Source organism: Rutidosis leptorrhynchoides, chromosome 7, assembly GCF_046630445.1.
Source record: "Rutidosis leptorrhynchoides isolate AG116_Rl617_1_P2 chromosome 7, CSIRO_AGI_Rlap_v1, whole genome shotgun sequence".
Lineage (NCBI taxonomy): Eukaryota > Viridiplantae > Streptophyta > Magnoliopsida > Asterales > Asteraceae > Rutidosis > Rutidosis leptorrhynchoides.
In genome coordinates, this window is record NC_092339.1 from 358,939,658 (window position 1) to 359,011,746 (window position 72,089).

Genomic DNA, 72,089 nt, shown 5'->3' on the forward strand with positions numbered 1-72,089 from the left:
AATGACGATTTAAAGACGCAAATGACCAAAAAGCTCAAATGTACAAGATATAATTCAAGTGTTTCCATTTATTGATAAGAAACGTCTAAAAATGACAAGAGTACGAGCCGCGGAACGCAAAGTACACGATATCTACGCGTACGAAAGGACGTTCAAAAATCCAGAACCGAGACATGAACCGAGCATCAACGCGCTAGTCAACGGAGCTAAAATTACAAGTCAACTATGCACAAGAATATAATATAATATATATATAATTAATATAAATTATATAAATTATATATATATTTAAATAAAACGTAGCAAACTAGAAAACAAAAGCATATGAGCTGGATTAGAGGGCCATGCAATCGCATGGCCAGAAGGCACAAAATCCATTCGATCGCATGGAGGTCAGAACCTGGCCAAGTGCTATAAAAGGCGACGTTTTCAGCGAATTATGTACACCTTTTCTTCTTTCTTTCTCTATGTAAACATAATATATATATATATATATTTATGATGGAATTTAACAAGTTTCATAAACAACATGTTTTTATAGTTAACTTGTTCATTAAACCAATTTAATGTAGTTAAAACAAGCGGAAGCATTATGATTCATGTTAAGTAATTAAGTTAAATTCCATGATAATATCAAGTCTTGGATAAATGCTTACAAATATAGCAAGTAGAGAAGATAAATACCTCCTCAAGCTAGTTGAGGGTCGTTTTTCCTAGTTGCAAGAAGATGGTGAAGATGATGATGATGAATGAAGCTTCAAAACAATGAAACCTCAAGTGATAATACCCCAAACTTTACACCAACACCTAATACTATGGTTAGGATTTATTGACACTTGAAGATAAGCTTCCAAACAAACTCAAGAACACTCTCTTCTCCCTCAAAGTTTCGGCCAGACTGCAGCAACCCAAGAAGAGAGAGTGTTTTTCTTGTTTTGTGATGTTTGAATGCATGTATGTCTTGTCTTACTTGAGTCAAAGCATGGGTAGACTAGTTAAGCATGTGTATGTGGTGTTGTGTCATCTTAAAAGTAACAAATGAGCATGGGTGAGACCCCTTGGGCATACCAAAACCGCCACCCATCATGGGATATATAAAAAAATGCAATTTTTTTATAAAATAAGTTATTTGTTAAGTTACTTTCCTTTTATAAACCATTTTATAAAATATAACACAACTTAATTATTTAAAACCTATAAATAATTAAATCCTCATCATATAAATTATCCAAATAATTTATCTCAAGTAATAATATTTTAGAAAACCGATTTTCTAAAATCCAAGTGTCGCGTATTCATTTAATGATCCATTCATTAAGATTAAATACGATTAAGGTGTCGGTAAGCTTGTTATTGGGTATGACCAGACTTAGATCATAACATATTAGCCACATTAATTAAATATGTCTCTCGGGCATACGAAAAACCTTCAATCTCCCACTTGCACGAGAAACATAAGAAATTAATGCAAGTGATGGATACCACCTAACGACCGTCCATTACCCCCAATATGTTATGACTTTGTTCCATTCAATAACATCATCCCTTTCGAGTTCCCATCTCGAATATGAATAGGTGAATCTTTCATTCTATCCTTTCATCCTAGATGTCATGTTAAATCCAAGAGACACAGAGTGATCACTCTCTTTTAGATTTAACTTTATCAGGCCTTAGACATCTGACTCTCAACGAATAAGAGGGACAAATTCCATCTTGATTACATACGTCCTAGATATATACTTTGTATTACACCTGAGCTCTTCCTTATGAACTACCATATTTCAGAATAGCGAAGGAAAGAATCAAGGCATAATACTTAGTGAATATTCGAACCCGATATGTATCTCAGGTCAGAGGATACAATGATATTCGCCTTTACTCAAGATTACATGTGATCAACCACAAAGGCTCCATTTAGTAAATCTTGAGGGCGGGCCTTCCAATATTTGTATCCCATAAATATCTATGAACCTTGGTTGCAACCTTGCCCCACATTCATCCCGTGAATGTATACCAATCCAAGTTCATAATAGTCTAAACCTCACACTTGTTCCCACAAATGTGATCGACTACGGAATTTAGAATAATTGCTTATTCATGGATAAAATATGCAAAATAGGAACATGACTTAAAATGAATTAATACCATAATAATATTAATGAGTTTGAACAAATTCATTCCGATACAATATTTAAAACAGATCATGACCAATCACTAGAATATCGAAGCCCTAACGCACAAACATGTCCAGTATGTTTTGCTCCATGTAAGAGCTTCGTGAGAGGATCCGCTATATTAAGATCTGTGTGAACTTTGCGAATACATATCTTTCCCTTTTCAACTTCATCCCTTATGTAGTTGAATCTCCGCTCAATGTGATGGGTCTTTTGGTGAGCACGAGGTTCTTTGATTTGAGCAATCGCACCCCTCGTTGTCACAAAAGATCTCAAGAGGGTCCTGAATGGAAGGGACTACTCCTAAGTCGTCGATGAATTTCTTCATCCATGCAGCTTCCTGAGCTGCCAATGAGGCGGCGATGTACTCCGAATCTGTAGTGGATAAAGCAACAACATCCTGTTTTGAACTCTTCCAAGAGATTCCACCTCCATTTAACGTGAAGACATAACCAGATTGTGATCGAGAATCATCTCGATCAGTTTGGAAACTCGCATCCACGTAACCTTTTACAGCGAGTTCCTCCTCACCAGACCCATATATCAGAAATATATCCTTAGTACTTCTAAGGTATTTCAATATACTTTTGACAGCAATCCAATGACCGTTTCCTGGGTTATTCTGGTATCTACTTGTCAGGCTAAGAGCGCATGACACATCTGGTCTAGTGCATATCATTGCATACATGATTGACCCAATAGCAGATGTGTACGAGACTTTCTTCATTCTCTCTTGTTCATCTTTCGTGGTAGGACACTGAGATGAACTGAGAAGCGTTCCCTTTTGAATAGGTACCAAACCTTTCTTAGAGTTGTCCATCTTGAACCTTTTAAAGATCTTTTCAATGTATGCACTTTGATTCAAACCTATCAGTTTCTTGGATCTATCCCTGTAGATCCCAATCCCCAAAACGTATTGCACTTCTCCAAGATCCTTAATGGAGAAACATTTACTTAACCAAGTTTTAACTCCTTGCATTCCCGGAATATCGTTCCCAAATAATAATATATCATCCACATATAATACAAGGAACATGATAGTACTCCCACTAGCTTTCTTGTATACACAAGCTTCATCACCATTTTTAATGAAGCCAAATTTCTTGGCCTTCTCATTAAAATGATGATTCCACATTCTAGATGCTTGTTTCAATCCGTAGATTGACTTCTTTAACTTGCATACCTTTTTAGGATATTTTGGATCAACAAAACCTTCAGGCTGAACCATATAGACATCTTCCTCAAGATGTCCATTTAGGAAAGCGGTCTTGACATCCATCTACCATATTTCATAATCATAATGAGCAGCAATGGAAAGTAATATCCTAATAGACTTTAGCATTACCACAGGCGAAAAAGTTTCATCATAGTCAACCCCTTGAGTTTGAGTAAAACTTTTTGCTACAAGTCTAGCTTTATATGTATCCAAGTTTCCACGTATGTCGGTTTTCATTTTGAAAAGCCATTTACAATCAACTAACCTTGAGCCAGTAGGTTGTTCAACAAGTTCCCAAACTTGGTTGTCATACATGGATTGCATCTCAGCGTTCATGGCTTCCTGCCATTTATCCTTATCAATCCTTGATAAGGCATCTTGGTAGTTTGTTGGTTCATCCAAATTAACCACATAGCAACCATCTATGAGAAACCCATATCTCTCAGGAGGATTACTAATCCTACCAGATCTACGAACGTCATGTATACTTTGATCATCTATTTGATCATTCTCAACATTTTCATGTTAAGTGCTAGTGTCAACCAATTGTGTATCATCTACTTGATCTTGAACCTCTTCAAGATCTATCTTCCTTTCACTATTACCTTCCATTAGGAATTTAGTTTCAAGGAATTCTGCCTTCCGAGCAACAAATACGTTCTGCTCGGTTGGATCACAGAAATAATATCCCATATCATCCTTGAGATATCCTATGAAGATACACTTTGTGGATCGAGTATTCAACTTATTAGGGACGTAACACTTAGGATAAGCTTCACATCCCCATACCTTTAAGTATGATAGAGATGGAGGTTTTCCAAACCACATCTCATGAGGTGTTCGTTCCACTTTCTTGGTTGGGGCCATATTTAAAATACGAGCCGAGGAGCATAGACAATAACCCCAAAATGATAGAGGTAACAAGCTTCTAGCCATCATAGATCAAACCATATCCATTAGGGTTCGGTTCCTCCTTTCGGAAACTCCATTAAGTTGGGGTGTTCCAGGAGGAGTGAGTTGCGAGATAATCCCACAACTTTTAAGATGATCTTGGAAAGTATCGCTTAGGTATTCACCTCCTCTATCGGTACGAAGTTCCTTGATTGTCTTATTGAGTTGATTTTGTACTTCGTTTTGATATTCCTTGAATGCTTCAAAAGTTTCGTCCTTATGTCTTAACAAGTAGACATATCCGAAATGACTAAAGTCATCAATGAAAGTGACGAAGTATCTTTCACCTTTCCTAGTCATGGGCTTAAAGGGTCCACATACATCCGAATGTATTAATCCCAATAAGTCTTTAGCCCTTTCATAGGTCCATTTGAAAGGTGCTTTAGTCATTTTGCCTTGTAAACAAGATTCGCATACATCAAACGAGTCTAGTTCATTTGATTTCAAAAGTCCATTCTTTTGAAGTATATGCATTCGATTCTTGTTTATGTGACCAAGGTGACAATGCCATAAGTAGGAATCACTCAAATCCCTTTTGAGTTTCTTGGTGTTAGCATGGAACATTTAGCTATTGTATGATGTGTCATCATGAACCAATTCATAAATACCATTCGAAGGCGAAGCCTTGAAATAGAACACATTATCTAAAGAAACATGGATATCATCATTAATGAAATTAAGATCAAAACCACATTGTTTCAAGCAGGATACAGAAATAATGTTTCGAGATAAATCGGGTGCATACAAAACATTTTTCAACATAAGCTCCAAACCACTTGGAAGCTTCAAAATAAAGTCTCCTTGAGCTATTACTTGCACCTTAGCTCCATTTCCCATGTAGAGACTTGATGTTCCCGCTTTTTGTTTACTTCTTATGAACCCCTGCATAGAATTGCAAATGTGAGTTCCACATCCCGTGTCTAATACCCATGTATTAGAAGAAGTAATACTAAGCTCAATGTATACCATATATACATTACCTGAGGTTTGCCCTGCATCCCTCTTCTCTTTCAACTCCTTTAGGTAGACCGGGCAGTTGCGTTTCCAGTGACCCATTTCACCGCAACCAAAGCACGGATCTTCCTTGGGGTTAGCTTTACCGGCAACCTTTTGCTTCTTGTTATTGTTGGTTGGGGTAACCATCTTCCCCTTTCCCTTGCCCTTGCCTTGGCAGGTGGGTCCTTTCCTCTTAGCCGCCTTCAGCTTAGAAGTGTTATTGTTTTTGGACCCACCTTCATTGATCATAAACATGGGTGAAGCCCTTTTACCCATGCTTGCTTCGACCGTCTTAAGCATGGCATGTAATTCGCCAATGCTCTTATCCCATGCATTCATGTTGTAATTCATTACAAATGTGTCAAACCTCTTTGACAAGGAATTAAGGATAAGGTCCGTGGCTAATTCATTAGACACGTTGCAGTTTAGACGGTTCGCTCGATCAATTAGGCTTTTCATCTTAAGGACATAAGATGAAATGGACTGGGAGTCATCCATCCGACATGCATGAAGCGCTCAAACTGTTTCAAAGCGCTCGACACGAGCTTGTTGAAGGAACATCTCCTTCAACTGTGTGATCATGTCATATGCACTATGATGCTCGAAATCCTTTTGGAGTTCTGGTATCATAGTCCCAAGCATGAGGCAAGAAACTTGCACCGAATCGGTGCAATATTTCTCCCAATAAGCCATGCCTTCCGTATCATCCTCGTCCGATTGATCGGGAATGGGGTCTTCCAACACATACGCCTTGTCCTCTAGCTTGAGGACAATTCTTAGATTGCAAAACCAATCCATGAAGTTTGTATGGTTGAGTTTTTCCTTTTCGAGGATTGACCTCTACGATAGGTTGTTAAAGTTGATTGGTGCGTTTGGAATGTTGTTGTTATTGGCGGCCATCTACAAAATTTAACAAAGTTGTTTAAGTATTAATTTTAATTTAACAATCAATACCCTTTAAATCTAATTGATATTTATTAAATTTTAGAATCCAACGGTAAACCAAATTTCGGTTAGGTGACCTTTATCCCATCATTTGATTTAGCTAGGTAGTCATTGTATGACAATTGCAATCCTTTTGCAACTTCTAAGTTATGGGATCATGCAATCCTTTTGCATGGCATATTTATCCCATCAACACCTATTTGTTCCTCATGCTTCGGTGACCCTAAGTTCATGATTCCAAATCAAGTCGTCCTACTTGTGTAAACGTGTAAATTTAACATACAAGTGGTTAGGTGACCTTTATCCCACAAGTGTGTGAAATTCACCTTAATCATATTAGTTTGTTCATAACGGTTAGGTGACCTTTATCTCATTATGAGTTCCCTAATATTTTTAAGTGTCACCCAAAAGGATGACGTTTAACTTATTTGCCTTGTTAATAAGGGATTTTAAGTTTTAATTATTTCTAGTTTAAGAAAACTATTATGCCATACACCAACATGCATTTAGTGTATGGTACTTATGAAAAACCATTTTTATGTCTTGTAATTTAGTCAATTACTTGATATAAACCATTTTATATATGTGATTCAATAACCATTTATTATAATCCTTTTGCCATTTTTAATTTAACCAATTAAATCGTCGTTATGCATGTCATTAATAATGTCTAATTTAACCAATTAAATTGCCATTTTAGTTTGTTGTTAACTTGTGTGATTAACTTGTAGCATACAAACATACAATCCACAATCATACAATAAACAACCAAGCATGCAAAACAATATGTTCACAATCAAGCCAATTTGGTAGACATTTGTTTAGCCGAAAACAAATGCCACCGGTTAAGGGGTTATAACACAAAGTAGGAGATTTTAAATCTCCCACTTAATCTTGCATCCAAATGCTTCTTCTTATGTTCTTCAAGTCTTCATTATCTTCATCATTTTACAAAATATATCCTAATACATTTTGTCTAAAAAATGAAATTACAACCTAATCTATTTTACATACCAAATATAAAATAAATTACATCACCAAAATAATATTATTACAAACTAATTGAATAAATATTATTACAAACCAATTGAATAATTAATATTACAAACCAAAATGAATGAATATTACAACCATATCAAAATAATAAATCAACCAAACAAATATCCATTCAAACACAAGGTCTTGGCTAGATTGTGAACAACAATATACAACTAAATATGACCAATTTGCAAGTTCCAAACCCTTTTGGAACCCCTTAGAAATCGGCCAACCTTAACAACCCTCCCAAACCCGAAAACTTTTGCATTCCATTTTCATGCATGTACTTAGAATGCAAATTTAGTGGGTTTAAAGATCATATAAGAAGCATAATCCATAGACCTCGGCTCTAGATACCATTGATAGAATTTAACAAGTTTCATAAACAACATGTTCTTATAGTTAACTTGTTCATTAAACCAATTTAATGTAGTTAAAACAAGCGGAAGCATTATGATTCATGTTAACATGTTAAGTAATTAAGTTAAATTCCATGATAATATCAAGTCTTGGATAAATGCTTAAAATATAGCAAGTAGAGAAGATAAATACCTCCTCAAGCTAGTTGAGGGTCATTTTTCCTAGTTGCAAGAAGATGGTGAAGATGATGATGATGAATGGAGCTTCAAAACAATGAAACCTCAAGTGATAATACCCCAAACTTTACACCAACACCTAATACTATGGTTAGGATTTATTTACACTTGAAGATAAGCTTCCAAACAAACTCAAGAACACTCTCTTCTCCCTCAAAGTTTCAGCCAGACTGCAGCAACCCAAGAAGAGAGAGTGTTTTTCTTGTTTTGTGATGTTTGAATGCATGTTTGTCTTGTCTTACTTGAGTCAAAGCATGGGTAGACTAGTTAAGTATGTATATATGGTGTTGTTTCATCTTAAAAGTAACAAATGAGCATGGGTGAGACCCCTTGGGCATACCAAAACTGCCACCCATCATGGGATATATAAAAAAATGCAATTTTTTTATAAAACAAGTTATTTGTTAAGTTACTTTCCTTTTATAAACCATTTTATAAAATATAACACAACTTAATTATTTAAAACCTATAAATAATTAAATCCTCATCATATAAATTATCCAAATAATTTATCTCAAGTAATAATATTTTAGAAAACCGATTTTCTAAAATCCAAGTGTCGCATATTCATTTAATGATCCATTCATTAAGATTAAATACGATTAAGGTGTCGGTAAGCTTGTTATTGGGTATGACCCGACTTGGATCATAACAAATTAGCCACATTAATTAAATATGTCTCTCGGGCATACGAAAAACCTTCAATTTATAATTATAATATTAATTTTAATATTAAGTTAATAATAATTGGGTTACTGTAAGAAATGTTTTACGGGTTTTAAAGTCAGAACTCTATCCGTGTATCGCTACGCGATAAATAATCACTGTAAGCTATGTTCTTCCTTTTTAAATTAATGTATCATAACTAAGTTATTATTATGCTTATTTGAGCCGAAGTAATCGTGATGTTAGACTAAATATTAAAGACCGGGTTATTGGATTTTGTACCATAATTAATGTTTGAACGAAAGACCGACACTTGTGGGCATTTGACTGTGGACGATTAATAGATTGGAGTATTGTCTAATTGAGTGGCAACTCATTGGAGTCTGTCGAACATATCTTCAAATTAATTAACTTAATAATTAATAATGATTATGGTTGTCCTATTTAGTAACATTCATACGGAATCTATTATAATCATTTAATTAATTATTCTGGTTGGGTAATTGATTATTCAAACTGATCAAGTGGGTAAATTAATATTCATATCTAATCAAAACAGGGGTGGATTACATATAGTGATAACTGGTGTAATTGTTGACAGAAGTGATAGCTGCGTCACAGTTTAAATTTTTAATTAGTTGGAATATTTGACTTTGGGTATAAGGGTAATTTGACGAGGACACTCGCACTTTATATTTATGACCGATGGACTATTATGGATAAAAAGCAGATGGACATATCGAATACTCCAAGAAAAAGGACAATTAACCCATGGTAATAAATTAAAATCAACACGTCGAACATCATGATTACGGAAGTTTAAATAAGCATAATTCCTTTATTTTATATCTCATTGCACTTTTATTTATCGTCATTTTAATTATCGCACTTTTAATTATCGCACTTTTATTTATCGTCATTTACTTTACGCTTTAAATTAAGTTGTATATATATTTAATATTTTACATTAGGTTTTAATTGTGACTTAAGACATAAAATCGACAAACCGGTCACTAAACGGTAAAGACCCCCTTTTATATTATAATAATAATAATACTACTTATATATATATATATATATATATATATATATATATATATATATATATATATATATATATATATATATATATATATATACAAATATAGTTTAAAATATATATATATATGGCGTTAAACTCAGCTAGCTCCCTGTGGAACGAACTGGACTTACTAAAAACTACACTACTCTAACGATTAGGTACACTGCCTATAGTGTTGAAGCAATGTTTAGGTATATCCCATCTATATAAATAAAAAATAAAACTTATGTAATTTCGTCATATTTCATAGTAAACAATAATAGTATTTCGTACACCACCTCGCACACATCAGATAACATTCATCATAATCACAACTCATAAGTTTTCTCTAATCAACATAAACATAATTTTAACATTATATAAAATTAATTACACTTATCTTGTCAATACATTGAGTGTACCAAGCGTACAGATTCACATCCACTCAGTCATTGCATGTTCTTGTCTTGGTGCTTTTATGACCATTATTTAAACATTCTCAATCGCATTCTCATTCGTATCATCACTCATATAAATAATTAACATAACTTATGAAAAATCAAACCTTGCTTATTGTGTGCATGGCATGAAATTGGTAGTCCTTTATTACCTGTCCTTCAACATTTAAAGTAAAGCTCTTTTAGATATTGATATTTTGATCGATAGAGTTCGCTCCATTGCCTTCATGTCTTTTCATCTATCATATATGCATCTCATAGTCCCTGCAACTTATAATCTTCACATATTACAATTCTTTGACATAAAACTTAAATTTCACATTTTCCATATGATTACAATTTAATAATCACATTAACATTAACTTCTCACATGGTCTCGAGTAACTTCTTACACGATTGCAATCTGCAAACTCAAATCTATATCATCATTAGGTTTAACTCCTATACAACCTTAACTTGTCTCTAACATTATAATTTTTTTTATACTTCTTTCATTTATCTTACCGCCTCGATCTTATCATCATTTGACTAGGCTATAGCTGGTTCTTCGTATTAACGTACTTTAATTATTAGCAATTCTCATATATGGGTAACCTTATTCTACATTTAACAATTAGTTTAACGTGAAGCTTTCAACTCTTTTTCAATCATAACCATATCATACTTATTTCGAGTCAAATGTCTCACCTAATCAATATGATTTTTTTCACGCAAAATCTTAAACTTCATTATCAATATTTTGCTTAGTCTCGTGCCGAGTTTTACACCTTCTCATATGGTTGCTTAGCCACTTGCTAAGTCTTACAACTACTCATGTGATTGCTTAGTCACGCGTTATGTGTTACATAACATACTCGTGATCATGGTCTCCGAACAATTAGTTTAACGTGAAGCTTTTAACTCTTTTTCAATCATATCCATATCATACTTATTTCGAGTCAAATGTCTCACCTAATCAATATGATTTTTTCATGCAAAATCTTAAACTTCATTATCATTATTTTGCTTAGTCTCGTGCCGAGTTTTACACCTTCTCATATGGTTGCTTAGCCACTTGCTAAGTCTTACAGCTACTCATGTGATTGCTTAGTCACGCGTTATGTGTTACATAACATACTCGTGATTATGGTCTCCTCTTATACGTATTCTGTAACACCCCGTTTTTCTAAACATGACGCTTGTGCCGTCCTACGGAGCCCAAGAATGAGTATTTGATAGTTTGGATGTAATGAGTTGACCACGTTGGACTTTGGAATGTTTCAAAAGTGTATAATGATTAAAGTTGGAGGATTCAGGTTTTAAAGTGTTTATCACGCAAATCGTGTTACTTTTCTACATTTTGGAGCCCGTATGTTATCGTGGGTTATATAAGTTGTGGGTATAAGTTCGAATGGTTTAAAGTGCAAGAAAATGTCCAAAATTGAAGTTTGGAATGTGTGAGGCGCGCTAGAAAGGGTGTGAGGCGCGCACGCATGAAGAAAAAGCGGAGAGTCAGAATTTACACTTGGTGCGCGGGGCGCGCATTATAGTGTGCGTGGCTCGCACAAATTACACTTGGTGCGCGGGGCGCATATTAAGTGTGCGCGGCGCGCACACCCCTGTATCAGCATACTTTGTATTTTTTTTTAAGTTTTTGAAGGGTGTTTTGGTCCTTTCACTTTGGGGTCGGGTTTTTGGCCACAAAACTGACCTAAGGCTCACTAGGAGCTCATTTATTATCCACAAACACTCCCAACATATTCTAGTGAGAGAGGGTGATTTTTAGTGTGAGAAAGCTCCGATCTAGGAAGAAGAAGCTCGGTTCTCACCAAAGCTCGAGAGTTAAAGTTGTTCATCGCGTTCTTGGCTACGTTTTGGTAGTATTGGTAAGCTCTAACTCCGAATTTAATTGTTAAGATTCTTGTTCATAATTAGGGTTTGAGCTAGTTTGGGTTATAAACCCCATTTCTCATGAATTTGGGGGTTTTGCTTTATGTATTGTGTAAGTAAACCCGATTATTGTGGGCTTAGGGTTGAGGATGAATTTGGTCATGGTTTGGGTGTTAAATTACTAGATTGTAAGTGTGTTAGTGTTTAGATGTTCATAAGAACTTGTTTGTATGACCAAATGGGTGTTAACCTTGATTTGGTGTCAAACTAAGTTATGGGTCAAGATTTGATGAATCGAGTGTTTAAATGATTGAATCAAGTGTTAATTGGTGTTTTGGAAAGTAATCACTAGCCGTTAGTGATTTTGGGCGTTTTTGGGACTTATGTCAAAATGAGTTGACTTTGATTGGGTCAAATTTGGTAATGGCACTAGTTTTGGCCAAATGGATGTTTAAACTTTTGTATTAAGTATTAAATGATGTTTTTGAAGGTAATTACTCGCGAGAAGTAATTTTGGGTTAAAGTGATATTTTAACATAAGTCAAAGGTAGTCAAAAGCAATATGGGTCACTATTGCACGTGTTGGAGTTTTGGTGTATTTGGCTTTTGAAATGATTACTACCTAAGTAGCAATTTAATGTTAAGACCTAGGTTTGGTCTAATTGGTGTAAAGTATGATTTAGGTTAAATTGTATTTGTTGTGTTGGTTTGAATTACCACCCGAAGTGGTAATTGGTTTGTGTCCATTAGGTGATTAAATGGGCGGGATTTGGCGAGCAAGGTGTGATCCCTCGGCTAAGGGATGTTTGTGTCGAGTTCTCTTTTAGAGAATGGCTATTTATGTGTATATTGTACCTATGTGTGATATAGGTGGTTACTTGCTCGGATTTGAGGACGAAGATCATGTTGTACATGACTTGTGCGGGCATTCCAAGGTGAGTGGAATAATTATGCGTGTACGTATATAATGTATTTATTTGTGTAGCATGAATGTGGCATTGTCGCGGTGTTTAAGACACCACATTCTAAGTAACGAGTAGTATTGTCGCGGTGTTTAAGACACTACTCATGGTTGATTGACATGTGATAGTGTCGCAGTGTTTAAGACGCCACATTGTCATGGGAGTGGAATTGTCGCGGTGTTTAAGACATCACTCATTGTTTTGATTGACGTGTGGATTCGTCGCGGTGTTTAAGACGCCACATTGTCATGGGAGTGGAATTGTCGCGGTGTTTAAGACACCACTCATTGTTTTGATTGACGTGTGGATTCGTCGCGGTGTTTAAAATGCCACGTTGTCATGAGGGTGAATTAGTCGCGGTGTTTAAGACATCACCCGGGGGAATTAGTGATTACGCGGTGTTTAAGTAACACTAATGGATGTTATGAACTCCGGCGGTCTTTCGAGTACCGTTCCCTTGTATGATCGGGTAACCATGGTTATGTGTTGTAGTTTTAGCATATTAAATTGAGAACTATATGCATTTGTCGATGCTAGCTTATTGTGAATTGCGGATATTTAGTATGCATTGTGATTGCATGTTTGTTGAGTTGCTAGCTCGTATGCGGTATTTGTGTAAGTGTTTGCAAGTAAGTAGATTATATATGTATATGTATAATTATTGCATTCACTAAGCGTTAAGCTTACCCCTCTCGTTGTTTACCTTTTTACAGGTACTGTGTTATGAAGTTAGCTAGTTGTTAGACTAGTTGCGTAGGAGCACTTGGGCTCGATGGGGTAGCTATTGGACATTGGACACGGATTGGGGATTTGGTAGATCCTCGGGATTATGCTCTTGGTATCGGGTTGGGCTATTGTGTCTTAACCGTGGTGTTGTGTAAATGTTTCGAGGTCTTATTGTTTGGTTGTGTTGAGTCAAACCTTGTATGTGAAATACATTCTCGTAAGGATGTATGATGTCATTTGTAAACCAAGAGTCGAGATAAAATGTTAACGTGCTATTATGATAAATTGTATTCGGTTAAATTATTTGAAATGGTTTATGTAAAGTGGATATTTAATGGGACCTATCTTATAAAAAAAAAAATGTACTCCGTTTTTGGTTAAACGGATTGGGGTTGTTACAAGTGGTATCAGAGCATAGTCTAAGGGAATTAGGTGACCTTGGAATAGGTGCCTAGTCTTAGACTTTTGACGGATGTGCGTTATTTGCGGGACTTGTAGGAATACGAATTGGATTGAGATTTGTTAGTGCCTTAGAGTAGGTGACTAACTAGGACTTGTTTTTGTCCAAAGTGTGATTATGTGGAGCCTTATTTCATGTGTAAATTAGTGCCTTAGATTACTAGTGCCTAATGTAAGTAGGCGAACTTGGACGTTGTTTTAGTAATAGTCACCTAGGATGTAGGTTGACTTGTGGGTGCGGTGTACTTGTGTGCATTTATTATTATATTGTATATAGGTGTATATATACAGGTATCTTTTGTGCGGTATCCTAGGGATGAATCTATTGGAGAGATTTGTATGTTTGGCGGTTTTGAGTGATCAAGTTCATGGTAAGGACTTTGGTTATTCGGGTACTAGGAGTTATCGCGTGTTATTTTGTGTGAATGTTGCGTCAGTCCGGGTAAAGTACCTTGCGTGACCATGTGGAAATGGTAAGGTACGCATTTGTAATAATGACCGATCACCATTATTACGAAAGTGTATCTTGACACTAAGCATGACATGACAAGTACCGAACGGAGGAAACGTGGCATGGTTGGGGTAGAATCGGGATGAGTGAGGAATCTTTTTATGGCTCCTAGGTTATAGTTGTCTCGGGTGATGTGCTTGTTGTCACATCGAGTTCCTTGCGAGTCGAGTAGTGTTACGGTGGATTTGTTTAGCTAAGTGAGTGAGCCAACTCACGAGTTTGGTGCGTGCTTAGTCACCCTAAGTAGTGGGTGCATTATTGAGATTGTGACTGGTTGTAGTTACCCATCGTAACTGGGATGCCGGAATTACGCTTGCGTGTGTGCGACGAGGACTTGAATTCCATAATGGAATGCGACAAGTCTAATGATTGTAGTTTTGGGTTACACTCGGTAGAGTGTGTAGTTAGAGAATCGTGTAAGGATTCTAGTTGTGAGTCGCCTTGGAATTGGCGAATCGGGGAGTCTTTAGGTCATTAAACTCATGTGAGTGGGACCCATATGACAATGGTTGCGTTAGTGTGTTGTGGATTAATGGGGTAACATTCCTAATGGAATATCCCTTGTAGTAGTGATTTTTAACGAGGTGTGGAAGGATGTAAGACTTGGTGTTTCCAAGCATCTCCTTAGTGATTGGATGAAAGGTTTCGTTAGGTTATGTTGTTTTGGCCTTGTGAAAAATTGCGGGTAGCGTGTGATTGCTAGTAGTTTTTGATGAGACAATAACCTGTAAGGTTTGTCGAGTAGGTATGACTTCGGGTCATTGTTGTGGAAAGATGGGTGACATCGGGTGTATGGAACCCAAAGATCGAGTTCCTAAATTTCGGTAGATTGTGGTGGGAGTCTGCATGACACTGCGTCAGGTGCCTCCTTATACTTGCTAGTGTAAGGTCAAACTCCGGTAGCGGTGTGATCACTTTGTGCTTAGGGTTCCCGTGAGATACCCTTGGAAGCAGCAGAGATTACAATAGTGATCGATGGGTGATAGTAATTCGGTGGTTCTAAAAGTCAAAGCTAGAGAGCATTGCGGTAAATACTTCCTACGAAGTGGCGGATGAGCGAATCTGGTTGCTCTTGTGATAGACGGGTGAAGATGACCGGCGAGCCGGTGACGGACTTAATGTTTGGTTAAGACCGAATGTTATGATGAAATGTTGATATTGCGGTCGATACAATTATTGTGTCGGATTGTTCACTCTTCTCTATGAGAGTGAGAATTTGTTGGTAAAGGTTCGTTGAGTGGAAGGTCGGGTGATCTCGACTGAGATGCACGACTGATTTATTGGAGTGACGTATGTTTAGGCATAGAGACGTATGTGGGACTTTGGTGGAGTTCGCTTTGCGAACGATTAAGGCAGTCAATTGTGATTTGTGGTATGAAGGTGCGAAGTTGTCGCGTGTACGACATCTCTGGTAATTTTGTATGAAGGCTCTGAGAGCCTAAAGTGAATTTGCAGTAATTCGGTGTTTATGATTAGTGATGAGAATGATCGTGCGTGTTGTGGAATGGTAATTCTGCAGGATGTTATCAACTTTGCGGTAAGAATGTGGAGCTAAATCCTAAGTGGGGGAGTTTTTACTGTCGCCCGAGGAAGCTCCGGTGGTGTTATGAATAAAGAAGTGTCAGAGTGTACCGTGCTAAGCCTCAATAGGTATTTGGAGTTCCTAACGAGGAAGTGTGACGGGTTGTTAATGTTGACTCGAGATCGTGGGTTACGACTGTGAGTTATAATTTCATAATTTTAAGTGTAGAGTTGTGATGATGGGATCGGATGAAGTGTAAGTCTTTTTAAGCAAGGTGGTCGTGTAGTACCAAAGTGCGGTGTGAGACCAAATGCGAAGCTTGAAATCTCGGAGTGAGAGAATGAAGTTGTCGTTGCGGGTGCTCTCATAATGTAAATCCGGGTTGCTATGAAACCCGGATAGTACTATTGAGTAGGTACATGTTAGTATTGTGGTGTTTGTTGTATTTTCCCTGTCGGGAAACGTGATCGTGGAAGTTGTCAGTGGATTATTCTACTTTATGGACGAATGTGAGGCGGGGAATGTCGGTCCTGATTGTCACACATCGATACACGTAGATGTTGTTTGTTTGCGAGGGTGTGTTCCCTAGTGATGTGACCCGTTAGTTGCATTAAAATGTCGAGACCATCCTTAACGGACGGTCTAGGTTGGAGGATTCACCCGGCATTGGTGAATATTTTTGTAGGTCGTGCGGCGAATTGCGAGTTTGTTGTGGTGATAATTCGCTATTGACAGGATTCTAGTACATGAATAGCTTCCATGCTAGTACTAGGAAGCCGTATTGTATGAGCGTGTTGTAGGGTTTAGGGGGAAATCCGGTGTCGAGTGTTGACGTATTGTTTAGCATGTGGTGTATTATTGTTGTCCTGGATTAATCCAGGGACTGATGGTCGTGTGCGGATCGTTTGATGGGAAAGTTGGTATCCCTAGTGTGATTATTTGATGATACTAAAATTTCTTTGTTGAAGGAATGACCCGGTGGTGGAGACGGGGAAAGTTAGTTCTTGATTCAGAGAACATTCTCGATTGGATGGTTTACGGGTCGTTGATGTACAGAGGTTTGACACGGTATTAATCCTTCTCGATTTAGATTAACGCAATACTTGGTTCACGGCGCAGTGAATTTAGTAGATTGCGTTGGGTGTTATAGTTGTGGATGTAGCTTGTTGCGAGTTGTAGCAGATAGAATTTGAAAGAATGTATGGTGTTTACCGTATGTCCTAAGTGGGCATTTTGGGTGTTGAGTGTACGAGATACCATTTGTTGCGATAATGCACGCTAATGGTTATTACCGTGTGGTGAGACATTCGGGTTAATGGGAATCGTTGTGGACATCGAGTTTGGATATGTGTCGGAGGACTATAGAGTGTAGGTTCGGATTGGTTAAGTGACTAGGATCACGAGGACGTGATCGAATTTAAGTGGGGGAGAGTTGTAACACCCCATTTTTCTAAACATGATGCTTGTGCCGTCCTACGGAGCCCAAGAATGAGTATTTGATAGTTTGGATGTAATGAGTTGACCACGTTGGACTTTGGAATGTTTCAAAAGTGTATAATGATTAAAGTTGGAGGATTCGGGTTTTAAAGTGTTTATCAAGCAAATCGTGTTACTTTTCTACATTTTAGAGCCCGTATGTTATCGTGGGTTATATAGGTTGTGGGTATAAGTTTGAATGGTTTAAAGTGCAAGAAAATGTCCAAAATTGAAGTTTGGAATGTGTGAGGCGCGCTAGAAAGGGTGTGAGGCGCGCACGCATGAAGAAAAAGCGGACAGTCAGAATTTACACTTGGTGCGCGGGGCGCGCATTATAGTGTGCGCGGCTCGCACAAACTACACTTGGTGCGCGGGGCGCATATTAAAGTGTGCGCGGCGCGCACACCCCTGTATCAGCATACTTTGTATTTTTTTTAAGTTTTTGAAGGGTGTTTTGGTCCTTTCACTTTGGGGTCGGGTTTTTGGCCACAAAACTGACCCAAGGCTCACTAGGAGCTCATTTCTTATCCACAAACACTCCCAACATATTCTAGTGAGAGAGGGTGATTTTTAGTGTGAGAAAGCTCCGATCTAGGAAGAAGAAGCTCGGTTCTCACCAAAGCTCGAGAGTTAAAGTTGTTCATCGCGTTCTTGGCTATGTTTTGGTAGTATTGGTAAGCTCTAACTCCGAATTTAATTGTTAAGATTCTTGTTCATAATTAGGGTTTGAGCTAGTTTGGGTTATAAACCTCATTTCTCATGAATTTGGGGGTTTTGCTTTATGTATTGTGTAAGTAAACCCGATTATTGTGGGCGTAGGGTTGAGGATGAATTTGGTCATGGTTTGGGTATTAAATCACTAGATTGTAAGTGTGTTAGTGTTTAGATGTTCATAAGAACTTGTTTGTATGACCAAATGGGTGTTAACCTTGATTTGGTGTCAAACTAAGTTATGGGTCAAGATTTGATGAATCGAGTGTTTAAATGATTGAATCGAGTGTTAATTGGTGTTTTGGAAAGTAATCACTAGCCGTTAGTGATTTTGGGTGTTTTTGGGACTTATGTCAAAATGAGTTGACTTTGATTGGGTCAAATTTGGTAATGGCACTAGTTTTGGCCAAATGGATGTTTAAACTTTTGTATTAAGTATTAAATGATGTTTTTGAAGGTAATTACTCACGAGAAGTAATTTTGGGTTAAAGTGATATTTTAACATAAGTCAAAGGTAGTCAAAAGCAATATGGGTCACTATTGCACGTGTTGGAGTTTTGATGTATTTGGCTTTTGAAATGATTACTACCTAAGTAGCAATTTAATGTTAAGACCTAGGTTTGGTCTAATTGGTGTAAAGTATGATTTAGGTTAAATTGTACTTTGTTGTGTTGGTTTGAATTACCACCCGAAGTGGTAATTGGTTTGTGTCCATTAGGTGATTAAATGGGCGGGATTTGGCGAGCAAGGTGTGATCCCTCGGCTAAGGGATGTTTGTGTCGAGTTCTCTTTTAGAGAATGGCTATTTATGTGTATATTGTACCTATGTGTGATATAGGTGGTTACTTGCTCGGATTTGAGGACGAAGATCATGTTGTACATGACTTGTGCGGGCATTCCAAGGTGAGTGGAATAATTATGCGTGTACGTATATAATGTATTTATTTGTGTAGTATGAATGTGGCATTGTCGCGGTGTTTAAGACACCACATTATAAGTAACGAGTAGTATTGTCGCGGTGTTTAAGACACTACTCATGGTTGATTGACATGTGGTAGTGTCGCGGTGTTTAAGACACCACATTGTCATGGGAGTGGAATTGTCGCGGTGTTTAAGACACCACTCATTGTTTTGATTGACGTGTGGATTCGTCGCGGTGTTTAAGACGCCACATTGTCATAGGAGTGGAATTGTCGCGGTGTTTAAGACACCACTCATTGTTCTGATTGACGTGTGGATTCGTCGCGGTGTTTAAGACGCCACGTTGTCATGAGGGTGAATTAGTCGCAATGTTTAAGACATCACCCGGGAGAATTAGTAATTACGCGGTGTTTAAGTAACACTAATGGATGTTATGAACTCCGGCGGTCTTTCGAGTACCGTTCCCTTGTATGATCGGGTAACCATGGTTATGTGTTGTAGTTTTAGCATATTAAATTGTGAACTATATGCTTTTGGCGATGCTAGCTTATTGTGAATTGCGGATATTTAGTATGCATTGTGATTGCATGTTTGTTGAGTTGCTAGCTCGTATGCGGTATTTGTGTAAGTGTTTGCATGTAAGTAGATTATATATGTATATGTATAGTTATTGCATTCACTAAGCGTTAAGCTTACCCCTCTCGTTGTTTACCTTTTTACAGGTATTGTGTTATGAAGTTAGCTAGTTGTTAGACTAGTTGCGTAGGAGCACTTGGGCTCGATGGGGTAGCTATTGGACATTGGACACGGATTGGGGATTTGGTAGATCCTCGGGATTATGCTCTTGGTATCGGGTTGGGCTGTTGTGTCTTAACCGTGGTGTTGTGTAAATGTTTCGAGTTCGTATTGTTTGGTTGTGTTGAGTCAAACTTTGTATGTGAAATACATTCTCGTAAGGATGTATGATGTCATTTGTAAACCAAGAGTCGAGATAAAACGTTAACGTGCTATTATGATAAATTGTATTCGGTTAAATTATTTGAAATGGTTTATGTAAAGTGGATATTTAATGGGACCTATCTTATAAAAAAAAATGTACTCCGTTTTTGGTTAAACGGATTGGGGTTGTTACATATTCAATCCAGAGAACTCATGAACACTCTTAACGTAAACATAATCATAACCTTTCAACTCGAAGGTTACTTTCTTGATTTAGATACAATCATGACATCCTATAGACACAAGGTCTAAGCTTATCACAATTGACATGGACACAAGTCCAAACTCATCATTATTTTACATGGATCCAAGCTTATCATCATTGACCTGGACATAGGTCCAAGCTTATCATGATTAACTTGGATCCAAGCTTATCACTTAGTGGGCTTGATCATCACCCTCTTGCATGGATGCAATCTGGGAGCACCAAGCTACTTTTACATCATATCTCATTACAAGTGCATAGTTCTCTCAGAACTAGCTCCTTGTATCATTCATCATTAATCATTCACTTATTCGGATCCGAGTCATAATCTTACATCATCATAAATCTTACAAGGGCTCAACTGAGGTATCACCGCTTGCATCATTTACCTTACAAGTGTTTGACCGTAGTCTCGCACTTGCACCATTAGACTTACAAGCATTCGGCAGAAGTCTCTTACTTGCATCATTAACCTTACGAGTGTTTGATCGAAATCTCATGCTCGCATCATAAATCTTACAAGTGTTTGATCAAAATCCCACACTTGCATCATTAATCTTACCCTATGCATTCTCATACAAATTTTACTTAATTCATCCATTTCTTATGACCATAAGTGACCTCTTGCACGGATGCAATCCGGAACCCTCATGACCTCATCATAGCCGCCCAAATTACCCCATACATCTCACCTTGTCAATGGGTAAGCAAAACGCTCAGTGAGTGTATAGCGAGTAATAGGCCAAAAACTTAAACTTAACAACATTACACATAGGATATCATTCACGTATTCGGATCCGAATTCTTAACTTTTTAACATCATTAATATTACAAGGGTGTCACCGAAGTTTAACCACTTGCATCATTAAACTTACAAGTACTTAACCGAAGCCTCATACTTACATATTAAATTCTTACAAGTGTTTGACCGCAGTCTCGCACTTGCATCATTAAACTTATAAATATTTGATCGAAATCTCACACTTGCATCATTAAACTTACAAGTGTCGACCAAAGTCCCACACTTGCATCATTTACTTATCCTACGCACATTCATACAATTTTTTACTTAATAGTCACGTAAGCATGTACTTCATTTCATCATCAACTAGTCATATATCATTCATATAGCGTAGACTACTCATGGTAATCACAAATCATCACTAATAGTAATTAAGCAATCCTATACGTTAGTCGTTGATCTACTTAGGTTTAAGCCTAGATAATTCCAAGATGGGTTATCTAAGTCTCTTAAACCACTGCTCTGATACCAACTTATAACGCCCTTAAATGCATTGACAAAAGCGACAAAAGGAAAGAATTTTTTTTTTTTGCTGAGCACGAAATGCACTAATCTGCACAAATGTGCAAATTCTTGCACACTTGTGCAAATAAGGGTAAACTGAAATCAGAAACCCCCCTTTTTTTAGCTGAGCACAAAATGTACTAATCTGCACAAATGTGCAAATTCTTGCACACTTGTGCAAATAAGGGTAAACTGAAATCAGAAACCCCTTAAAATTACTTTGACCCATTTCAAAGAATCCAATTTGACATCTTTTTAAAGAAAACAAATCTGGACACTTCTTAAACTCGTACAAGACATTTTCATAGCATAAATCCATTTCATACATTCATAACGTTAATCATTCCTTCAAATCCAAAACATTAGACAAATTCATACACCACAATTTTTATAGTGTGTGTTCATCCTTTAACCATAATTACAACAACATTAACAATTACATTTTTGGCGTCCAACAAGCGGTTATCAAAAGCATAGTTAAATGGGACTTGCATACTACTTACAAAACCATTTTGATCATACATGAATACCTTAAAACTAAACAACCTTGAATCACAAGCATTTGCACACATGATCATCCGCATTCAATAACATAGATCATCATAAGAATAAAATCAAGATTTAGAAAGTTGCTTTCACTTACTTGAGCTAGCTTCTTACTTAAATTTCTTGCAAAATCACTACTTCCTCGACATTTACTATATACCTTTAGGAACTTGTGAGACCCATTTTCTTCACTTGACCCAATACATTCATGCAAGTCCACTTTATAATCTCTTGTCGATTTTCAAGTACCTACATACATAACAACAACGAATATGGGTAAGCTCAATGCTTAGTGAGTAACATAGAGAGTTAAGAATAAGTGTTCATAAACTTGGCACACTATAAATAGCACTGATTATCCTTTGTAACCCGTCTTCTTGGTAGCTAATATCTCTAGCGGTGATTGTTAATCCTTGACCATTATCATACCTTGTGACATGACGTACTACATCAATCTAAGACATATTAAATAATAAATCTCATAACATAATACACGTATAAAATGATACAATAATTCGTGTATCAACGTTCATGAAATACTTACCTCACTCATTTCATGTGCAACACAAAATGAATACCCACATACTTCTCTTGGTTTTCATGATTTGGCTAATCCTGTCGTACCTCTCCTTCATTAAGACAATGATGGATTAGTAATGCATTATTCAACCCAAAAGTCATTTCCTAGGTTAGTCGCCTAAAGACTTTGTTAACATCTTATAATAGTAATATTAACAATTCGTCAACATAATAATGTCAACTATCATATTTATCACTCGCAACTCTAATTCATAGAATAACTACTATATATATTGTAGCGACCCGACAAAATCGTCATTGACGGCGCCGTCTACTTAGGTCCCGTTACGTGGTCATATGTCTTTAAAACAACGTTTGACCAAAATATGTCGCATTCATTTAATATGTAAAGATGTTTCAAAGTTTACAAAGTAGTTCAACGACTAATACGATACAATGTTTTTAAGTACAAATGAAACTTATGCGACACGATTTAATGTAAAGTCAAAAGATGCTCCATGTATGCAAGTATACTCGACATCCAAGCAAGTATCAAAAATAGTGAGCTGAAGCATGTAACACATATCGTTCAAGGACCTGAGAAAAACATAGAAAATCTGTCAACGAAAACGTTGGTGAAATCATAGGTTTAGTAAGTGAGTATGTAAGTAAGTAAGTTGAACCACAAGATTTATAACGTTGAAATAATAGTAATACATTCTAAAAGTTGATATCACGAGCACCCAATTATCAAGGCTTAACTAACGTTACCCAATCACATAGTGTTAGAACCTACACTTTATTCTCGAAAATATATTTCATCCGCATAACGGTAGCGAACCTTTCGAATGAGGGTCTGTCAAACCTGTATGGCCACAAAACATAAGTTCTCGCTTATACCTGGCAAGTGTAAATAATGATAATCGAATTGAGGCATTTTCATTCTTACTCGTACGTAGAATGTTTGTTTTCGTACTTGTGTTCACTTTGTAAAACGAAACGTTTATGTTTTCTCATCCCAATGTAAGTATAAAAGAGTAAAAGTGGGACTATGATCTCACCTTGAGTGCACGAATATAAATGTACTTCACAAGTAAATGTGTGCAAAGATTGAATGCTTGTCTCGACATAAACAAATAGGTTATATCAATAACGGTAAACATGGTCGGTCAAAGTTGTTCAATTAGTCCTATGGATCATTACGACTCGATTATATATAGCATGTGGATCACGTTGTTAAGTTTCATGCAAGATACAAATATAAAAGCATGTTAGGAAGATTGCATAAGTATTCGGTTAAGTTTGAATAAAAGTCAACTTTGGTCAAGTTAAAGTCAATGAAAAAGTCAACACGTTCGGGCCGGGTCTCGGACAATTTTTCTGAGTTTTATAATCATATATGAGCATGTTAGAACAAGTTGCATGTTAATCGGAGGTGCGTAGCATAGTTAGAATTAAAAGAAAAATGACCAAGTTGGACAGCGTAATGAAGGCCTGGATGGTGTCCAAAGGCTGGGATGGCGTCCAAACACCTGGGTAGTTGCAGTTTGCTGAAATTTCATAAATCTCGAACCAAAACCCAAACAATCACAATTTGTGAACCGAAAACACTTAACACATGTATCTTATATCATTGGAAAGGTATGTTGACAAGGAATACAACTAACCAAATATCATCAATTAAGCTCATCATTTACAATAACCAAAACTGAAATATCCCGTTCATATCGATTATAAATGTTCCATATTAATTGATTTCGTTGCGAGGTTTTGACCTCTATATGAGACGTTTTTCAAAGACTGCATTCGTTTTTAAAACAAACCATAACCTTTATTTTATCGACAAGGTTAAAAAGACACCACCTAGATTATCCAGAAATGATAATCTAAAAATATCACACTTACACACTACCAATACATATTGGTTTACAATATTAATATGTTACAACAAAATAAATCTCGAATGCAGTTTTAAACAGTATTATACAAGCATGCTGACACCAAATCTTATCCATATATTAGCATGCAATAGCGGAAGCTCTTAATAATCACCTGAGAATAAACATGCTTTAAACGTCAACAAAAATGTTGGTGAGTTATAGGTTTAATATATATATTTATCAAATTGTAATAATAGACCACAAGATTTCATATTTCAATATACATCCCATACATAGAGATAAAAATCATTCATATGGTGAACACCTGGTAACCGACATTAACAAGATGCATATAAGAATATCCCCTATCATTCCGGGAAATCCATCGGACATGATAAAACAACATCGAAGTACTAAAGCATCCGCAACCATGGAGGAGGTTCGTTAGGCCCAATAGATCTATCTTTAGGATTCGCGTCAATTAGTAGATCGGTTTACTAATTCTTAGGTTACCAAGAAAAAAGGGGCATATTCGGCTTCGATCATTCACCCATTTAATGTAGTTTCATTTACTTGTGTCTATTTCGTAAAACATTTATAAAACTGCATGTATTCTCATCCCAAAATATTAGATTTTAAAAGTGGGACTATAACTCACTTTTACAGATTTTTACTTCGTCGGGAAGTAAGACTTGGCCACTGGTCAATTCACGAACCTATAACAAATATGTACATATATATCAAAGTATGTTCAAAATATATTTACAACATTTTTAATACGTTTTACTGTTTTAAGTTTATTAAGTCAGCTGTCCTCGTTAGTAACCTACAACTAGTTGTTCACAGTTAGATGTACAGAAATAAATCGATATATATTATCTTGAATCAATCCACGACCCAATGTATACATGTCTCAGGCTAGATTACAACTCAAAGTATATATATTTTTAGAATCAACCTCAACCCTGTATAGCTAACTCCAACATTACTGCATATAGAGTGTCTATGATTGTTCCAAATAATATATATACATGGGTCGATATGATATGTCAAAACATTTGCATACGTTTCTATGGTATCCCAAGATTACATAATATATTAGAATACATGTATAATATAATATGAGTTAACTAGGATATGATTAATATAGATTTATTACCAATTTTCACGTAGTTACAACAAGCAAAAATATCCAATTTTGTTTTACCCATAACTTCTTCGTTTTAAATCCGCTTTGAGTGATTCAAGTTGCTATGGTTTCATATTGAACTTAAGTTTATGAATCTAAATATAAAAAGTATAATTTTATAGTCAGAAATACAGGTTACAAGTCATTTTTGTAAAGGTAGTCATTTCAGTCGAAAGAACGACGTCTAGATGACCATTTTGGAAAACATACTTCCACTTTGAGTTTAACCATGATTTTTGGATATAGTTTCATGTTCATAAGAAAAATCATTTTCCCATAAGAAAAACTTTTAAATCAAAGTTTATCATAGTTTTTAATTAACTAACCCAAAACAGCCCGCGGTGTTACTACGACGGCGTATATCCGGTTTTACGGTGTTTTTCGTGTTTTCAGGTTTTAAATCATTAAGTTAGCATATCTTATAGATATAGAACATGTGTTTAGTTGATTTTAAAAGTCAAGTTAGAAGGATTAACTTTTGTTTGCGAACAAGTTTAGAATTAACTAAACTATGTTCTAGTGATTACAAGTTTAAACCTTCGAATAAGGTAGTTTTATATATATATGAATCGAATAATGTTATGAACATCATTACTACCTCAAGTTTCGTAGGTAAACCTACTGGAAATGATGAAAAAATAACTTGAGCATCAAAGGATCTTTGATGGCTTGGAAGTTCTTGAAATAGAATCATGACACAAAAACAAGTTCAAGTAAGATTATTACTCGAATTAAGATAGTTATAGTTATAGAAATTGAATCAAAGCTTGAATATGAATATTACCTTGATTTAGAAAGATAACCTACTTTAAATAACAAAGGTTTCTTGATCTTAGATGATTGCTTGGAATGGATTAGGAAACTTGAAAGTAAACTTGTAAACTTGGAAGTGTTCTTGATGTGTTCTTGAGTAATTGTTTTTATGATGATTATAGGTAATAACCAAAGCTTGTATTTGATGATTTTTGCTAGAAAAATAGTAAATTAGACATTCATGGAAGAGTGTGTGTGTTTTGAGAGAGAATTGGGAAGAAAATTGGAAGTGAAATGGAGTAGGTGGTGAGTGGTGAAGGTGAGTGGGGTTAAAAGGAGTTCTTGTTTTTGTTTCCTTGCTCATAAGTCATGCTAGTTATCTAATTGTTGGTTCCACATATTTTTTGACTATCTAGGGCTGCTAAGAGCTGAATTATTATGTGTATATACCAATAGCATATACATCTAGGAGCTGGGTATTGTACGAGTACGAATACGGTTGCATACGAGTAGAATTGTTGATGAAAATGAATGAGAATGCAATTGTAAGCATTTTTGTTAAGTAGAAGTACTTTGATATGTGTCTTGAAGTCTTTCAAAAGTGTACTAATACATCTAAATACACTACATGTATATACATTTTAACTGAGTCGTTAAGTCATCGTTAGTCTTTACATGTAAGTGTTGTTTTGAAACCTTTAAGTTAACGATCTCATTTAATGTTGTTAACCCATTGTTTATTATATCTAATGAGATGTTAAATTATTACATTATCAAGATATTATGATGTATGAATATATCTTAATATGATATATATACATTAAAATGTCGTTACAACGATAATCGTTACATATATGCCTCGTTTCAAAATTCTTAAGTTAGTAGTCTTGTTTTACATATGTAGTTCATTGTTAACATACTTAATGATATATATAATTATAATTTTATCATGTTAAATATAGTGTAACAATATCTTAATATGATACATATGTATTTAGTAAGACGTTGTAATAACGATAATCGTTATATATATCATTTCGAGTTTCTTAACTTAGTAGTCTCATTTTTATGTAGATAACTCATTGTTAATATACTTATAGAGATACTTACTTATCATAATCTCATGTTAACTATATGTATATCCATATATATATCATCATGTCGTTTTTACAAGATTTAACGTTCGTGAATCGCCGGTCAACTTGGGTGGTCAATTGTCTACATGAAACTCATTTCAAATAATCAAGTCTTAACAAGTTTGATTGCTTAACATGTTGGAAACATTTAATCATGCAAATATAGTTTTCAATTAATATATAATCATGGAAAAGTTCGGGTCACTACAGTACCTACCCGTTAAATAAATTTCGTCCCGAAATTTTAAGCTGTTGAAGGTGTTGACGCGTCTTCTAGAAATAGGTGAGGGTATTTTAGCTTCATCTGATCTTCACGCTCCCAGGTGAATTCGGGTCCTCTACGAGCATTCCATCGAACCTTAACAATTGGTATCTTGTTTTGCTTAAGTCTTTTAACCTCACGATCCATTATTTCGACGGGTTCTTCAATGAATTGTAGTTTTTCGTTAATTGTAATCTCGTCTAATGGAATGGTGAGATCTTTTTTAGCAAAACATTTCTTCAAATTCGAGACATGAAAAGTATTATGTACCCCGGCTAGTTGTTGCGGTAAGTCAAGTCGGTAAGCTACTGGTCCGACACGATCTATAATCTTGAATGGTCCAATGTACCTTGGATTTAGTTTCCCCCGTTTACCAAATCGAACAACACCTTTCCAAGGTGAAACCTTAAGCATGACCATCTCTCAAATCTTAAATTCTATATCTTTTCATTTAATGTCCGCATAGCTCTTTTGTCGACTTTGGGCAGTTTTCAATCGTTGTTGAATTTGGATGATCTTCTCGGTAGTTTCTTGAATTATCTCCGGACCCGTAATCTGTCTATCCCTCACTTCACTCCAATAAATCAGAGACCGTTACTTTCTACCATAAAGTGCTTCAACCGGCGTCATCTCAATACTCGAATGGTAACTGTTGTTGTAGGAAAATTCTGCTAACGGTAGGTGTCGATCCCAACTATTTTCGAAATCGATAACACATGCTCGTAGCATGTCTTCAATGGTCTGTATCGTCCTTTCACTTTTCCTATCAGTTTGTAAATGATATGCAGTACTCATGTCTAGACGAGTCCCCAATGCTTGTTGCAATGTCTGCCAAAATCTTGAAACAAATCTGACATCCCTATCTGAGATAATAGAGACTGGTATTCCATGTCTGGAGACAACTTCCTTCAAGTATAATCGCGCCAACTTCTCTATTTTATCATCTTCTCTTATTGGCAGAAAGTGTGCTGACTTGGTAAGACGATCGACTATTACCCAAATTGTATCATAACCACTTGCAGTCCTTGACAATTTAGTAATGAAATCCATGGTAATGTTTTCCCATTTCCATTCCGAGATTTCAGGTTATTGAAGCAGACCTAATGGTTTCTGATGTTCAGCTTTGACCTTAGAACACGTCAAACATTCTCCTACGTATTTAGCAATATCGGCTTTCATACCCGGTCACCAAAAGTGTTTCTTGAGATCTTTGTACATCTTCCCCGCTCCGGGATGTATTGAATATCTGGTTTTATGTGCTTCCTTAAGTACCTTTTCTCTCACATCTCCAAACTTTGGTACCCAAATTCTTTCAGCCCTATACCGGGTTCCATCTTCTCGAATATTAAGATGTTTCTCTGATCCTTTGGGTATTTCATTCTTCAGCTTTCCTTCTTTTACAACTCCCTGCTGCGCCTCCTTTATTTGAGTAGTAAGGTTAGTACGAATAATTATATTCATAGCTTTTACCCGTATAGGTTCTCCGTCCTTTCTACTCAAAGCGTCGGCTACCACATTCGCCTTCCCTGGGTGGTAACGAATCTCAAAGTCGTAATCATTCAACAGTTCAATCCACCTACGCTTCCTCATGTTCAGTTGTTTCTGATTAAATATGTGTTGGAGACTTTTGTGGTCGGTATATATAATACTTTTGACCCCATATAAGTAGTGCCTCCAAGTCTTTAATGCAAAAACAACGGCTCCCAATTCCAAATCGTGAGTCGTATAATTTTGCTCGTGAATCTTCAATTGTCTGGACGCATAAGCAATTACCTTCGTTCGTTGCATTAATACACAACCGAGGCCTTGCTTTGAGGCATCACAATATATCGCAAAATCATCATTCCCTTTAGGCAATGACAATATAGGTGCCGTAGTTAACTTTTTCTTCAAAAATTGAAACGCTTTCTCCTGCTCATCCTTCCATTCAAATTTCTTCCCTTTATGCGTTAATGCAGTCAAGGGTTTTGCTATTTTGGAAAAATCTTGGATGAACCTTCTGTAGTAACCAACCAGTCCTAAAAATTGGCGTATATGCTTCGGACTTTTCGGGGTTTCCCACTTTTCAATGGTTTCAATCTTTGCCGGATCCACTTGAATACCTTCTTTGTTCACTATGTGACCGAGGAATTGAACTTCTTCCAACCAAAGTGCACACTTTGAAAACTTAGCGTACAGTTTTTCTTTCCTCAACAACTCTAGCACTTTTCTCAAATGTTCTTCGTACTCTTGATCATTCTTTGAGTAAATAAGTATGTCATCGATGAAAACGATGACAAACTTGTCAAGGTATGGTCCACACACTCGGTTCATGAGGTCCATGAACACAGCTGGTGCATTAGTCAATCCAAACGGCATAACCATAAACTCGTAATGACCGTAACGCGTCCTGAAAGCAGTCTTCGGAATATCATCCTCCTTCACCCGCATTTGATGATACCCGGAACGTAAATCGATCTTCGAATAAACCGACGAGCCTTGTAGTTGATCAAATAAGTCGTCGATTCTCTGTAGTGGGTAACGGTTCTTGATGGTAAGTTTGTTCAACTTCTCGGTAGTCGATACACAACCTGAATGTACCATCCTTCTTTTTGACAAACAAAGCAGGAGCTACCCATGGTGATGTACTTGGTCGTATAAAACTACGCTCTAAAAGTTCTTGTAATTGGCTTTAGAGTTCCTTCATTTTGCTGGGTGCAAGTCTGTATGGAGCACGAGCTATTGGTGCAGCTCCTGGTATGAGATCTATTTGAAATTCAACAGATCGGTGTGGAGGCAGTCCCGGTAATTCTTTCGGAAATACATCGGGAAATTCTTTTGCGACGGGAACATCATTGATGTTCTTTTCTTTGGTTTGTACTTTCTCGACATGTGCTAGAACAGCATAGCAACATTTTCTTATTAGTTTTTGCGCCTTTAAATTACTAATAAGATTTAGCTTCGCATTGCTCTTTTCTCCGTACACCATTAAGGGATTTCCTTTTTCTCGTACAATGCGAATTGCATTTTTGTAACATACGATTTCTGCTCTCTCCTTTTTCAACCAATCCATGCCGATTATCACATCAAAACTTCCTAACTCTAATGGAATCAAATCAATCTTAAATGTTTTGCTAACCAAATTAATTTCTCGATTCCGACATATGTTATCTGCTGTAATTAATTTACCGTTTGCTAATTCGAGTAAAAATTTGTTATCCAAAGGCGTCAGTGGACAACTTAGTTTAGCACAAAAATCTCTACTCATATAGCTTCTATCCACACCCGAATCAAATAAAACATAAGCAGATTTATTGTCAATAAGAAACGTACCCGTAACAAGCTCCGGGTCTTCATGCGCTTCTGCCGTATTAATATTGAAAACTCTTCCACGGCCCTGCCCACTAGTATTCCCCTGATTCGGGCAATTTCTACTAATGTGACCCGGTTTTCCACATGCAAAGCAAACTATGGCGGCATTATCTGTTCCGACAATATTTGTTCTTTTAATTCTATTAAACTTTGGTCCGTAGGCCTCACACTTTGCCGCACTATGACCATTTCTTCCACACCTAGTGCAAAATGTCATGCAGAACCCTTGGTGATTCTCTTCACACCTTTGGCATGACTGTTTTTGGTTTTTGTTGCCATTGTTGTTATTGAGATTGTTGTTGGGATTGTTATTGTTGCTATTGTTGTTGTTGTTGTTATTGTTGTTGGAATGGTTATTGTAGTTGTTGTTAGGACGTTTGTTGAAGTTGTTGTTACGATTGATGTTGCGGTTGTTGGGATAGTTATTGCGATTCACGAACAATTGTGTGTAAATAAATGTGTAAATATATATGTAAATAAATAAGAATGTATATATAATTATGAATTTATAAAGTACACTTTAAAAATGAAAAATAATATTAGAATAATTAAATTAATATTAGAATGACTATTATAAATGTATGATATTATTTTAAATCTACATATATATATATATATAAATACATATGAATACTATACATAAGTAATGTTATATATATTGTAAGATATATAAAATTTATAAATACTAAATATTCAATATATGTTATTTTATAATATATACTATATAATTAAGCAAATATGAAATAGATAATAAGTTGTAATATTATTATATTAAGTGTAATTACAAGTCGAAATTACAGATGTTATAGTAATATCGTTATTACTTTCATTATTACTGTTAATATTAATATTAATATCAATATTAGTATTATTAATATTATTATTATTTTTGTTATAATTATAATTAAAAGGTTATAATTATCAAAATAAAGATGTTAAAGATAAATAATATTATAAGATTGACTAAAACTATAATTGTAATTATTATTATGATCATTACTATTATTATTATTACTAAAATTATTATTTTACTTAAAAATATTATTATCATTACTTTTATCATTAACCTTATTGTTATTGTTATTATCATTATTATTAATTTTATTGAAATTATCATTGTTATTATTAATATCATCATATTATTATTATTATCATTAGGTATTATTAGTATTATCTTATAAATAATATTATGATTATTATTATTTATATAATTATTATTAATTAGTATTATTTATTATTAAAATTTATTATTATTTAAAATTATCATTATCATGATTCTTATTAACTTTATCATTATAATTAATATTAATAGTATTATTTTATTTAAAATTATTATTATTATAAATCTTGCTAAGGATATTAAAAAATATTATTATTATTATTTATATAACTATATTTAATAAAATATTAATATTAATTATATATTTTATATATAAATCAAGAGCAGCTCGTACGATTCAGTTGTATGCTGTAATCAAACTATTTATGATTTTTGTATCTGTCTCTTAATACACTAACAAATCGAATTTCATCTGAGCAACCCTACAAAATCAGTTAGCAATTGCTTTCTTTCTTTTATTTATTTATTTTTATTTATGATCCTGATAATGAAATCTATCGACTCCACATCCATATAAAACAGTCAAATTGGTCAGTATTATTATTTAACACATGAAGTTCTTTCATCCTCAATATCAATTATCGAATTTTTGCAGCCTTTAACTATCGAATTAAAAAAAAACCGGGTATCAACACAGACCCTGTTCTGTTCTTGTTATTTTTTTTAAAAGGTTCGAATTCGAAATAAATTTCAAAATCTATACATGTAGGGTTGTTAAGAATCGTTAACTTAATCTTTCTGCAAAATTTGAGCTATCAATTCTTCTTAACGAATTTTAATTTTAGAGTCAAAGCTTTTAATTTCAAAAGTCAAATGAATGGTTCATCGAGAAATTAAGAATCGTTTTGAGGTTTCTGTTGAAATTAATGATCCACAATGTTTCTAGGAAGGATTTATAACCTATTTCGTGTTGAAAGCTTACCCTAAAACTGTCTTAAATTCGAAATTCATGTTTGAGTTTTGAAGTTGCTTCGCGATGTCTGTTACAGGCATTTATTTATTTATTTTTCTTTCTTTTGTCTTTTCTATTGATCAAACAATCACTCAAGTCGTTATGTTTCAAATTCTAGTCCTAATTCAAATTGCAAGCTCGTTGTTATGGTTTTCATTAGTCCCCTGGTCGATTTGATTTAAGTGAAGAAGAAAAGAAGATGAACACAAATAATATGGGTTAAATAAATATTAGGATAGTTTAATAACAAAAAAACGAGTATGGTTCAGTGGTTTAGTGTGTGTTTGGGTTTTCGAGAGGTCGCGGGTTCGAGCCCGGTTTGGAATAAGTCTTTTTAGAAAAAGCTTCAAAGGGTATGCACTTTATTTTTTTTTCAAATATTATTATTATTATTATTATTATTATTATTATTATTATTATTATTATTATTATTATTATTATTATTATTATAATTATTATTATAATTATTGTTATTATTATTATTGTTAGTATAAATCATTTTGTTATGTTATTATGTTACTTGTAATATTAAAAAATAGAATTATTATTATTATCAATACGATTAGTATTACTATTATTATTATTATTATTATTATAAGTAATATCATTATTATTAGTATTGTTATTAACACAAGTAATAAATATTATTTTTATTATTATTATGATTATAAGAACAAAAATGAATATTATTATTATTATTATTGATAAGTTAAGTAATATTATAATTATCATACTACAATTTATTATTATTATTATTATCATTAAGTATTAGAATTATTATTTAGTATTATTATTATTATCATTAATATTAATATCATTATCATTATTATTAACACTAGTATTATCATTATTATTATTATTTTAACCACTACTAATATTATTTTGGTATTAATATAATTACTATTTTAACAAACAAATGAAATATATACATATAAAATATTTGATACATATAACCTAACAAAAGTTATATTTTTATATAGTAATAATGAAATATATAAATTAATAATATAAAAATTATATCCCTAATAATAATATAAATATTTGTTCGATTACAATTATGTGTATTAATATATATACAAATGATATAGGTTTGTAAATCCGAGGCCAACCCTGCATTGTTCAGTTTCGTCATATGTATTTTTACTATAAAATATAGTATAGTGAGTTTCATTTGCTCCCTTTTACTCTTTACATTTTTGGGCTGAGAATACATGCGCTGTTTTTATAAATGATTTACGAAATAGAGACAAGTGATTAAAAATTATATTCTGCGGATTGATGTGCTAGGTAATTTAGTTATATGTTATAGAACATGTAAGCGCGAATCCTAAAGATAGATCTACCGGGCTTAACACCCCTATCCTGTAGGCTGCACTAGACATAAGAGCTAGTGGGTGGATGTTTAGTACTTCGAGGATTATTTATATACTTGCGAGTATACGTATCCATATTTGCGAAGATGACATATTATATTATTGTTTAGGTTGGTTACTGAGGCCTCAACATAAGCATAATGGTTTTATACACTTGCTTGCGAGTGTACATATATTTATAAACAGAAATCTTGTGGTCTATTAATATATTGAAATAATTGTTATGATAAACTTATGAACTCACCAACCTTTTGGTTGACACTTTAAAGCATGTTTATTCTCAAGTATGAAAGAAATCTTCCACTGTGCATTTGCTCATTATAGAGATATTACTTGGAGTTATTCATGGCATATTTCAAAAGACGTTGCATTTGAGTCGTTGAGTTCATCAAGAATATTATTAAGTCATTTATAGTTGGATATATCATGAAATGGTATGCATGCTATCAACTTTCGATGTGATGAAAGATTGTCTTCTAAAAACGAATTCAATATTTGTAAAATGTATCGTATAGAGGTCAAGTACCTCGCGATGTAACCAAATGTAATGTATTCGTCCAGATGGATTAGGACGGGTCATTAAAGTTGGTATCAGAGCGGTGGTCTTAGCGAACCAGGTCTTGCATTAGTGTGTCTAATTGATAGTTGTTTAGATGCATTAGTGAGTCTGGACTTCGACCGTGTCTGCATGTCAAAAGTTTTGCTTATCATTTTGTGTCAAAAATTACCTACTTATCATCCTTAGTAAATTACCTGCTTATCATTCTTAGTCTAGACACATCTTACTTCATTGATTGCATGAATAGTGTATAGACAAAATTCATATCTTAGTGTATCTGCTAATTCATACCTTAGCGTATCTGTTACTGTAAACTTTGCCTGACATATTCCGTAAATTCTTCCATAATCTATGAAGTCTTTTGTTCTATATATAAAGATATTCTATGTAATTAGAATACCAGTCGATAGCCGAAAATCATTTTATATCAAAAAATCCTTTATTCAATCGTACGAAATGGAACTCGCCACTAGTTCAAGTTCTTCGGAATCCGACAGCTATTCCAACATGGATGTTTACCTAAGCTCCCAAAACAGCGTCACCAGAATGAATCAACAAATCAGCCATCCCCAATTCATCTGATGGGTTCGTAATCGACTTAATTAATGGAGACGAAAAGAGGGCGATCCTTTCCATCAACCAAATTCACCTCTTGGCGATGAACCTGAAGCACTTACCGGAGAACCTATACGAAACACCATTTTCACCCTTATTTCCAGAGTATCTCGTCACGATTATATACTATCTCAGATTCTAGATCTTATTCATTTGCTCGTCCGAACCGACAATCATCCCGGAGTAATAGCAGAAGTCAACGAGCTTCGCACCCAAGTTATAGCTTTAGAAAATATGGTGCAAAATTTACCAGCTTCAGCAACATCATCGGCACCAACAGTACCATCAGTAACAGCACCAGTACCACCAACAACCCAAGTTCAAACATCACACGCCTTAACATCTCATTTTGTACCTCGAGCATAATCATCGTTCTACGTATCGTTCTACATCAATTATCTTCGTTCTTCATGGCGATTATGTAATCTCTAACATTTTAGAGATTATATATTCTTGTTCTAACGGTAAATCAAATGAGTCTAATATCATATTAACTCATTAAATCCATGATTACATCTGAAGAAAATATATATGTATATATGTTTTCATAAAGGTTGTAATTAAAAATTGTTCTGTACAAACTGTTAATGGTGAAAATATTTTAACGGGTAGGTAATACCCGAGGAATATTTAGATTTCACATTAATAAGTTACACTGTACATTCTTCGAAGCTGATTCAACAGTCGTTTACTATCCTACTTACATCCACCGATATACGAATCCGTTCACCACAGAATAACCATTTTCATTCAATTTCATATTTGGATTTTGATCTATCAGAATCCAACAAGTGGCATAATGAAGAAAACATTTGACAAAATAAAATTTGTTAGAAACAGACAAATTAACTATTAGGAATTTTGTTAAGAATCCACGCTAACTGTTCCTAGCTAACTGTTCCTAGCTAACTGATTACATTTTAATTATCGCAATTTATATTCTCGCAATTTTATTTATCGTCATTTAATTTCTGTTATTTATTTTACGCACTTTAAATATCGGGACACGTATTCAAGGTTTTGACATATCATATCGACGCATCTATATATATTATTTGGAATAACCATAGACACTCTATATGCAGTAATGCTTGAGTTAGCTATACAGGGTTGAGGTTGATTCTACAATAATATATATATTTTGAGTTGTGATCGAGTCTGAGACATGTACACGGGTCATGATACGTATTAATTAATTAGAATATTATAAACTATATATGAATTATTGGATTAGTAACTGTGGACTGCTAACTGTGGACTACCAACATTGAACAATTAAAATGAATTAAAATATTGATTATAACATATGAAACTAAACAATTCTTCAAGTTTGCCACTTGATTTCATCTTAAACCTCATTTGTATCTTGACGATTACAATCCGCGTTCAAACCTTTCATGATTCTTGAAAACACCTCAATCGAGAGGATGAACCAACCGCACTTCATCTACGGAAGGAAAGATTTATGTATATAGTATTGCACATGAAAAACTCTCGAAAACTGAGTAAACGTTTAACGCGTAGCTGTGCTATTCCTTTAGCGTTACTATTACCGAAAATAACTTTGCAATTCCTGTTCGAAATAGCCAGTTTTGTCACAGCTCCAGGAAGTCAACTTCGACTTTTCATTCGAAATAACCTTATTATAATCTTGATATATCTGCGTGCTCTTTTATTGTTACTGGGGAACTTTTTATATTCCATCATATTACCAGCTGACGTACCTGCAACCTCGTTGCTCCTTGGCTTAAATCTCTTCGACAAAACACTATATTTATCTATTGAAGTCTTATCATGAACTCATCGACATCTTGTAACGAGAATTGCCATACCAAGTATCGGGAAATCAGTAATCAGTATTTTGAATCTCGCAGCGTTTCTACATCAAAAGTTATATATACATACAACATTTATCTCTTAGAATTATGATCTCTCATTCTGAAACTCTGAACAAATCACAAGGACTAAACTTGTACATTAAGAATCCTGATGATTCTGTTTCTGATGAAATCTTTAGCGAATACCTTGCTCTTTAATTGCTCTAAATCATCGTGAATGAATTTCTTCATCATAATTTGATTCTAAAATCCTAAGATATTATCGTATCTTTCATTATTAATATCCTCAATATTTCTGAAGATATCTTCATAAATATTCTCGTCCGATATTAATTATCTCTCCCCGCTATCTGTATTATATCATAAAAGGAAACTATTTTAGTTTCTATATTCTGTGAACCTTCGAATTTAAAATATGAATGTTTTTGAAGTAGTGTTGGGAACTGATGCATGAGTTAGTATAATATAATGACACTTGATCAACGTGATTATATTACAGTAAGTCATGCTGAGTTTCTAATGGAACGTGATGATTCACAGACCCTACCGTCATCATGTGCCATGTTGTACGACTCTTACATTCTACCTAATCTTCAAACATATCAAGAACAGAAATTCTTGATAGTTCAATCTTTTTGGTAATTTAACCAATCAAGATCATGTTGTTACAATCTCTCTTAGAACATTAACTATGTTCATTCCGAAATTCATATCTACGAATTCAGGACTATTATTCGCTTGACTTAAAGTCAGGAAGAGAAAATAAAAGTATGGAACTCCAAAATATAAAGAAAAGGAGAGGGTGGATTTATAGTGAAATATCCGACAGAACAATCAAAACAGATCATCGCATTTAACAAAGAGGATTCTAATTTCCTTAATTACCGAAGAATCAAATCTTACCACAAATGTTTTCTTCAAATCCCTTGAACTCTGGAAATCAATCCTATCTATGTCAAAATATATGACGAAACTTTATTTCTTCATTTCACTCTTTTGTGATAGCTTCACTCGTACGCTTCAAATAATCGAATTATCTTATCCATATTACTCCACAGTAATAAAACTCTATTTATAAGCTCATATGAGTCATGAAAACATACTTATTGTCAGCCATGGCGATCCCAATCAAATTTTGGGACGAAATTTCTTTAACGGGTAGGTACTGTGACGACCCGAAAATTTTTGACCAAATTTAAACTTGATCTTAATATGGTTTCCGACACGATAAGCAAAGTCTGTTATGTTGAGTCTCAAAAATTTTGAACTGTTGTCATACATTCATTTAAACCATTGGCCATTCCCGACGATTCACGAACAATTGTATGTAAATAAATGTGTAAATATATATGTAAATAAATAAGAATGTATATATAATTATGAATTTATAAAGTACACTTTAAAAATGGAAAATAATATTAGAATAATTAAATTAATATTAGAATGACTATATAAATGTATGATATTATTTTAAATCTACATATATATAAATACATATGAATACTATACATAAGTAATGTTATATATATTGTAAGATATATAAAATTTATAAATACTAAATATTCAATATATGTTATTCTATAATATATACTATATAATTAAGCAAATATGAAATAGATAATAAGTTATAATATTATTATATTAAGTGTAATTACAAGTCGAAATTACAGATGTTATAGTAATATCGTTATTACTTTCATTATTACTGTTAATATTAATATTAATATCAATATTGGTATTATTATTAATATTATTATTATTGTTATAATTATAATTAAAAGGTTATGATTATCAAAATAAAGATGTTAAAGATACATAAGATTATAAGATTGACTAAAACTATAATTGTAATTATTATTATGATTATTACTATTATTATTATTACTAAAATTATTATTTTATTTAAAAATATTATTATCATTACTTTTATCATTATCCTTATTGTTATTGTTATTATCATTATTATTAATTTTATTGAAATTATCATTGTTATTATTAATATCATCATATTATTATTATTATCATTAGGTATTATTAGTATTATCTTATAAATAATATTATGATTATTATTACTTATATAATTATTATTAATTAGTATTATTTATTATTAAAAATTATTATTATTTAAAATTATCATTATCATGATTCTTATTAACTTTATCATTATAATTAATATTACTAGTATTATTTTATTTAAAATTATTATTATAATAAATCTTGCTAAGGATATTAAAAAATATTATTATTATTTATATAACTATATTTAATAAAATATTAATATTAATTATATATTTTATATATAAATCAAGAGCAGCTCGTACGATTCAGTTGTATGTTGTAATCAAACTGTTTATGATTTTTGTATCTGTCTCTTAATAGACTAACAAATCAAATTTCATCTGAGCAACCCAACAAAATCAGTTAGCAATTGCTTTCTTTCTTTTATTTATTTTTTTATTTATGATCCTGATAATGAAATCTATCGACTCCACATCCATATAAAACAGTTAAATTGGTCAGTATTATTATTTAACACACGAAGTTCATTCATCCTCAATATCAATTATCGAATTTTTGCAGCCTTTAACTATCGAATTAAAAAAAAAAACCGGGTATCAATACAGACCCTGTTCTGTTCTTGTTATTTTTTTTAAAAGGTTTGAATTCGAAATAAATATCAAAATCTATAAATGTAGGGTTGTTAAGAATCGTTAACTTAATCTTACTGCAAAATTTGAGCTATCAATTCTTCTTAACGAATTTTAATTTTAGAGTCAAAGCTTTTAATTTCAAAAGTCAACTGAATGGTTCATCGAGAAATTAAGAATCGTTTTGAGGTTTCTGTTGAAATTAATGATCCACAATGTTTCTAGGAAGGATTTATAACCTATTTCGTGTTGAAAGCTTACCCTAAAACCGTCTTAAATCCGAAATTCATGTTTGAGTTTTGAAGTTGCTTCGCGATGTCTGTTACAGGCATTTATTTATTTTTTTCTTTCTTTTGTCTTTCTGTTGATCAAACAATCACTCAAGTCGTTATGTTTCAAATTCTAGTCCTAATTCAAATTGCAAGCTCGTTGTTATGGTTTTCATTAGTCCTCTGGTCGATTTGATTTAAGTGAAGAAGAAAAGAAGATGAACACAAATAATACGGGTTAAATAAATATTAAGATAGTTTAATAACAAAAAAACGAGTATGGTTCACTGGTTTAGTGTGTGCTTGGGTTTTTCGAGAGGTCGCGCGTTCGAGCCCGGTTTGGAACAAGTCTTTTTAGAAAAAGCTTCAAAGGGTATGCACTTTATTTTTTATTTCAAATATTATTATTATTATTATTATTATTATTATTATTATTATTATTATTATTATTATTATTATTATTATTATTATTATTATTGTTATTATTATTATTGTTAGTATAAATCATTTTGTTATGTTATTATGTTACTTGTAATATTAAGAAATAGAATTATTATTATTATCAATACGATTAGTATTACTATTATTATTATTACTATTATTATTATTATAAGTAATATCATTATTATTAGTATTGTTATTAACACAAGTAATAAATATTATTTTTATTATTATTATGATTATAAGTACAAAAATGAATATTATTATTATTATTATTATTATTATTATTGATAAGTTAAGTAATATTATAATTATCATACTACAATTTATTATTATTATTATTATCATTAAGTATTAGAATTATTATTTAGTATTATTGTTATTATCATTAGTATTAATATCATTATCATTATTATTAACACTAGTATTATCATTATTATTATTATTATTATTTTAACCACTACTAATATTATTTTGGTATTAATATAATTGCTATTTTAACAAACAAATGAAATATATACATATAAAATATTTGATACATATAACCTAACAAAAGTTATATTTTTATATAGTAATAATGAAATATATAAATTAATAATATAAAAATTATATCCCTAATAATAATATAAATATTTGTTCGATTACGATTATGTGTATTAATATATATACATATAATATAGGTTCGTGAATCCGATGCTAACTCTGCATTGTTCAGTTTTGTCATATGTATTTTTACTACAAAATACAGTATAGTGAGTTTCATTTGCTCCCTTTTACTCTTTACATTTTTGGGCTGAGAATACATGCGCTGTTTTTATAAATGATTTACAAAATAGAGACAAGTGATTAAAAATGATATTCTGCGGATTGATGTGCTAGGTAATTTAGTTATATGTTATAGAATATGTAAGCGCGAATCCTAAAGATAGATCTATCGGGCTTAACACCCCTATCCTGTAGGCTGCACTAGACATAAGAGCTAGTGGGTGGATGTTTAGTACTTCGAGGATTATTTATACACTTGCGAGTGTACGTATCCATATTTGCGAAGATGACTTATTATATTATTGTTAAGGTTGGTTACTGAGGCCTCAACATAAGCAGAACAGTTTTATACACTTACGAGTGTACATGTATTTATAAACAGAAATCTTGTGGTCTATTAATATATTAAAATGATTGTTATGATAAACTTATGAACTCACCAACCTTTTGGTTGACACTTTAAAGCATGTTTATTCTCAGGTATGAAAGAAATCTTCCGCTGTACATTTGCTCATTATAGAGATATTACTTGGAGTCATTCATGGCATATTTCAAAAGACGTTGCATTCGAGTCGTTGAGTTCATCAAGAATATTATTAAGTCATTTATAGTTGGATATATCATGAAATGGTATGCATGCTGTCAACTATCGATGTGATGAAAGTTTGTCTTCTAAAAACGAATGCAATGTTTGTAAAATGTATCATATAGAGGTCAAGTACCTCGCGATTAACCAAATGTAATGTATTCGTCCAGATGGATTAGGACGGGTCATTAAAGTTGGTATCAGAGCGGTGGTCTTAGCGAACTAGGTCTTGCATTAGTGTATCTAATTGATAGTTGTTTAGATGCATTAGTGAGTCTGGACTTCGACCGTGTCTGCATGTCAAAAGTTTTGCTTATCATTTCGTATCGAAAATTACCTACTTATCATCCTTAGGAAATTACCTACTTATCATTCTTAGTCTAGACACATCTTACTGCATTGATTGCATGAATAGTGTATAGACAAAATTCATATCTTAGCGTATCTGCTAATTCATACCTTAGCGTATCTGTTACTGTAAACTTTGCCTGACATATTCTGTAAATTCCTCCGTAATCTACGAAGTCTTTTGTTCTATATATACTGATATTCTATGTAATTAGAATACCAGTCGATAGCCGAAAATCATTTTATATCGAAAAATCCTTTATTCAATCGTACGAAATGGAACTCGCCACTAGTTCAAGTTCTTCGGAATCCGACAGCTATTCCGACATGGATGTTCACCTAAGCTCCCGAAACAGCGTCACCAGAATGAATCAACAAATCATCCATCCCCAATTCATCTGATGGGTTCGTAATCGACTTAATTAATGGAGACGAGAAGAGGGCGATCCTTTCCATCAACCAAATTCACCTCTTGGCGATGAACCTGAAGCACTTACCGGCGAACCTATCCGAAACACCATTTTCACCCTCATTTCCAGAGTATCTCGTCACGATTATATAATATCTCAGATTCTAGATCTTATTCATTCGCTCGTCTGAACCGACAATCATCCCGGAGTAATAGCAGAAGTCAATGAGCTTCGGCCCAAGTTATAGCTTTGGAAAATATGGTGCAAAATTTACCAGCTTCAACAACATCACCGGCACCAACAGTACCATCGGTAACAGCACCAGTACCACCAACAACCCAAGTTCAACCATCACACGCCTCAACATCTCATTTTGTACCTCGAGCATAATCATCGTTCTACGTATCGTTCTACATCAATTATCTTCGTTCTTCATGGCGATTATGTAATCTCTAACGTTTTAGAGATTATATATTCTTGTTCTAACGGTAAATCAAATGAGTCTAATATCATATTAACTCATTAAATCCATGATTACATCTGAAGAAAATATATATGTATATATGTTTTCATAAAGGTTGTAATTAAAAATTCTTCTGTACAAACTGTTAATGGTGAAAATATTTTAACGGGTAGGTAATACTCGAGGAATATTTAGATTTCACATTAATAAGTTACACTGTACATTCTTCGAAGCTGATTCAACAGTCGTTTACTATCCTACTTACATCCACCGATATACGAATCCGTTGACCACAGTATAACCATTTTCATTCAATTTCATAATCCAACAAGTGGCATAATGAAGAAAACATTTCACAAAATAAAATTTGTTAGAAACAGACAAATTAACTATGAGGAATTTTGTTAAGAATCCACGCTAACTGTTCCTAGCTAACTGTTCCTAGCTAACTGATTACATTTTATTTATCTCAATTTAATTATCGCAATTTATATTCTCGCAATTTTATTTATCGTCATTTAATTTCTGTTATTTATTTTACGCACTTTAAATATCGGGACACGTATACAAGGTTTTGACATATCATATCGACGCATCTATATATATTATTTGAAATAACCATAGACACTCTATATATAGTAATGATTGAGTTAGCTATACATGGTTGAGGTTAATTCTACAATAATATATATATATACTTTGAGTTGTGATCGAGTCTGAGACATGTACACGGGTCACGATACGTATTAATTAATTCGAATATTATAAACTATATATGAATTATTGGATTAGTAACTGTGGACTGCTAACTTTGGACTACCAACATTGAACAATTAAAATGAATTAAAATATTGATTATAACATATGAAACTAAACAATTCTTCAAGTTTGCCACTTGATTTCATCTTAAACCTCATTTGTATCTTGACGATTACAATCCGCATTCAAACCTTTCATGATTCTTGAAAACACCTCAATCGAGAGGATGAACCAACCGCACTTCATCTACGGATGGAAAGATTTATGTATATAGTATTGTACCTGAAAAACTCTCGAAAATTGAGTAAACGTTTAACGCGTAGCTGTGCTAATTCCTTTAGCGTTACTATTACAGAAAATAACTTTGCAATTCCTGTTCAAAATAGCCAGTTTTGTCACAGCTCCAGCAAGTCAACTTTGACTTTTCGTTCGAAATAACCTTATTATAATCTTGATATATCTGTGTGCTCTTTTATTGTTACTGGAGAACTTTTTATATTCCATCATATTGCCAGCAGACGTACCAGCAACCTCGTTGCTCCTTGGCTTAAATCTCTTCGACAAAACACTATATTTATCTATTGAAGTCTTATCATGAACTCATTGACATCTTGTAACGAGAATTGCCATACCAAGTATCGGGAAATCAGCAATCAGTATTTTGAATCTCGCAGCGTTTCTACATCAAAAGTTATATGTACATATAACATTTATCTCTTAGAATTATGATCTCTCATTCTGAAACTCTGAACAAATCACAAGGACTAAACTTATACATTAAGAATCCTGATGATTCTATTTCTGATGAAATCTTTAGCGAATACCTTGCTCTTTAATTGCTCTAAATCATCGTGAATGAATTTCTTCATCACAATTTGATTCTAAAATCCTAAGATATTATCGTATCTTTCATTATTAATATCCTCAATATTTCTGAAGATATCTTCATAAATATTTTCATCCGATATTAATTATCTCTCCGCGCTATCTGTATTATATCATAAAAGGAAACTATTTTAGTTTCTATATTCTGTAAACTTTTGAATTTAAAATATGAATGTTTTTGAAGTAGTGTTGGGAACTGATGCATGAGTTAGTATAATATAATGACACTTGATCAACGTGATTATATTACAGTAAGTCATTCTGAGTTTCTAATGGAACGTGATGATTCACAGACCCTACCGTCATCATGTGCCATGTTGCACAACTCTTACATTCTACCTAATCTTCAAACATATCAAGAACAAAAATTCTTGATAGTTCAATCTTTCTGGTAATTTAACCAATCAAGATCATGTTGTTACAATCTCTCTTAGAACATTAAATATGTTCATTCCGAAATTCATATCTACGAATTCTGGACTATTATTCCTTGACTTAAAGTCGGGAAGAGAAAACAAAAGTATGGAACTCCAAAATATAAAGGAAATGGAGAGGGTGGATTTATAGTGAAATATCCGACAGAACAATCAAAACAGATCATCACATTTAACAAAGAGGATTCTAATTTCCTTAATTACCGAAGAATCAAATCTTATCACAAAGATTTTCTTCAAATCCCTTGAACTCTGGAAATCAATCCTATCTATGTCAAAATATATAACGAAACTTTATTTCTTCATTTCACTCTTTTGTGATAGCTTCACTCGTACGCTTTAAATAATCGAATTATCTTATCCATATTACTCCACAGTAATAAAACTCTATTTATAAGCTCATATAAGTCATGAAAACATACTTATTGTCAGCCATGACGATCCCAATCAAATTTCGGGATGAAATTTCTTTAACGGTGAAACGACCCGACCCAATCCATAGGGACGAATACAATAACATATGATTACATCGCGAGGCATTTGAACTCTATATGATACGTTTTATAAACATTGCATTCTTTTGAAAAGATATACCATAAATGAATATTTAAAATTCAATGTTTTCGACATCTGATGATTTTTACATGTAGACAATCACCGTAAATAACAGTTTACAAGAATACTTCCGTTGACAATGCAGTCAAAATAAATACACGGTGATGATTTTGTGAATGCAATGCTTCCTCGAATAAAACATGTATGACTCCATGCACATGGTTTCTCTAACATATATTCAAACAACGGAAGACTTCTAGGAACCTGAGAATAAACATGCTTTAAACGTCAACATAAAGTTGGTGAGATATAGGTTTAATGCTAGCAGCGTTATAAATATAGACCACAAGATTTCATATACATAAACGTTTTAATAAAAATATTCTAAGTGGTTGAGCACTTGATAACCATACTTAACATTTAATCAACATCGCATATTCCCTTTATTATGAAATCTCACTACACTGTACCAAGTGTAGTCACCGAAACGAAGTACTGTGCAACCGTTGAATACTGGTCGTCCAGTCCGGTTGGGGTTGTCAGGCCCGATAGATCTATCAACAGGATTCGCGTTTACAATACCACATGTAAATAGTAGTTAGCAAGCTACATGGAAGTATGCCAGTGGTACAAATCAACGTAGAATATATTTTTTTATCACTTGTGTCCATAACGTAAATCATAAAATGCATGTATTCTTATCCCGAAATATTTAGAGTTTAAAAGTGGGACTATATACTCACTTTTTCCTTGAAGGTAGTTAACTCGACTTGGTCTCCGATAGATATCACGAACCTAACCATATATATATATATAATATATCAACATATTTTCTTTTCAAGTAATCGTTACATATATATATATATATATATATATATATATATATATATATATATATATATATATATATATATATATATATACTTATAATACTTTTAATATTTTCTTAGTCCGTAGTTAGCAGTCCGATATTAGTGGTCCACAATTAGTTGCTCAATAAATTAAATAAAGACCCCATCGTATTCGTATTGATCAGAATTAATCTCGACCCATGGTACCATGTTGTCAAATGACGTGTTGCGTACATAAAGTACCGTGTTGTCAAATGACGTGTTGCGTACAATCATGAGGTCTTATGATTAATCTTCTCGTGTTGTTTACGGGTGGTCCTGAAATATATAAAATCAAATCATAAGTAATTATATATAAAATATCATATTAATTAGAAAAGATATGATTAATTTACTTTATCTCCAAATATTTTCGTAGCTAAACTAGCTTCGGATACCCAATCTTGTTTTAGTCGTAGTTTCTTCATTACAACTCCGTTTTTGTTGGTTCAACTTGACACTTCCTTGGATCGAGTCAAATTTTAAGAATATGAACTGAAAATACCTTAGTTTGTATTCGAAATCACAGGTTATAGGTCAAACTTTGGTAAAACTTATGAAAGTGATCATTTTCCATCATAAAAATAACATTTAATGATTATTTTTCTAAAAATAGTTACACTTTGAGTTAAACCATGAAATTTTTATGTGTTAACATATTCATAAGAAATATCATTTTTCCAGAACATGAACTTCCAATTCAAAGTTCAAGATGGTTTTTAATTATCCAACCCAAAACAGCCCCCCGGTTGCACTCCGACGACGTAGATTCAGTTTTTAAGGTGTTCTTTGTAAAACCAAGTTATATCTTGTTAAGTTAGCATATCATTATGATATATTATAGGTCTTGAAGTGTTTTAAAAGTTAAGTTAGAAGGATCTATTTAGTTTGCAAACAATTTTGAAATCATTCAAACTATGTTCTTGTTGTTAAAATTTTACAACATAAAATAAGATTGCTATATAATTATGAATCGAACAAGATTATGAACAAGGTTACTACCTTAAGTTACTTGGACAAAGTTACTGTAAGAGATAAGAAAAAATCTTGGAATCAAAGAGTGGTGGAGTTAGATCAAAAGGTTGGAAGTATACTTCTTCAAATGGGTGGTTATTTTGATATGTTCTTGAAAGAGTTTTCTTATGGTGTTTAAGGCTTGTAATTGAAGCTAAATGATGGAGAAAATGCTTGGAGATGATCAAGTATGAAGTTAGGAGTATTTTGAGAGAGAAATGAGGGTGTAGGTATGAGAAAATGGAGTGAAGAAATGGTGTTCATTCATAAAAACGTTTTTAGTTTATAAAGAAAGAAAAGGATTCCTAATTTTGTTTTCTTACTAATAATTCATGCTACTTGACAAATCCTAGTTACCTCATATCTAGGGCAGTAATAATGTTGATTAGGATGTTGATTTGATGTGTATATACCAATAGTAAATACATATAGAAGTTGGGTATGATACGGGTACATATACCCTAGATATACGTATAGAAATCTTGAGAAAACGGAATGAGAATTCAAATATAGCTATCTTTTGTGAATATACTTATATTGTTTTATGTATTTAAGTCCTTAAAAAGTGATTAAATACATTATATATATGATACATGTATAAGCATTATAGGTTATAAGTATATATATCAAAGAATGTTACGTATAGTTATCGTTTTGAAAACTTAAGTTAGTAGTTTCAAAATATACTTATAACTCATTGTCATTAGTACACAATGAGATGTTAAACCATCCTTAGATCATGTTAAATATATATAAATACATATATATACACAAACGTATAATTATCGTATGTTATATAGTTCGTGATATCATCGGTTAAATTGGACGGTCAAACGTTGTGTAAAACTCTTTTCAAAAACACAAGTCTCAACAATTTGGATTGCTTATCATGTTGGTAAGGTTTAATTTATGTAAATATTAATCTCATAAGTATAAAACGATTGGAAAAATCCGGGTCGTTACAAACGGGTAGGTACTGTGACGACCCGGAAATTTTTGACCAAATTTAAACTTGATCTTAATATGATTTCCGACACGATAAGCAAAGTCTGTTACGTTGAGTCTCAAAAATTTTGAACTGTTGTCATACATTCATTTAAACCATTGGCCATTCCCGACTATTCACGAACAATTGTGTGTAAATAAATGTGTAAATATATATGTAAATAAATAAGAATGTATATATAATTATGAATTTATAAAGTACACTTTAAAAATGAAAAATAATATTAGAATAATTAAATTAATATTAGAATGACTATATAAATGTATGATATTATTTTAAATCTACATATATATATAAATACATATGAATACTATACATAAGTAATGTTATATATATTGTAAGATATATAAAATTTATAAATACTAAATATTCAATATATGTTATTTTATAATATATACTATATAATTAAGCAAATATGAAATAGATAATAAGTTGTAATATTATTATATTAAGTGTAATTACAAGTCGAAATTACAGATGTTATAGTAATATCGTTATTACTTTCATTATTACTGTTAATATTAATATTAATATCAATATTGGTATTATTAATATTATTATTATTATTGTTATAATTATAATTAAAAGGTTATGATTATCAAAATAAAGATGTTAAAGATAAATAATATTATAAGATTGACTAAAACTATAATTGTAATTATTATTATGATTATTACTATTATGATTATTACTAAAATTATTAGTTTATTTAAAAATATTATTATCATTACATTTATCATTAACCTTATTGTTATTGTTATTATCATTATTATTAATTTTATTGAAATTATCATTATTATTATTAATATCATCATATTATTATTATTATCATTAGGTATTATTAGTATTATCTTATAAATAATATTATGATTATTATTATTTATATAATTATTATTAATTAGTATTATTTATTATTAAAAAATATTATTATTTAAAATTATCATTACCATGATTCTTATTAACTTTATGATTATAATTAATATTACTAGTATTATTTTATTTAAAATTACTATTATTATAAATCTTGCTAAGGATATTAAAAAATATTATTATTATTATTTATATAACTATATTTAATAAAATATTAATATTAATTCTATATTTTATATATAAATCAAAAGCAGCTCGTACGATTCAGTTGTATGTTGTAATCAAACTGTTTATGATTTTTGTATCTGTCTCTTAATCGACTAACAAATCGAATTTCATCTGAGCAACCCAACAAAATCAGTTAGCAATTGCTTTCTTTCTTTTATTTATTTTTATTTATTTATGATCCTGATAATGAAATCTATCGACTCCACATCCATATAAGACAATCAAATTGGTCAGTATTATTATTTAACACACGAAGTTCTTTCATCCTCAATATCAATTATCGAATTTTTGCAGCCTTTAACTATCGAATTAAAAAAAACCGGGTATCAACACAGACCCTGTTCTGTTCTTGTTTTTTTTAAAAGGTTCGAATTCGAAATAAATTTCAAAATCTATAATTGTAGGGTTGTTAAGAATCGCTAACTTAATCTTTCTGCAAAATTTGAGCTATCAATTCTTCTTAACGAATTTTAATTTTAGAGTCAAAGCCTTTAATTTTAAAAGTCAACTGAATGGTTCATCGAGAAATTAAGAATCGTTTTGAGGTTTCTGTTGAAATTAATGATCCACAATGTTTCTAGGAAGGATTTATAACCTATTTCTTGTTGAAAGCTTACCCTAAAATTGTCTTAAATCCGAAATTCATGTTTGAGTTTTGAAGTTGCTTCGCGATGTCTGTTACAGGCATTTTTTTTATTTTTTAAATTTTTTTCTTTCTTTTGTCTTTCTGTTGATCAAACAATCACTCAAGTCGTTATGTTTCAAATTCTAGTCCTAATTCAAATTGCAAGCTCGTTATTATGGTTTTCATTAGTCCCCTGGTCGATTTGATTTAAGTGAAGAAGAAAAGAAGATGAACACAAATAATACGGGTTAAATAAATATTAGAATAGTTTAATAATAGAAAAACGAGTATAGTTCAGTGGTTTAGTGTGTGTTTGGTGTAGTGACCCGAACCTTTCCATGTTTATATATATTAATTGAGATTGATATTTACATGACTAAATGTTTTCAACGTGTTAAGCAATCAAACTTGTTAAGACTTGATTAAATGAAATAAGTTTCATATAGACAATTGATCACCCAAGTTGACTGGCGATTCACGAACGTTACAAAATTGTAAAAACTACATGTTGTGGTATATATAGACGTATATATATGGTTGACATAAGATTATGATGAGTAAGTATCTCACTAAATATATTAACAATGTGTGAAATACATAAGAAATGAGATTCCTAAGTTAAGAAACTCAAAATGATATATATAACGATTATCGTTATGATAACGTCTACTAAATACATATGTATCATATTAAGATATTGATACACTATATTTAACATGATAAAATGATATTTAAATATATCATTAATGTAGCGACCCCGACAAATCGTCAAGTGACGGCGTCGGCTACGTGGGTCCCATTACCTGATTATAAGTCTTTAAGATAACGTTTGACCAAAATATGTCGCCTTCATTTCAAAATAAAGATTGTTTCAAAGTTTACAAGAATTGTTCAACCAAAAGTTAAGTTACAACGTTATAGATACGATTGAAATCTAGGCGACACGGTTTAAAGTAAAGTCAAAAGACGCTCCATGAAATGCATGTATACTCGACATCGGATGCAAGTATCAAATAGTAAGCGGAAGCATGTTTCACATATCGTGCAAGACCTGAGAAAAACATAGAAATCTGTCAACGAAAACGTTGGTGAAATCATAGGTTTAAGTAAGTAAGTACAAGTGAACCACAAGATTTGCATCAATGAAATAATAGTAATACATTCCAAAAGTTTGTTTCACGAGCACCCAATTATCAAAGCTTAACATTCCTTCCATTGTATACCCCATCACTTAGTGCTAGAACAAACACTGATTCTCGAAAATATATTTCATCCGTAGACGGTAGCGAACCGTCAAGGATGAGGGTTGTCAACCCATATGGCCATATAACATAAGTTCTCGCTTACACCCGGCAAGTGTAACTAATGATAATCGAATTGAGGATTTTGTTCTAAACTCGTATGTAGAATGTTTGTTTTCCCGTTCTTGTGTTCACTTAGTTCAAAAGAATCGTTTATGTTTTCTCATCCCAAATATAAGTTCAAAAAGAGTAAAAGTGGGACTATGATCTCACCTTTGATTGCACGAGTATAAATGTACTTCACAAAGTAAACGTGTGCAAAGACAAAGCTAGTCTTGACCTAAACATATAGGTTGTATCAATAGCGGTAAACACAAACGGTTAAAGATGTTCAATTAGTCCTATGGCTCGTTACGACTCGATTAAGTATAGCATGTGAATCACGTTGTCAAGTTTCATACAAGAAACAAGTGTAAAAGCATGTTAGAATGATTGTATAAAAGTTTGGTTAAGTTTGACTAAAAGTCAAACTTGGTCAAAGTCAAAGTCAACGGGATCGGGTCGGGTCCCGAACTATTTTTCTGAGGTTTTTATTCATATATAAGCATGTTAGAACAAGTCTCATGTGAATCGGAGGTCTAGAACATGTCAAACATTTTTAGTAAAAAGATCAAGGGAAACAGAATCTGGACGCGGCTTATGTCGCGCCGCGGCCAGGCCTGTCGCGCCGCGACAATGGCCGTGGCCTGGTCCCAGGCCTGTTTCACTTGTTCAAGGCTTGGTAAAATTTCAAACAAACGCAAAACTCAAACCGTAAACAATTAGAAAGCGTATCTCATACCGTTGGAAAGCTCTTTTGACAAGGAACACAACTAAACATGTTTCATCAAACAAAAATAACATTTACAATAACCGAAAACTCGTCAATTGATCAAGAAAGGTTTATTTTCAAAGTTTCAAGTTCGTAAAACGTATTTTATGATTCGGGAATCCAATTTACACATACGATATGCCGTTTCGAAGGTAATTAAGCATACATTACAACTAATCACTAACAATTAACATTCCATGGCATTCAAGCATCAAAAGTTCATGTCAAGAACTATCAAACCCTAGTCAAACATCACAAAATCAATATTCATGTTTTTGAAGTTTTCTTAATCAACCTACGCATCAAAACGAAGCTAGTGATACTAGTAACACAATTAAAACATGCACTTTAACAATCTAACAACATTAACTCATCCAAAATCAAGGATTAAGCACACCCATTTCAAGTTCATGCTAGTTACTCCAAAAACAACAAATCGAGCAAACCAAACATATATTCATGTTAGACTCGAGCCATAGACACTAACTAACACCATTTCAAATCAAAAACACGAATTTAGAGAAATCTAGAGTTTTAGAAATGTTACCCAAACGAGATGAAGTTGGTATCAAATTGTAGAGGATGAAGAGAGGATTCCAAATATGTAATCGGATTTGTTGTGAGCTTCCAAGATTGAATTTAGATGATGAATGAATGGAATGGGTTTGTGTGTGTGTTCTTGAGATGGAGAGAAAAGGGATGAGGGAGATGATGGAATGGATGAAATGGGTTGACTAGTTGACCTAGTCAACTAGTTTGCCCATTTGGCAACTCCGGTCCCTCGAGTTTCAAAGCGGGTGCGGGATTTAACCGATCGAATATTTTTAAAACGCAAGTTAACGAGAGATGTTATAATTAAATGACGGAATTATTATGAACGTTAGTCAACGGAAACTACGAATTTAAATAACGAAAGGTATTATTTAAAAGAAAAAGACGGTGTTAAAAATAAATTTAACGGAAAAACGCGGGATGTTACATTATCCACAACTCAAAAGAAATTTCGTCCCGAAATTTAGTTGGAAGTAGTAGTCGATATCTCTTACTCGAGACTTTACGTTGTCAATGCTATGAATAAGTGAAAGTACGTTCTTGAAGGTTCTCATGAGTTGGATAGTCAGGGTTTTACGTTGTATTTGGGTTTGGTTTTACGATCCACAAGTTCAGCCGGTTTTTCCTATGAGGAGGAGTTTGTCATCAATAGTTTGTGCATCTAGAAGGATTGCACGTTCCTGTTCCGCAGGACACGTTTCTAAGTTTGTTACACGAAATGTAGGGTAAACGGAAACTTAATTGAGTCGGAAGTTCTAAACGGTAGGAAGCGGTTCCAATACGCCCCAAGGTTTCATAAAGTTCAATATTGCGGATATATCCTTTTCTCGATTTCCCAAAATGAATTACACCCTTCCAAGGTGCGGTTTCTCAATATTACACTGTTACACACAGGGATTTTGTGAGGTTTTCATCTAAGTTTGGTATAACTCTTCTGGCGACAATGGGTTGCCTCGAGCCCTTCTCGGACTTGAACGATCTCAATTGTTGTTTCTTGATGGAGTTCAGATTTCGGTGGTTGATGCTTTGGTTAAATGAACAGGGGTATGACATTAGCGGTCATATGGGGTTTCGGAAAGTGCGTGTGAACACACGAGTGGTAACTACTGTTGTAAGAGTGATCTACTAAAGGTGACAATACGAGTTTGTGACATGTCTTTCCAAGACATAAATCGTTCGTTTTCTCGGTTCGTCGGTTTGTGGGTGGTACGCGGTACTCATGTCTAAGCGGGTCTCCAAGATTTCTAGAAGTGAAGCGAGTATTTCGATACGGGATAATTGACAAAGATACACCGTGTTGAAATAGAATCTCTTTAAGATGTGCTTGAACAAGATAGTTAGGGTTCGTAAGTGTTCGTTAGGGCTATCCACCCTCGTGGCGAATACTAATGTAATATGAAGAGTTTCTCTATCCATTGGAAAATGTTACAAGGAGTTTCTTTAAACGGAATTGCGAACTGTAAAGATAGTAGTGAAATGAGGACTTAGAATAGGATGAGCTTACATCTCGAGGTTGCCATAACGTGCCTCTAGTTGTCAAAAGTTGAAGTCTGAAAGAGAAACGAGGTAGTACACGTAGTTGTATAGTTCGGGGTTGAATAATAGTTGACCGATTATCAGAAACACAAGGGCGTTAAGTCAAAGAAGAGTGAAGTATCGTTGGATTGTGTGTTATCTTAATTTCCAGTAATATCAGACGGTAACGGTGAAATAACAGAGGTTTGTAGTGTGGTACGTGATGACAAGAATATTGATCGGATCCACAATTTAGTATTCGAATTCTTCGTGCAAAATAACGAATTTCCGTCCCGTTGATTTCGAGTCGAGGGAGTATGCCTTTCGGCGTCCAAGTAGAAATATTTCCATATTTGAGTCCCATCTGGTGTTGTACGAATTTAACTAGAAATGTTGGGGTGAAGAATCACGCTCAAGGTTCGATCGCGGAGAGATTAAAGTCGTGTAATACGAGAAAAGTCAGAAATGAATCTTCGGTAACAACCGGTGAGATCTAAGATTTTTACGAATACAAGTCTGAGTTGGGAGAGTTTCCTGATTACATGTGGCTTGATTTCGAGATTGATTGTAATTCCTTGACCATTAACTTCATGGTCTAGAAAATTGGACTTCGTTCAACAGAAATTCTCACTCGGAGAATTTGGTATAAAGTTGCTCTTTTCTCAAAAGTTCGAGCGTAAGATGGTGATGTTGTTCGTTTTCCTTCTTTACTTAAATAAGTTAAGATGTCATCTATAAATACGATAACAGATTAGTCTATATGAATTTGCATACGCGGTTCAAGAGGGTTATGGATACGGGCGAGCCCTAAATAAATCAAGCGGTACTAAGAGAGATTTACAACTAACGTTGCGAGTTCGGAAAGTGGCTTAGGAGACATCGTCTCACTTAACCCCCAATTGATGATAACCGGAACGGAGGTTGATTTGGAACATACGGGATTCGTGCAAATAATCATGAGGTCATGGATGCGAGGGAGAGGGTATCGGTTTCCAACCGAAAATTACTCAGTTCACAATAATCTATACAAGATGATGGGGAAACATTTTTTTTTTTTTTTTTTTTTTTTTTTTTTTTTACGAATAGGTTCCGAGCTCCCTAGTTCTATAGGTGTCAAGTCAAAAGTCTTAACGTATTTCCTCCAATAAAATTTATAGGCACACAATATTTTTCCGTCGGTCACTTAAATCGTCTAAGTAGTATCTGGGGGAAAGAGGTGGAATATAAAGAGCATGAGTCAAATCCTTGGTTATAAAACGTCTAGCGGTAACCGAATCGAACAAGTATGAAATATACGGTTTGTTGTGAAGAAACGTACCCGTTACTAGTCCATCGTCGTTCCGGGCATCCTTGGTGTCGATGTCGAAGGTTCAACGGCGTGCGTTGGGGTTGATTTTCTTATTTGGGCACACATTCCTAAAATGACCCAGTTGGCCACATTCGAAGCAAGCACCCGTTCTGTGTGCGTTGGGCATCTTTCGAGCGACGGGTCCTTGGCGCCGGTGGCGAAACCTGCCACATCCTTCAAAGTGATGCTTGTGGCATTCGTCACAAAAAGGCAGTTTTCCGGCATAGCCTTTCTTGTCGTTGGAGGTAAAAGGCTTCTTGGCGGGGTTGTTGTTATTGTTGTGGTTGCTTGATTGAGAGGCTTCCCATGTTCTTTTGTTGTTACTCGGGTGGTTCTCGACCATTGGTGCCGGTGCTTCCATTTCATTCACCGTTTCTAAGGCTTGGCGGGCCATTGTTAAAGCCTCTTGTAGGTTAGTGGGTTGAGATGTCATTACCTTGTGTTGAATGCTCTTAGGGAGGCCATCCATGTAAAGTTCGACTCTTAGGGATTCGGGAGTCATGAGAATTGGACACATCGAGACTAGTTCGGTAAACCGTTGATTATAAGCCTTGAGGTCATTTCCGGCCGTTTTTAAATTCCTTAGACCTTGTTCGAGTCTTCGAGTCTCGTCGCGCGGGAAGTATTCGGTGATCATTCTTTCTCTTAATTCGGTCCAAGAGAGTGTGTGGGCTTCATCGCTTCCCACTAATTGTACATACGTGTTCCACCATGAGAGAGCAATACCGGTGAAAGTGAGGGTGGAAAACTTGACCTTATCTTGGTCTCGACAACCGCTTGTGTTAAAAACGGTCTCCATTTGTTCAAACCATCGGGTGAGAGTAACCGGTCCCCCGGTTCCATCGAAAGTGGGAGGATTGTACTTCATGAAGTTCTTGTAGGAGCAACCTTCGATTGAATTACCGGCTCCATGATTGTTGTTGTTAGAAAAGTGATCGGCCACGGCCGTACCCACGGCGGTGGTTATCATTCGTTGAAGAGCTTGTTCTAGAGTTTCGAGAGGAGTATTGTGTTGACCTTGGTGAGCCATTGTTCCTTCATGAGACAAGAATATCGTTGGTTAGTATTTTCAACAATACTAACCGTGGCATGGAATAAGGATAGAGAGAAAATTTTTCCTTGACTCGCCTTAAATTCTCTATGTCATAATGTCGGAACGTCCATGTGAATCACCGTAATATAATCCCGGAAATTATATTACCCTGATTCTCATGTGCATTTAACATTACTTCATAAAGTCAAGGTGGCGCACCAACAAAATTTATCAACGTAAGATCAAGATCGAATACGAGTTAGATATGATAGAAGAGTTCGAGTATAAATGCACAATTAGTCAAATAATTCCTACTTCAGTCTATATGCCGGTTGTAGTCTAGATTCACCTATGTACCCTATGACTCGGGGTGAACACAAATGAACTCTAAATCCCTACAACCAAGGCTCTGATACCACCTGTAGCGACCCCGACAAATCGTCAAGTGACGGCGTCGGCTACGTGGGTCCCATTACCTGATTATAAGTCTTTAAGATAACGTTTGACCAAAATATGTCGCCTTCATTTCAAAATAAAGATTGTTTCAAAGTTTACAAGAATTGTTCAACCAAAAGTTAAGTTACAACGTTATAGATACGATTGAAATCTAGGCGACACGGTTTAAAGTAAAGTCAAAAGACGCTCCATGAAATGCATGTATACTCGACATCGGATGCAAGTATCAAATAGTAAGCGGAAGCATGTTTCACATATCGTGCAAGACCTGAGAAAAACATAGAAATCTGTCAACGAAAACGTTGGTGAAATCATAGGTTTAAGTAAGTAAGTACAAGTGAACCACAAGATTTGCATCAATGAAATAATAGTAATACATTCCAAAAGTTTGTTTCACGAGCACCCAATTATCAAAGCTTAACATTCCTTCCATTGTATACCCCATCACTTAGTGCTAGAACAAACACTGATTCTCGAAAATATATTTCATCCGTAGACGGTAGCGAACCGTCAAGGATGAGGGTTGTCAACCCATATGGCCATATAACATAAGTTCTCGCTTACACCCGGCAAGTGTAACTAATGATAATCGAATTGAGGATTTTGTTCTAAACTCGTATGTAGAATGTTTGTTTTCCCGTTCTTGTGTTCACTTAGTTCAAAAGAATCGTTTATGTTTTCTCATCCCAAATATAAGTTCAAAAAGAGTAAAAGTGGGACTATGATCTCACCTTTGATTGCACGCGTATAAATGTACTTCACAAAGTAAACGTGTGCAAAGACAAAGCTAGTCTTGACCTAAACATATAGGTTGTATCAATAGCGGTAAACACAAACGGTTAAAGATGTTCAATTAGTCCTATGGCTCGTTACGACTCGATTAAGTATAGCATGTGAATCACGTTGTCAAGTTTCATACAAGAAACAAGTATAAAAGCATGTTAGAATGATTGTATAAAAGTTTGGTTAAGTTTGACTAAAAGTCAAACTTGGTCAAAGTCAAAGTCAACGGGATCGGGTCGGGTCCCGAACTATTTTTCTGAGGTTTTTATTCATATATAAGCATGTTAGAACAAGTCTCATGTGAATCGGAGGTCTAGAACATGTCAAACATTTTTAGTAAAAAGATCAAGGGAAACAGAATCTGGACGCGGCTTATGTCGCGCCGCGGCCAGGCCTGTCGCGCCGCGACAATGGCCGTGGCCTGGTCCCAGGCCTGTTTCACTTGTTCAAGGCTTGGTAAAATTTCAAACAAACGCAAAACTCAAACCGTAAACAATTAGAAAGCGTATCTCATACCGTTGGAAAGCTCTTTTGACAAGGAACACAACTAAACATGTTTCATCAAACAAAAATAACATTTACAATAACCGAAAACTCGTCAATTGATCAAGAAAGGTTTATTTTCAAAGTTTCAAGTTCGTAAAACGTATTTTATGATTCGGGAATCCAATTTACACATACGATATGCCGTTTCGAAGGTAATTAAGCATACATTACAACTAATCACTAACAATTAACATTCCATGGCATTCAAGCATCAAAAGTTCATGTCAAGAACTATCAAACCCTAGTCAAACATCACAAAATCAATATTCATGTTTTTGAAGTTTTCTTAATCAACCTACGCATCAAAACGAAGCTAGTGATACTAGTAACACAATTAAAACATGCACTTTAACAATCTAACAACATTAACTCATCCAAAATCAAGGATTAAGCACACCCATTTCAAGTTCATGCTAGTTACTCCAAAAACAACAAATCGAGCAAACCAAACATATATTCATGTTAGACTCGAGCCATAGACACTAACTAACACCATTTCAAATCAAAAACACGAATTTAGAGAAATCTAGAGTTTTAGAAATGTTACCCAAACGAGATGAAGTTGGTATCAAATTGTAGAGGATGAAGAGAGGATTCCAAATATGTAATCGGATTTGTTGTGAGCTTCCAAGATTGAATTTAGATGATGAATGAATGGAATGGGTTTGTGTGTGTGTTCTTGAGATGGAGAGAAAAGGGATGAGGGAGATGATGGAATGGATGAAATGGGTTGACTAGTTGACCTAGTCAACTAGTTTGCCCATTTGGCAACTCCGGTCCCTCGAGTTTCAAAGCGGGTGCGGGATTTAACCGATCGAATATTTTTAAAACGCAAGTTAACGAGAGATGTTATAATTAAATGACGGAATTATTATGAACGTTAGTCAACGGAAACTACGAATTTAAATAACGAAAGGTATTATTTAAAAGAAAAAGACGGTGTTAAAAATAAATTTAACGGAAAAACGCGGGATGTTACAATTAAGTGTGTTAACAATGAACTACATATGTAAAAACAAGACTACTAACTCAAGAATTACGAAACGAGACTTATATGTAACGATTATCGCTGTAACGATATTTTAATGTATATATCACATTAAGAGATATTCATACATCATAATATCATGATAATATAATAATTTAACATCTCATTTGATATAATAAACATTAGGTTAACAACATTAATTGAGATCGTTAACTTAAAGGTTTCAAAACAACACTTACATGTAACGACTAACGAAGACTTAACGGCTCCATTAGAATGTATATACATGTTGTGTTTTGATATGTTTTCTTACTCTTTTGAAAGACTTCAAGACACATATCAAAGTACTTCTACTTAACAAAAATGATTACAATTACATCCTCGTTCAGTTTCATCAACAATTCTACTCGTATGCACCCGTATTCGTACTCGTACAATACACAGCTTTTAGATGTATGTACTATTGGTATATACACTCCAATGATTAGCTCTTAGCAGCCCATGTGATCTCTTAACACATGTGGGAACTATAATTTGGCAACTAGCATGAAATATCTCATAAAATTACAAAAATATTAGTAATCATTCATGACTTATTCACATGAAAACAAAATTACATATCCTTTATATCTAATCCATATACCAACGACCAAAAACACCTACAAACACTTTCATTCTTCAATTTTATTCATCTAATTGATCTCTCTCAAGTTCCATCTTCAAGTTCTAAGTGTTCTTCATAAATTTCATAAGTATAGTTTCATAAAAATCAAGAATACTACCAAGTTTGCAAGTTTAGTTCCAAGCTTTCTAATCCTTTCCAAGTAATCATCTAAGATCAATGAACCTTTTTTATTTACAGTAGGTTATCTTTATAATTCAAGGTAATATTCATATTCAAACTTTGATTCAATTTCTACAACTATAACAATCTTATTTCGAGTTAAAATCTTACTTGAACTGTTTTCGTGTCATGATTCTTCTTCAAGAACTTTCAAGCCATCCAAGGATCCTTTGAAGCTAGATCCATTTTTCTCATTTCCAATAGTTTTATCCAGAAAACTTGAGGTAGTAATGATGTTCATAACATCATTCGATTCATACATATAAAGCTATCTTATTCGAAGGTTTAAACTTGTAATCACTAGAACATAGTTTAGTTAATTCTAAACTTGTTCGCAAACAAAAGTTAATCCTTCTAACTTGACTTTTAAAATCAACTAAACACATGTTCTATATCTATATTATATGCTAACTTAATGATTTAAAACCTGGAAACACGATGAACACCATAAAATCGGATATACGCCGTCGTAGTGAAATCGGGGGCTGTTTTGGTTTGGATAATTAAAAACTATGATAAACTTTGATTTAAAAGTTGTTCTTCTGGGAAAATAATTTTTCATATGAACATGAAACTATATCCAAAAATCTTGGTTAAACTCAAAGTGAAAGTATGTTTTTCAAAATGGTCATCAAGATGTCGTTCTTTCGACGAAAATGACTACCTCTTTAGTAATTGACATGTAACTTAAATTTCAGACTATAAACCTATATTTTTTCTATTTGGATTCTTAAATTAGAGTTCAATATGAAACCATAGCAATTTGATTCACTCAAAACGGATTTAAAATGAAGAAGTTATGGGTAAAACAAGATTGGATATTTTTGATCTTTTTAGCTACGAAAAATGTTTAACAAATCTATACAAATCATATCCTAGCTAACTTATATTATATTATACATGTAATCTAATATATTATGTAATCTTGGGATACCATAGACACGTATGCAAATGTTTTGACATATCATATCGACCCATGTATATATATTATTTGGAACAACCATAGACACTCTATATGCAGTAATGTTGGAGTTAGCTATACAGGGTTGAGGTTGATTCTAAAAATATATATACTTTGAGTTGTGATCTAGCCTGAGACATGTATACACTAGGTCGTGGATTGATTCAAGATAATATATATATCGATTTATTTCTGTACATCTAACTGTGGATAACTAGTTGTAGGTTACTAACGAGGACAGCTGACTTAATACACTCAAATCTTTAAAACATAATAAAAATGGTTGTAATTATATTTTGATCATACTTTGATATATATGTAAATATTTATATAGGTTCGTGAATCGATCCGTGGCCAAGTCTTATTTTCGAGGAAGGAAATATCTGTGAAAGTGAGTTATAGTCCCACTTTTAAAATCTAATTTTTTTGGGATGAGAATACATGCAGGTTTTATAAATGATTTACAAAATAGACACAAGTACGTGAAACTACATTCTATGGTTGAATTATCGAAATCGAATATGCCCCTTTTTATTAAGTCTGGTAATCTAAGAATTAGGGAACAGACACCCTAATTGACGCAAATCCTAAAGATAGATCTATTGGGCCTAACAAACCCCATCCAAAGTACCGGATGCTTTAGTACTTCGAAATTTATATCATATCCGAAGGGTGTCCCGGAATGATGGGGATATTCTTATATATGCATCTTGTTAATGTCGGTTACCAGGTGTTCACCATATGAATGATTTTTATCTCTATGTATGGGATGTGTATTGAAATATGAAATCTTGTGGTCTATTGTTACGATCTAAACCTATAACTCACCAACATTTTTGTTGACGTTTAAAGCATGTTTATTCTCAGGTGAATATTAAGAGCTTCCGCTATTGCATACTAAAATAAGGACAAGATTTGGAGTCCATGTTTGTATGATATTGTGTAAAAACTGCATTCAAGAAACATATGTCGATGTAATATATTTCTATTGTAAACCATTATGTAATGGTCGTGTGTAAACAGTATATTTTAGATTATCATTATTTGATAATCTACGTAATGTTTTTAAAACCTTTATTGATAAAATAAAGGTTATGGTTGTTTTAAAAATGAATGCAGTCTTTGAAAAACGTCTCATATAGAGGTCAAAACCTCGCAACGAAATCAATTAATATGGAACGTTTATAATCAATATGAACGGGACATTTCAGTTGGTATCAGAGCGTTGGTCTTAGAGAACTAGAAAATTTGCATTAGTGTGTCTTATCGAGTTTGTTAGGATGCATTAGTGAGTCTGGACTTCGACCGTGTTTTCTTTAAAAATGATTGCTTAACATTTTTGTTGGAAACTATATATTATTAACATGTAAATATTATGTGATATATTAATCTCTTAACATGTTTGATATTGTGTGATAGATTTCTACCTCTAGCACAAATCCCATTGACTCACCTAATAATAACGAAGAGTCGAATATATATTGGCAAGATTCACAAGTTCCCGAAGAACCGGAAGAAGAGGAATCAGAACCGGAAGAAGAGGAACCAGAAGAAGAGGAACTGGAAGAAGAAGAGGTTCCGGAGGGGGGAATAGTAGGAACCACAGAAAAACGGTCAAATAAAAGAAAATCCTCAACCAATGGACCAAAGTTAATAATGGTCAATGGTGTTTCCGCCAAGGAAGCAAAATATTGGGAAAATTACCAGTTTTCCGATGAATCGGATCCTGATGAGGATTCCGATGATGTTATAGAAATTACCCCGACCCAATTTAATAAGGCAAAAGAAAATAATAAGGGAAAAGGCATCAAAATAGAGAAATCTGATTTTGACCCCGATGAACTTTATATGTACCGTCAACACCCGTATTTTCAATATCGTGACAATAACCCGGGAACCTCTAAACCACCAGGTTTTTCTAAACCAATGTGGAAAACGACGACTCATATTAGAGGAACATCATATATCCCTAGAAGATTAGGAAAAAGAACCAAGCCCGAAGAAGAAGAAACCAGTGATTCAGATTAGAGGGGTGTGTGCATGTTGTGTAATAAATGTATTGTAGTGTGCTTGTACTTTTATGTTCTATATAAAAATTGCTTGTATTGTTTGTTATTACGAATCTAATCCTTGTCTATTTTACAGTATAAAAATAAAATGGACGTTAAGGGTAGACAACTGAATATTTTAGAAGACCTACCAGAGGATATGATTAAGGAAATCTTGTCTAGAGTCAGTCAGAATTCATCAGCACATTTAGTTATGTCAAAATTAACTTGTCAAACATTTGAAAGACTTTCCAGAAATGCCTTAGTTTATAAAAGGCTTTCCTTTGATAGGTGGGGTATATCACATTGGGGAGACTTTAAGTTACGCCGTGTTTTCTTTAAAGCGTTAAATGCGGGGAACCTAAATGCAATTTTACGCTACGGGTTAAGAACCTATTTTGACTCAACATATCCCAACATAGGATTTCATGAATTAGAAAGAGCTTCTAACATGCAACATAATGAAGCATGTTATGCTTACGGGTTAGTGATGTTCGCTTCTTACCAAAGTGAGAAAAAGAACATCAGATTGCAGCTTTTAAATAAAACTTTCCCACAAGTGACGGATTCAGTAGTTGGGGTGAGAAACAAGGTTTTTAGATTATTACGGGGCTGTTGGACATTACAAAACCCTCGTCCTTTTGACGACATTACAACATGCTGCCTAGCTAATGGTCATAACGGTTATTTTCCACAAGACCAAGGATGGGAAGTCGTCTTAGTAAAACCAGAATGCATGACTTGTATCTGGACTTATGAATTACGTGTCTTTATTTCCTTTGCTGAACAACTTGCGTATTAACTAGATTTATCTTTAAAACTGTCCTGTATCATAGTGTACTATATTTCATGTTATATGTAATATAGCGAAGTTGTAAGTTTGAAGAATATTTGTATGTGATATATTATTATAATCAGTTTTTCATATGGAGTTGTAGTAGTTGAATTGTATATTAGCTACTAAGTATGAACTTAACGGGTAGGTAGTACCCGAATTTAAACTTATAAAATGCTAATATGAAGAAAAAGCTTTTATAAATGAGTTCATATTATGCTACGAGATACTATTGACTACTCTTAATATTCTGTATGATTAAATTGTTTCATTTGACTATTTTGAAGGAAATGGCACCGACTACTCGACACACCTTGAATATGAGCGAAGAGGAATTTCGTGCCTTTCTTGCTTCAAACATAGCCGCAGTATAGGCCGCGCTACATACCAACAATAACTCTGAATCTAGCAATACAGCTAACGGCACAAGAAATCGTGTAGGATGCTCCTACAAGGAATTCACTGCTTACAAACCTTCAGAATTTGATGGGACCGAAGGACCAATCAGATTGAAACGGTGGACCGAGATGTAGTGACCCGAACTTTTCCATGTTTATATATATTAAATGAAATTGTTATTTACATGATTAAGTGTTTCCAATATGTTAAGCAATCAAACTTGTTAAGACTTGATTAATTGAAATAGGTTTCATATAGATAATTGACCACCCAAGTTGACCGGTGATTCACGAACGTTAAAACTTGTAAAAACTACATGATGACATATATATGGATATATATAGTTAACATGATATTATGATAAGTAAACATATCATTAAGTATATTAACAATGAACTACATATGTAAAAGCAAGACTACTAACTTAATGATTTTGAAACGATACATATATGTAACGATTATCGTTGTAACGACATTTAATGTATATATATCATATTAAGAGATATTCATACATCATATTATCATGATAATATAATAATTTAAAATCTCATTTGATATTATAAACATTGGGTTAACAACATTTAACAAGATCGTTAACCTAAAGGTTCCAAAACAACACTTACATGTAACGACTAACGATGACTTAACGACTCAGTTAAAATGTATATACATGTAGTGTTTTAATATGTATTCATACACTTTTGAAAGACTTCAAGACACTTATCAAAATACTTCTACTTAACAAAAATGCTTACAATTACATCCTCGTTCAGTTTCATCAACAATTCTACTCGTATGCACCCGTATTCGTACTCGTACAATACACAACTTTTAGATGTATGTACTATTGGTATATACTATTGGTATATACACTCCAATGATCAGCTCTTATCAGCCCATGTGAGTCACCTAACACATGTGGGAACCATCATTTGGCAACTAGCATGAAATATCTCATAAAATTACAAAAATATGAGTAATCATTCATGACTTATTTACATGAAAACAAAATTACATATCCTTTATATCTAATCCATACACCAACGACCAAAAACACCTACAAACACTTTCATTCTTCAATTTTCTTCATCTAATTGATCTCTCTCAAGTTCTATCTTCAAGTTCTAAGTGTTCTTCATAAATTCTACAAGTTCTAGTTTCATAAAATCAAGAATACTTCCAAGTTTGCTAGCTTACTTCCAATCTTGTAAAGTGATTATCCAATCTCAAGAAATCTTTCTTATTTACAGTAAGATATCTTTCTAATACAAGGTAATACTCATATTCAAACTTTGATTCAATTTCTATAACTATAACAATCTTATTTCGAGTGGAAATCTTACTTGAACATGTTTTTCGTGTCATGATTCTGCTTCAAGAACTTTCAAGCCATCCAAGGATCCTTTGAAGCTAGATCCATTTTTCTCATTTCCAGTAGCTTTATCCAGAAAACTTGAGGTAGTAATGATGTTCATAACATCATTCGATTCATACATATAAAGCTATCTTATTCGAAGGTTTAAACTTGTAATCACTAGAACATAGTTTAGTTAATTCTAAACTTGTTCGCAAACAAAAGTTAATCCTTCTAACTTGACTTTTAAAATCAACTAAAGACATGTTCTATATCTATATGATATGCTATCTTAATGATTTAAAACCTGGAAACACGAAGAACACTGTAAAACCGGACATACGACGTCGTAGTAACACCGCGGGCTGTTTTGGGTTAGTTAATTAAAAACTATGATAAACTTTGATTTAAAAGTTGCTCTTCTGGAAAAATGATTTTTTTTATGAACATGAAACTATATCCAAAAATCATGGTTAAACTCAAAGTGAAAGTTTGTTTTCTAAAATGGTCATCTAGACGTCGTTCTTTCGACTGAAATGACTACCTTTACAAAAACGACTTATAACTTATATTTCCGACTATAAATCTATACTTTTTCTGTTTAGATTCATAAAATAGAGTTCAATATGAAACCATAGCAATTTGATTCACTCAAAACGGATTTAAAATGAAGAAGTTATGGGTAAAACAAGATTGGATAATTTTTCTTGTTGTAGCAACGTGAAAATTGGTAACAAATCTATATTAATCATACCCTAGCTAACTTATATTGTATTATACATGTATTCTAATATATTATGTAATCTTGGGATACCATAGACATGTATGCAAATGTTTTGACATATCATATCGACCCATGTGTATATATTATTTGGAACAACCATAGACACTCTATATGCAGTAATGTGGGAGTTAGCTATACAGGGTTGAGGTTAATTCCAAAAATATATATACTTTGAGTTGTGATCTAGCCTGAGACGTGTATACACTGGGTCGTGGATTGATTCAAGATAATATATATCAATTTTTTTCTGTACATCTAACTTTGGACAACTAGTTGTAGGTTACTAACGAGGACAGCTGACTTAATGAACTTAAAACATCAAAATGTATTAAAAGTGTTGTAAATATATTTTGAACATACTTTGATATATATGTACATATTTGTTATAGGTTCGTGAATCGACCAGTGGCCAAGTCTTACTTCCCGACGAAGTAAAAATCTGTGAAAGTGAGTTATAGTCCCACTTTTAAAATCTAATATTTTTGGGATGAGAATACATGCAGGTTTTATAAATGATTTAAAAAATAGACACAAGTACGTGAAACTACATTCTATGGTTGAATTATCGAAATCGAATATGCCCCTTTTTATTAAGTCTGGTAATCTAAGAATTAGGGAACAGACAACCTAATTGACGCGAATCCTAAAGATAGATCTATTGGGCCTAACAAACCCCATCCAAAGTACCGGATGCTTTAGTACTTCGAAATTTATATCATATCCGAAGGGTGTCCCGGAATGATGGGGATATTCTTATATATGCATCTTGTTAATGCCGGTTACCATGTGTTTACCATATGAATGATTTTTATCTCTATGTATGGGATGTATATTGAAATATGAAATCTTGTGGTCTATTGTTACGATTTGATATATATAGGTTAAACCTATAACTCACCAACATTTTTTGTTGACGTTTTAAGCATGTTTATTCTCAGGTGATTATTAAGAGCTTCCGCTACCGCATACTTAAATAAGGACAAGATTTGGAGTCCATGCTTGTATGATATTGTGTAAAAACTGCATTCAAGAAACTTATTTCGTTGTAACATATTTGTATTGTAAACCATTATGTAATAGTCGTGTGTAAACAGGATATTTTAGATTATCATTATTTGATAATCTACGTAAAGCTTTTTAAACCTTTATTGATGAAATTAAGGTTATGGTTTGTTTTAAAATGAATGCAGTCTTTGAAAAACGTCTCATATATAGGTCAAAACCTCGCAACGAAATCAATTAATATGGAACGTTTTTAATCCATAAGAACGGGACATTTCAGTTGGTATCCGAGCGTTGGTCTTAGAGAACCAGAATTTTGCATTAGTGTGTCTTATCGAGTTTGTTAGGATGCATTAGTGAGTCTGGACTTCGACCGTGTTTACTTGAAAAATGATTGCTTAACAAATTTTGTTGGAAACTATATATTTTTAACATGTGAATATTATGTGATATATTAATCTCTTAACGTGTTTCATATTATGTGATAGATGTCTACCTCTAGAACAAGTCCCATTGACTCACCTAACAATAATGAAGAGTCAAATGTAAATTGGAATGATTCGTGGACTGATTCACAAGTTCCCGAAGAGGAACCGGAAGAAGAGTCGGAACCGGAAGAAGAATCGGAACTGGAAGAAGAATCGGAACTGGAAGAAGAAATCGAACTAGTGGGGGAAATAATAAAACGGTTAAGTAGAAGAAAATCCTCAACCAACCGACCAAAGTTAATTATGGTCAATGGTGTTTCCGCTAAGGAAGCAAAGTATTGGGAGGATTACCAATTCTCCGACGAATCGGATCCCGACAAAGATTCCGATGATGTTATAGAAATTACCCCAACACAATTTAATAAGGCAAAAGAGAACAATAAGAGAAAGGGCATAAAAATAGAGAAATTTGATTCCAAACCCGATGAACTTTATATGTATCGTCAACACCCGTATTTCTTAAGTTGTGACAATAACCCGGGAACCTCTAAACCACCAGGTTTTTCTAAACCAATGTGGAAAACGACGGCTCGTATTAGGGGAACATCATATATCCCTAGAAACTTGGCAAAACAAACCAAAACCGAAGAAGAAGAAACGAACGAGTCGGAATAAGATAGTTGTATTCGTGTGGTGTAATATATGTAATATAGTGTGCTTATGCTTTATGATATATGTAAAAATTGCTTGTATTAATAAGTATTTTTTTTATGAATCTAACTCTTGTCTATTTTATAGTATAAAAACACAAAACGGATAGGCAACCTAATATTTTAAGAGACCTACCCGGAGACATGATTGATGAAATCTTGTCTAGAGTCGGTCAGAATTCCTCGGCACAACTATTTAAGGCGAGATCAGTTTGTAAGACATTCGAAGAACGTTCCAAGAATGTCTTGGTTTATAAAAGGCTTTCGTTCGAAAGATGGGGGATATCACATTGGGAAATCCATAAGTTACGATGTGTTTACTTTGACGCATATATTGCGGGGAACCCAAATGCTATTTTACGCAACGGGTTAAGAAATTATTTTGACTCAATATATCCGAATATAGGACTTCGTGATTTAGAAAAAGCGGCTAACATGCAACATAAAGAAGCATGTTATGCTTACGGGTTAGTAATGTTCGCTTCTCACCAAAGTGAGAACAAGAACATCAGGCTACAACTATTAAACAAAACGTTCCCACAAGTGACGGAGTCGGTAATTGGGGTAAGAAATGAGGTTTTTAGGTTATTATGAGACTGTTGGTCATTACGTAACCTTCATCCTTTTGACGACGTTACAACACATTGTCTTACTATCGGTCACAACGGTTATGTTCCACAAAACCAAGGATGGGAAGTGATATTAGTAAAACCAGAATGCATGACTTGTTTCTGGACGTATGAATTACGTGTCTTTATTGCCTTTCCTGAACGCCTTATTTATTAACTAGAATTATCTTCGCAACTACTTTGTATCAAAGTTTTATGTGCTATATTTCATGTTATATGTAAAAAAAAAGCGGTATTGTAAGTTTCCAAGTTATTGTATAAAGGTTTGAATATGATTTTTTTTTTTTTGTGATTAGTTTTTCATATAGAATTGTAGTAGTTGAAATGGTATGTTAGCTACTAAGTATGAACTTAACGGGTAGGTACTACCCGAATTAAAGAGTATAAAACGCTAATATGAAGAAAGAGCTTTTATAAATAAGTTCATATTACGCTACGAAATACTCTTAACTACTCTTGATATTCTATATAATTAACTCGTTTCAGTTTACTATTTTGAAGGAAATGGCACCGACTACTCGACACACCTTGAATATGAGCGAAGAGGAATTTCATGCCTTTCTTGCTTCAAACATAGCCGCAGTACAGGCTGCACTACATACCAACAATAACCTTGGATCTAGCAGTACAGGAAATCGTGTAGGATGCACCTACAAAGAATTCACTGCCTACAAACCTTTGGAATTTGATGGAACCGAAGGACCGATCGGATTGAAACGGTGGACCGAGAAGGTCGAATCGGTGTTTGCCATAAGTAAGTGTACTGAAGAGGACAAAGTGAAGTACGCTACGCATACCATCACAGGTTCTGCGTTAACATGGTGGAATACCTATCTAGAGCAAGTGGGACAAGATGATGCTTACGCACTACCGTGGTCAGCATTCAAGCACTTGATGAATGAGAAGTACCGTCCCAGAACTGAGGTCAATAAGCTCAAGACAGAACTTAGAGGGTTACGAACCCAAGGATTTGATATTACCACGTACGAAAGATGATTCACAGAATTATGCCTATTGTGTCCGGGAGCATTCGAAGATGAGGAAAAGAAGATCGACGCGTTTGTGAAAGGATTACCGGAAAGAATCCAAGAAGATATAAGTTCACACGAGCCAGCCTCCATACAACAGGCATGTAGAATGGCTCACAAACTAGTGAACCAGATTGAAGAAAGAATTAAAGAACAGACTGCTGAAGAGGCCAATGTGAAGCAAGTCAAAAGAAAGTGGGAGGAAAACGGTGATAAGAATCACCAATACAACAACAACAGCAATTACAACAATAATCGCAACAACTATCCCAACAATCGCAACATCAATCGCAACTACAACAAACGGCCCAACAACAACAACAACAACAAGAACAACAACAACAACTACAACAATCATCCCAACAACAATAATAACTGCAACAACAACAATAATCAGAAGCAGCTATGCCTAAGGTGTGAAAAGTATCACTCGGGGTTCTGCACCAAATTTTGCAACAAGTGTAAAAGAAATGGTCATAGCGCGGTGAAGTGTGAGGTCTACGGACCAGGGGTTAACAGAACGAAAGAAACAAATGGTGTCGGAACGAGTAATGGCGGAGCAAGTAGTGTCGGAGCAAGTAGTGTCGGAGCAAGTTATGCCAATGTAGTTTGTTATAAATGTGGAAAACCGGGCCACATTATTAGAAATTACCCGAACCAGGAGAACACAAATGGACA